Source organism: Tamandua tetradactyla, chromosome 6, assembly GCF_023851605.1.
Source record: "Tamandua tetradactyla isolate mTamTet1 chromosome 6, mTamTet1.pri, whole genome shotgun sequence".
NCBI lineage: Eukaryota > Metazoa > Chordata > Mammalia > Pilosa > Myrmecophagidae > Tamandua > Tamandua tetradactyla.
The window spans coordinates 26,692,043-26,764,131 of record NC_135332.1 but is presented as its reverse complement, the minus strand read 5'-3'; the positions used below and the strand labels follow the sequence as shown (position 1 = coordinate 26,764,131).

Genomic DNA, 72,089 nt, shown 5'->3' with positions numbered 1-72,089 from the left:
ATATTTATTATCTCATAGAACTGCACCGCACAAACAGGGAACCCGAAATTAAACCATTCATAATAGCACAATTATACAAAATAGGCTTTCATCAATTGTAATGTTCCACACCAATGCACGGTGCTAATAATAGGGTGGTGTTTGGGAATCCTCTAACTTAGGTATGATTGTTCTATAAGCCCACAGCTTCTTGAATTAAAAAAATTTTTTTTGAATTGTTGTTAATACCAGTAAACCCAGGTGATGCTTTTGGAGCTGGTGTGGCTGGGGACTAAAGCAAAATTCCCATTGAGCTGCTGCTGCTTGTGTCTGGCTGCTTGAGAGTCTGTTGTGGGAGGGAGTCAGCTAAGGAGGATTAGGGCATTCCTGGGCGTCCAGTACCAAAGAGTTAGCACCAGGGCCCCCGCCAGGGCCAGCGGCTGGCAGGCCCATGTGGGTTAGCAAAACCTGGGGATGACGTCTTCAACAGGGCTGCCTGGATAAGGGAGTATGTGGCCTCCGCTTGGCAGCATCTGTTCCCAGGTCAAAGGCTCTTTGATGGCGGCGTGGTGGAACCTTGGAATAGAGGCCCTTGAGGTCTCTTCCAACCATGCAATTCATCCTGACCCCGTGATTTCTTTCAGGCCTGAGCGGGGAGCGTCAGAACCCTGTCGCATGTCTGTCACCAGCTGAGGCAGGGAAAATGCAACTAGAAGAATGTTGTTTTGGTATTTTAACACGTCAACTGCAAATCTTTGTCGAATTTCCCCTCTTCCCAGGGTTAAGAGAGAGAAGAGGAAGTGAAAACAGGAGGGGAGAATTTTCTTAAAGTACCTCTCATCCTGCTGACAACAACCAAAAACCCCCTCGGGTCTGAAGAGAACCTTGTACTTTTTGGTAGCTTGTTGTCATCATGGATTGCCTCATTTAGTCTCAGGGCACCCCTCTCTCCCACGGGTGGGAAGTGGAATTCTGAATGGCCTCAGTTTTCCTCTATTTATAGATGGAGGCACTCTGGCGCTGGAGAGAAAGACTGGGGGTGTCTGTTCTGGGAGAAGGTGCTATTCTGGAAGGGAGCTGGGAGCTCTTGGTTTCTTCAGCAAAGCGGAACGGAGGTTGATCCACTGCCTGGTGGAGAAAGCTCTGGGGGGACAGGGAGGGGAGCCGACCGTCCTCTGCAGGGGAAGCCCCTCGGCTATGGAAGGCAGAGGGGCTGGGCCCCCCAGCATTGAGTCACGCTCTGCCGATCTCTTCCAGCCATGGGGCTCCTTGGCTGTCTCGAAGCCCCCAACCCCAAAGCCCAGGCCTTTGGGAGCTCCCAGATGTAAGGCGTGCGGCCGAGACAGCGCGTCTTCCCAGAGTCCAGGAGGCACGGTTCCGATCTTTCTCTCGCTTTAACAGACCTCGATGACCATGTGCGTGCACAGGACCGTGGGAGGGCGGGAAGCCCTTGTTCTCCAAGAGACGTGCAGTCTCCTGGTGCAGATAAGCATGGACACAAACACAATTCAAGTGGGTGAATGGAGGGGCAATGGGGAGAAGGAAGTGCTCACGGCGGATGAGGCCGCCTCCCAGTTCCACTTCCGAACCTCCATCCCGAGTCCCAGGGCAGATATCTGCTGGCCCGATGCCCCTGCTCTGGGGACCGCTGGAAAACTGGTGTGAGTTTGGGTGAGTGTGAAGGCTGAAGGGGGGCAGCGGGGCACAGTGTCTGAAATCAGATGGTCCCAGGAAATCCAGGTCGCCATTCCCATCACCCTTTGGGAAGAAACGGTAGCTGCACTACCATTGACAGTGGAGCTGAGCTGAGCTGAGGATAACGGGCGGGGATGAGACAGGGGGCTTGCTGGGCCGGGGATGCCATCGTGGCCCTCTCCTGCCTCCTGTGGGTTTTGGCTTGGTTGGGGGTGGGGAGCTTGAGGCCAGAGGAGAAACGGAGGATCAAGGCTGTTGGAGTCCCCCACTTTGTCAGAGATCAAATTCAGGGTCATGTGGCATCTCAGTAGAGCTGAAAACGAGCCAAAGGGCCAGAGCAGAGAACAATGCTGTAGGATACCCTTTCCCTCACACACATCCCGAAACCCATTTCCACGGCAGGGAGAGTGAGCTGAGTCTGAGCGGCAGTCTGGGTTGGGCATCAGAACCTTGGGGATGAGGCCTTGGAAACCGGCCCCACCCACCTCCCCAGCTTGTCTCATCTCCTCTTCACTCAGTTTTTCTCTCCACTCTGTGCTTTCCACCCCAGAGCTTTGCTCCCCACGTGCTCTGCCACTCTCTGCCCTTTCCGGGCCAGCACAGACACCACACTGCCACGAAGGCCTCCTCTAAGCATCCTGGCTCATAGGATCACATGTGTGACGTCTGCCCAGAAGTCTTTACTGCACCCCCCTTCTCTGTCTCCAAGATTCTCACCCTTTGGGGCTGGGCCTGGGGATCCCTCGAGGCTGAGTTTGTTCTGTCACCTGGCTGTGAATGAACGCATGGAAAAGATCCCTCCCGGGGTCTGCCTGCCACCTTCTTTCCTGGGGAAGAGGCCATCTCTCTTCCAGAAAGAGGCTGGGGAGGGAATTGGGAAGGGACATCTGCAGCAGACTCCCCTCAGGAATCGGGGAGAGCTGAAATCTCATCAGGGTCAGGATCAAGGGGCCCCCAGCCAGGCTCCGAGGAATGATGGGCCCGTTCTAGGGCAGGAGAAAAGGGGAGCAGAAACCTTTGCAAACAGGGTCCTGGCTTGGGAGAATGTGTCTAGCCTGCAGGTTTGAGAGGCGATTGCTTTGCATGGTGAGGCCAGAACACTTTCATGCAGGTTTTTATTTCAGTGCCTTCTGTTCTTTCTGGGGTAGAACCTCCCCAAGGGCAGCCACCTTTGACCCCAGACCCATGTTTCCAAGTGGATAAAGCTGTGCCGCAGCATTTCAAGCAACTATTCAAATTTCCTGCAAGCTAAGACCCACTTTCTTCTGTTCCATTAAGGCTTGGTCTTCCCAGGAGAGAGGCCTCAGGTCCTGGGTGAGGCCCTGGGTGTGGGACTTAATGTGTGGGGACATCTCCTGCGTCCCTGGAGTTTGGGAACTGGATGGGCAGGAAGCATCCTGTTGTTTTAAAAAGGAATGTAAATAATCTCAAGCTCTTTCTGAAGTGCCAGGGAGAGGGGTGGGGGTACAGCCAGTGGCATGAAGGGCTGGGCAGGGGGAGGGGACCGTCTACAGGGAGTGGCCGCTGGGACTGCTGCTGCTTGTTGGCCCTGCACACACCCGGGCCCCAGAGCTGGGGACTCTGCAGCTGGGAACCTGCCCCTCCTTAGTCACTAGCACACACCCTGGGTGCTGTGAGAAGCCGCCGCCAGGCCTGGCCTGGCTGTTCAATCATCTTCATCTCATTTCTGTGGCAACCTGGGTTTGTTCTCCTTCAGAGATCAACCCTTGGAAAGACACCAGCCTCTTATTACGTTTCCCACCTACCCGGAGGGCGAACAGCTAATTTGGCCTCCTTTGGGTGGCAGATTCCCTGCTGGCCTGGGTGTTCCGACTCCACCTCTGGCACCAGCAGGATGGAACGATGGACAAAATAATTAAGTCCCATGGGTTGAAAGGAGAATTAATTCCCCTGTGCAAACTTTTTTTTTTTCTTTTTTCTTCTCTTCCTGGGTACCTTCACATGTGTTCATCTAGGGCTTTTCTTTTATTTCCTTTTGTCGCACAAAGTGTAATTTATGGTAGTATTTTTTAAATGCAATTTTTCACTTGAATTTTGTACATGTGAACGCAAGATGTTTATCCTTGTTTAATGTGGAAGCGATTTAACTGTATGAAACCCAGTTTTGAAAAAGAGAAGAATGAGAGATGATGCATCGTCTTACTACTGAACACATTCGGTTGGCTTCCACGTTTTCCTTTCCAGCTTCACCTGGATAATTTCTAATTGTGCATGGGTACAGCATGCATTTACTTTGTGAAAAACCTAATGTGGTGGCATGTGTATCGCCTCTTGTTGCTACATGGTCTTTCTCGCTATCACGTAGGCACGAAATACCTCCAGGCTCATGATGTATTTAACCAGCTTGCTGTGGCTGGACATTGACGGCCGCTTCTTTCAGGCTTTGAACCGTAGCCTTTGCCGGTCAGTCCCCAGGGGCCAGGCAGAGAAAGTGGGCTAGCCTCTGATCAGGGTTAAAATGATCCTGACTCTCCCTCATGTCCTGCCCAACAACCAGGCCCTGGGTCTGACCCCTCCTGAACAGTCTTGGCCGTGCTCAAGTGCCCATGGAGCTCCCCACTCCTCAGTTGGGTGAGGGCATTTCCAGGGCACATTTTGGTGAAGTTTTTCAATTACGGTGGCACTTACCCACTGGACTGTGACACCTGTTATAGTCATCTCTGCCAGACTAAAGGCAGAGACCAGTTGTACTGTTTTAATATTGCTGGTGCCTAGGATGGTTCTTGGCATTACGGGAATGTGAAGTCAACAGCCTCACCTGGGGTTGCTCTTTCTCCAGCCTGGGCGGCAGAATCGGACACATTTCTCTGCTTCAGGGTTCTAGAGGAGTTTGACCTCTTTATAGAGAAGCGTGCGTCTCCCTCCTGGGTAGCCCTGCCCCCCTCTCCTCAAGATTCTGGGCTGTGCCACTGGGAATGTAGGTAGCCTGTTGCCCCCTGCACATCCGGCTTCAACCACAAAGTGACGAAAGTTTAAGAGTGCAGGATTCCTACTCACCCTGCACACACTTCTTTAGGTCCCCCTTTATTTAATAGGGTGACCTCCCCCCCCCACCCCAGCTCCAATTGGCCTGGGACTTTCCTGGTTTTAAGACTGAAAATCCCCTTTCAGTCCCAGGCAAAGGGACAGTTTTGTCCTAGTTCCCTGAACCCATTTCTTACAAGTTCCCCTAGGGGGCGCTGGAGGCACAGCAGAAGAGACAGAGGAGCCCAGGTGGACCGGGTGTTTGTCTGCTCTTCCCTGGGAGATTATATCACTCAGACGGTAACAGATTTAGCATTCTGTTTTGGCCAAGTGGGTTAGAAAACAGCTCAGCAGGAGCCCAAATCTTCTGAGCCCTCCCACGGGGAATGTGTGTGTCAGGGTGCGTGACGCCTGCTGGAGCAGAGGGCCAGTCACCCTCTGCTTCTAGATCCTGAGAAAGCAAATCGTATGTAAATAACACTGCGGCGAGTCTCAGGCCATCAAGCTAGTACATGTGCGCTAGTTCTCACTGCCGGGAACCGGGACGCTCCCGTGGCTTAGAACAACTTAGGCAAGAGCCAAAGAAATTGATTTGATTTCTTTCCCGTATGTAAATCAACTTCCCACTTTCCCCTGGTTTATTAGACCTAATCCATACGGGGGACAGAGCGGGAGAACATAAAGTTTACTTTCAAAGTGTGGTGCGATCAAGGAAAAATAACCCGGCTACAACAATTCTAGTAAGAGAGGAGACCCATGCTTATCCTACTTTGAGCACTGGCTTGCCCGTGGCTGACAGCACATCTTGCATCTGCTATAGAACGTGTATTGTTGACATGTTCGACTGGGTTGCAAAGCATTTAGGACAGATATTATCACAGTTGAATTCCTTACCATTTCTTCCACTTGTTAGTCCTTTTTAGTTAAGGGTATACTTCGGGCAATAATTGCAATTCATTAGGTGTGCTGTGAGAACTGCTTGAAAAGGAGGGCCTGGATGAAAACAGCTTGGAATGTGATCAAGGTGGACATTTCCATCAGCAGAGAGTTCTAGAAAATGACTATTAGGATACCAGTCTTAACTCCTGTTCTATAAAGAGAAATCATTTGCTTCTACGTTCTCCACCCTTTTAAAAAACAATTTTAAGAACTGGGGAGATGATGAGAAAATTGTTGGTGCTTTTGAAGTATTGAGGAAGAGGGAATGGCCAGTTGGCAGCCAGTTTGAGTTTGCATCTCTCTGATGGAGGCATCATCCATTCAGGGCAGTGGAGTCAGATCGGGATTGAAACCTTGTCTCCACCTTAAATGAATTGTGCAATCTTGGACAAGTTACTTAACCTTTAGGCATGTCAGTTTCCTCATCAGTAAACCTGGAGGTTACTCTTACGCATTATATAGATACCCCCTTTCTAATTAAGGTATATTGGAAAGGCTGGAGGGAAGTGCCTGAAAATGTAGAGCTATGTTCCAGTAGCCGTGTTTCTTGAAGATGATTGTATAATGATATAGCTTTCACTAATGTCACTTTGTGACTGTGAAAACCTTGTGTCTGAGGCTCCTTTTATCTTTAAAACAAGAGTTGATAATACCTGCTTTTTCTCATGAAGTTGTTAGAAGGAGTGAATGAGATGCAGTGTAAAATCACTTAGCCCAGAGTCTGACACCTCCTAAGGCTTAATCACTACTTATTGAACCATTCAGTGGCCCCCTTTTCTTGATTCCAAACTGATTGCCTGTTCTGTTAAAACGGTATTGCTTCTGCTCAAGTTATATTTCAGTTGATTAAATTAAGGCTTTCTTCATTTGTACTTGGATCGACTCGTGTCACATGGAACAGTTTGGGATTTTTCCTAGGTGCTTTATTGTGAACTGTCATCATCATCATCAACAACAGTAGCAACTAACATTTATTGAGTGTTTACTAGGTACCAGGCACTGGGCAATGCGTTTTTCACACAGTCTCTCTTTTTCTTCCCACAGCCACCATGGGAGATTGATACTTTAGTTATTGTATCCCTGTTGTGCAGATGAGAACACTAAATGGCAAAACTGGATTTGAGCCCAGAATGCACTAAAGCCTGAGTTCTTAACCACTAGTCTTCACTGCCTCTCTTCATATGGTTAATTTCAGTCTTTATGGTTTTTGGATTTTATTAGTTTTGCTTTGGAGAGCATATTAAATTTTAGGCTGCTGGGTACTGGTCACAATTGGTTTTGGATATCTGACGGCCTTGGCAATGCTGCTATTTAAGGAGAGAAGTAGAAGAATTTCACTTCAGTGAAAGTGATCCTTGGTCTAATAAGCTGGCATAAGAGGAAACATTTTTAAAGATTTACCGTTTCACACACTGAAGGATGTGAAATCTTTGGCAAGGTTCTGTCCATCTAGGCTTGAACAGATTTTTAAATATCCTGACGATCTGCCTTTCCCCATCAAAAGCTGTAAAGAACAATTTTAGTTGTGGGTCTGAGGCAGTCGGACCTTAGGTGAGTTGCTCACTTCTCGTTGGACTTCAGTATTTCCTTTTGTAAAAGGAGGGGATTGAACCAAATCAGTGGTTTTCAAAACTTTGACGTGTTCCAGAAAATGCAGATTCCTTGGCTTGACTCTTGCAGACTCTGATTCAGTAGGCTGGCTGGGGCCCAGGTGGCCTCCCTGGGGAAATTCTGATGCCCATCAACATCTGAGAACCACACACCTAGACAGTGACTGACACGTGATGGTTTCAAGGAGATATTTTGAAGCTAATGTCCCAGAATATGGTACAGTGTTTTTTGAGGGGGCGGAAGAGCCATTCAAAGCATATACACAGGAAAAGCTGGGGGTGTTTCAGAGTGATGAACTCTGCATAACATCCATCTAATGTTGGCACTTCCTGAAATTTTCTGAGACTCAATGAGGGAGGCCTTTTGCAAAGTTCCTCACTGCTCACAGGTTGACAGGAAACCACAAGAGGCGTAAAAATGCAAACATAACACACCCAATCAGACATAAGGGCAGTTCTCTATGCAACACTTTATCTTGTATCATTGCAAACTTTACAAGCCATTTGTGCATATACACATATATATACGTACATACATACATACATACATAGTGAGCTGGAGGGAGGGAGGGGGGGATTCAAAAGGGAATGGTTTTTATACTTACACTTTCTAGTATAAGCACACTGATCTCTAAGTGGATTCTTTTATTGACATGTAGTGATGAAATCCTTAGGACAAAAATATTCAATCTCCACATCACTTAGTTCCTTGTTCTATAGCTTGAGGCTATTTCATTCACCAGGAAAAATGGTTTGTAGGAGCTGATGGATCAACTCAGGCCCAAGATCATAAGTAAAATTTCATTGGTAACGAGATTTACTTTCATATTAATTTCAAGAATTGGAAAATAAGACCCAGAAGTGTGCAAAGTATATGGACTTTTATTATTATTATTAGGGGATCATTGAATTAACCTCCACTAATTTGCCTTTGAATTGTAAGTTTTTGTTGATCCAGGAATAGTTTCTGAGATAGAAAACAAAGTTCCCCAACTCCAAGTAGCAAGGAACATACCTACCTATTTGTTGGTGGGGTCTTCCCGAAATATGTAACCCAGACTACTTTGTGGGATTGAGATGATTTTGGATGGTATGTAGACGTTTTAAATAATGTTCTTTAAAAGAATATGCATTTAAATATAAACATTACTATTAAAATAAATGTTTAATATTATTTCCTTTTTATGGGAAGACAGTGGTTCTGCATTAATGCTGATATAAAGTTTCCTTTTAAAATAAATTGTTCAAGTGAAAGAAGCAAATTGATTCAAAGAAATCTGTTGCTTGATAATAGTACAGGTGCTACCCAGAAATGGTAAAAACTGTGGTCAGGGTATGCAAATGAGCTTTGAGAACTACTGTGTAAGTTGGTTGAATACGCTGGCTTCTCATTTTGCTACATATGAAAATATTCATGGTGTTTGAATTTATAGTATAGTTAGTCTAGACTAGTAACAGTGATAGAATAAAATTTTAGTGCTGGACTGGACATTAAGGTCATCATACAACAATTCCCTTATTTCAGACAAGTAGTTTCCAAGATGTAGTGATGTGCTTCATTTTTTTTTTTTTTGGCTCAATACAATTATCAATTTATTATTCCAAAAAGCACCTGGTGGCTTAGCACAATTTTCTGATGTTAGAATTGTCAAATTAAATATTTAAGAAATAGTACTTTAACAGTTCTTTCCTGTTCAGGAGCACTGAACTATTTCTAAATATTTGATGAGTTCAATGGAGTGAGTTTGTCCTTCAAATTTTAAGGAGTTGTGGATTTACACTCATTAGGAAGCATTTCTGTCCCAGAAACAAAAAAGCATGCAATCCTATTTCTCCCTCTGTCCCTTAAATGTACTGCTCTGAAAGGAAATGATCTACTCTTACTTAGACACCTAGTCATGCCTTTTATTTCATGTTGCTATGCTGTTTTTTTAATTTATTAATTAAAAAATTTTTTAACAACAAACGAACAAAAACATTCTTAACATGTGATCATTCCGTTCTACAGACATAATCAGTAATTCACAATATCATCACATAGTTGTATATTCATCATCATGATCATTTCTTAGAACATTTGCATCAATTCAGAAGAAATAAAAAGACAACAGAAAAAGAAATAAAACAAAAACAGAAAAAAAACAAAGATTACACGTACCATATCCCTTACCCCTCCCTTTCACTGATCACTAGCATTTCAAACTAAATTCATTTCAACATTTGTTCCCCCTATTATTTATTCTTATGCCATATATTCTACTCGTCTGTTGACAAGGTAGATAAAAAGGAGCATCAAACACAAGGTTTTCACAATCACACAGTCACACTGTGAAAGCTATATCATTATTCAATCATCATCAAGAAACATGGCTACTGGAACACAGCTCTACGTTTTCAGGCAGTTTCCTCCAGCCTTTCCATTACATCTTGAATAACAAGGTGATACCTACTTAAGAATAACCTCCACGATAACCTCTAGACTCTGTTTGGAATCTTTCAGCCATTGACACTTTGTCTCATTTCGCTCTTCCCCTTTTTGGTTAGAAAGTTTCTCAATCCCTTGATAAGGAGTCTCAGCTCATTCTAGGATTTCTGTCCCACATTGTAAGGAAGGTCCACACCCCTGGGAGGCATGTCCCACGTAGACAGGGGGAGGGTGGTGAGTCTGCTTGCTGTGTTGGCTGAGATAGAGGCCACATCTGAGCAACAAAGGAGACTCTCTTGGGGGTGACTCTTAGGCCTAAATTTTAAGTAGGCTTGACCTATCCTTTGTGGGATTAAGTTTCATGTGAACAAACCCCAAGACTGGGGGCTCAGTGTGACTTGCTTTTAAGTCCAAGTTCATTGAGGGGAGGAATTACAATTTTATCATTATTAGGGAAAACATTTATGATTTCTAGTGGTCCAGATCTTAGAAAATGGGTAGTCCTTCTATACCCTCAATGGCATCAGATCACAAGTGGATGCTCGAACTTTTGGAAGAGGGACAAGATGATAGGAATGGAAACTGTGTCCTGTGTGAAAGTTTCTCAAGGGGTACCTGTCTTGAAATATTTGAAGGCTTTTCATGTGAAAATGATTCCATTTATTTTATTTGGCTTCAAGGTGTAAAAGTAGGGACAGGGGGGCAAAATTATAGGAGGGCGTTTTAGCTCCATGAGAAGAAATATTTCCTAATAGTTACCTAAAGAAGGAAGGAGCTATCCTAAGAGATGGTGGACTCTTTAACAATGGAGGTTATTTAAGCAGTGTCAGGAGGACGCTGGGAAGGCTTGGGGAAGGAAATGCTCTCTGCGTGCTGGGTGGGTGCGTAAGGTGGGCTGACCTTTAAGGTTCTTGCCACTCCAGAATGTTAAGGAGTCTGTGGCAGTCTTTCCTGCTTTTCAAATGGCTCATCAAAGGGAGACACTATCTGCAGTTACTACCTTGGTTTTCATGTAAAGAGCAATTCATTTGGGATTTCCCCTCCTCACATCACACTTTTTATTCCTGAACACATGCAAAAAAAGTTTAAGAAATTTTCGTTGCTAGGTGGGAAAACACATGAATATAACCCAGCTAGCTGAACTATTTATCACAATATATTTTAAAAATCAGGCTGTTAAATACTTGATAGTTTGGATTTTGTGTTACAATCAGGGTTTTGTTGAACAATACGCAATAATTCTTAAGAGATGTATAAGTCAATGTGGTAAATCAAAGTTCCATCATTTCACACTCAGAAAGCTCCTTGAGTTATACTTGGAGTATAAAACTAGGATATTTATTAGGTTGAACCAAATGAAATGGCCACTTTGTTGGTAAAATCCTACTCTGGTAATTTCATATGGTTCAACCTAATACTAAGACATTTATAAACAGTTTTGTAATTACTAATGCATTCAGACATTGTTGTCTACTAAAGTATTTTCCTTACCATACCGATGAAAGAAACATCATCACAGTAAGCCAAATTGTAATTCAGCATGATTCTTCTAAAAAGGTTCTGAGTTTCTTTTAGCTTGTTATTGTGCAGTGGATTTTTTATTTGCAAAGACCTTAAGCCCTCTAATGAGCAAATCATTAAGCCAATTGTTGTTGTTCCAGCAAGGTTTGCCCAGCGGTTAAAAAACAAGAAAAAACTAGTGTACTTGGTGAAGCCAGGTGGGGAGATTGTGTGGTAGTGCGTAGGGGTGGAAGGGAATGATTTTTGAAATGAGGATTTAACAAAGTATAATCCCAGCTTCATTGCCTGTTCACATGGAAAATCAAAGCTTCAAGTTAACTGCAGGCGATAGGAGTTTCACACTGAAGCGCCAACTGTCGAAATCCAAAACTAGTATCTAATGTGAAGGATCAAAACTAAAAAGGAGAGATTAAAAATTCAATCAAGTCAATAAACATGATCTCAGATTCTCTTTTCAAATAGTCAAAGTATAGATCTTTTCCATAGGACATTCAAAATATGATGTTAAAATGAGATAGCGTCTACTTTCTTCTCCAAAATCTCGGCTTTCCGGAATACAAAATTATCACAAACTATAGGAGAGCCATTTTCAAAGGACAGGTTTGTTGAGACTGGGAGTTTTCAAACTTTCACATTCTTGTGAGTAAATTGGGGAATGGAGGGTTCCCCTTTCTCCCATTTGTTGTGTAAAATTAAGTTCACAAACTTTATGCATTTATAATTCAAAATAAATGCACTATCAAGGGATTGAGAAAACCTTTCGACAAAAAGGGGGAATAGAGAAATGAGACAAAATACAATGTCAATGGCTGAGATTTCAGAGTCCAGAGGTTATCCTGGAGGTTACTCTTACGCATTATATAGATACCCCCTTTCTAATTAAGGTATATTGGAAAGGCTGGAGGGAAGTGCCTGAAAATGTAGAGCTGTGTTCCAGTAGCCGTGTTTCTTGAAGATGATTGTATAATGATATAGCTTTCACTAATGTCACTTTGTGACTGTGAAAACCTTGTGTCTGAGGCTCCTTTTATCTACAGTATGGACAGATGAGTAAAACATATGCATTAAAAATAAATAAATAGGGGGAACAAATGTTAAAATAAATTAAGTAGATTGAAATGCTAATGATCAATGAAGGGGAATGGTAAGAGGTATAGAAAAAAATAGGGGAAACAAAGGCTAAAATATATTGGGTAGATGGAAATACTAGCAGTCAGTGAGAGGGAGGGGTAAGGGGTATGGTATGCATGAATTTTTTTTTAATTTCTTTTTTTGAATTGATGCAAATATTCTAGGAAATGATCATGGTGATGAATATACAACTATGTGATGATATTGTGAGTTATTGATTATATACCAAGAATGGAATGATCATATGGTAAGAATGTTCACGTTTGTATGTTACGTTTAAAAAAATAAAAAACAATGCATTGCTTTCCTCTTATTTCTCAAATGTGAATGTAGAAACTTCTGAAGCCAAAGACCAACCTCCATAGTAACATTTCTATAATGTAAGGGAACTGTTTTTTACAAGTGGCTTATACAACTATCTTATTACACAGCAGTTTATACAGATGTAGTTGGGTGGGACAAGGGCCCTGAGTGTGAGAATTTATAATGGCTGTGAGTGGGCCATTCCACACTAATGTCACCACACTACAGTAACAAAAATATTGCTTGCTTGCGCACAAATATTTAATGCATTAAAAAGACTGAGACTTTTTTCATTTTTTTATTACATTTGGACCTTTAAAAACATAGACCATTAGAGGTACCACTTTTCAGTAAAAATCTACTCTAGTTTTTGTGAAGCATACATGTCACAAACTGTCTTGCTTCTAATCTCCAACACTTTACTAACAGTTTATCAAAAAGGCTGGCTCTCCTCTGGGTTCGAGCCTTGAGGTTTTGAATGTTTTGATTACTGTAAAACAATTTTAAGTGGATGAACTTAATTCCCAGCTGTTTTTCTGGAATGCACGAAACATTTGGAAGTTATTTATTCCATTACAAGGTTATTCAATTCCTTAAGTTTTGTGATCTATTCTGTCTTTGGAAAATTGGTAAAAAAGTATTTTTTTTCCTGTAAAATAAGATAAATTTATCAGAATGTACCCTATATTAATTATAACAAAAAAGCAGTATAGATAACGTGCATGTGCTGTGCTCACTTTAATGAGCTCTAGTTTCATGAACTAGTAACAACTCTAACTATGGAGAGAGCCACAATTATAGATCAGTCCAATCCAAGTGTAGTTGAGGGCTACACTCAATTTCTTAACACAATTCTTGGTACCTGACATACTGATTAAAAACAGAAAAGGGGAAGTGAACAAATTCTTACACATGATTACATTTTCAAGAAGCTACTCTTTGCAGAAGTAAACAGGAGAGGGGACTTTCAGGATGCTATTGATGGGACTGGAAAGGTTTAAAGCTATGGCTTTGGTAGGCACCCGAGTGAGCTGTAGAAAGGCAATGGTGAGAACAGAGTAGATTCTACAGCATCAAAGGATAATTCCCCAAAGAGGTGGGCGTTTTCTCAAACTAGATTCTGAAGCATTTCAGCAGCTGAGGGCTAGAAATGAGATCCAAAGAAAAGAGCCATCTTCACAACTGCTTAGGAAAAGGCGACTGTGCCATTAGGCCCATGATGCTGTGTGGTCGGTCCAAAAGCCTTTGGTAGTGTAATATGGACAAGAAAAAAATTAATACACAAACCACGTAACACCATTAAAACTCCAAAAAACATCATTTCATTTAAAAAAGTATTTAGAACACATAAAACAAGGCAACACTTATTCTTTTTTCTCCTCTTCTGGTATGGGATCTGTGGGTGGCTCCTCCACTGTTGCACTGTTGCTCTCTGAGCCAGTGTTGCTATCACTGGTTCCTTCCTCTGCCATACTGTCAACCCCCTCTTGCCCACTCTCCTTGTCCTCAGTAGACGTGCCTTCTTCACCATTCTGTTGGCCTTCTGTTGTCTCTTCAAGGTGTGTCTCCTCTGTAATCATAGATTTGTCGTTGTCAGTTTCAAGACAAAAATTATGCTTCTAATTATGGTGATAGTCTAGAGTTGTGCTGATTACTATTGTAGCTGCTATTCACGTGGCTAATGAACATCTGACATGTGGCTAGTGTGACTGAAGAACTTTTAAACATATTGGAACAAATTATGTAAACCTACTTCTTAACTGTAAATGTTATGAAATCTAAATACAGGACAGTATTTCCAAGCTGAGATGTGTTAAGGGTAAAATACACACCAGATTTTGAAGCCTTGGTATGAAAAAAAGGATGTAAAATAAAATAGCTCATTAATAATTTAAAAAATGCTGACTACATACTGAAATGGTATTATTTTGGATTAAGTAAAATATATTATTAAAATTCATTTCACTACTTTATTTTCCTTTTTCAAAATGTGGCTACTTGAAAATTTAAAGTACATGTATACTGCATTTTTATTTATGCTGGACAGTGCTGTTCCAGAGTTCTTTGGATGAAATGAGTAGGAAAGCAAGTGTGAAAATAACAAAAGGTTAATATTTTAGGTAATTTGTTAAATGCCAAGCTGGGTTGCTTACTATAAGAAATTAAGAGAATGAAGTTCTTTCTCAAATAGCAACAACTTTCTAGCATGACTACTGTTCCTTCCATATCTTGCAATTATGGTCCTGACCTATGGTTGTTTTCCCTGACTACTTTTAGCTTAATCCTGTTTACACAGTTAAAATAATGCCAGAAGTTTGAAGTCAATTCAAAATTTCAAATAATAATAAATTTAATCAGTACATTTTATTTTTTACTTTAAAAGATACTTTTGATCAGGAAAGTGAGTATTCCTGGAATTAAAAATTTTCTAGCACAGAGGTTGGTAAACTTTTTCCTGTACAGGATTAAACATTTAGGCTTTATGGGTCAGTTGTTCTCCACTGCAAATATTCAACTACCATTTTAAGGTCCGAAGCAGCCAAAGACAAAAAGTAAACGGCTGTGTCCCAATAAATTTTATTTACAAAAACAGTGGCAGGATTTGGCCTGTAGATTTTACTGTGCTCAACACTGTCCTAGAAACCAAAGATGACATCTCTTAAGAGCACTGACTGTATCTTACTAAATAATATTAGCAATTAAGGTAAAATATTGAGTCAATACCATCTCAAACCCAATACTAAATGCTTTAGATATATTTGCAACTCACACTTGGAAGTAGGTACGAAAATACTTACAGATGAGAAAATAACATTAAATAACGTTAAATAACGTATCCAAAGTCATAGTGCTTGCAAGTGGTGAAGAAAAGATTAGACCAAGATCTGTCTGACTCTAGAGCCAGTGCCCTTAACGATTACGCTTTAAATCCTTGAATCAGAAAATGACATGAATCAAACTGGGCAAATAACCAAGACCACAAGACGCCACTGCTATTTTGTACTGGTAACTAATATTTTAAGCCAATCTACTATAGAGAATTAAAATTTGGAAAGAACTTAGTATGCCATTAAGAAAATAACTCAAGAAGCAAGTAATAGAGTGACCTCCAAAAAGCATTTAGAAAGAAAAGCAAAAATTTAAGACACTGTAAAACCCTTGCCATTCTCTTTGGTGTCAACTGAGATAGCTTACCTGTCTCCATTGGAATGCTCTCATCTTCCTTCTTTTCTTCAATTTTATTAGCTGCTTGCTCTTCCTCAGGAACAATACTGCTCTGACTACGTTCAGCTTGTTCTGCTGCCTCCTTCTCCCTTTCCTCCTGCCTTTTGCGGGCCTGTTCCTCTGCCTGTGCAATTTCAGCTGCAATTTTCTCCATATCCACTTCTACCTTCAAACCACATAACTAGTAATTGGAAAAAAAAAAAAACCCTCTTAATAACTCTTAGAACCAGAAAATCATTTCAAAAGTGAGTTTTCTTGAATACAAATTAATACATATATGTGGCAGAAAAAACTTGCTTCTAGGGCTTCTCTAAAACTCTTGTGCCTCTTAAATTTAAGTCTCATCTGACAGAAGAGAAAGTTGTTAATAGCCCCACAACCATGTAAAATCAAGTATTACACAGAAGTTAATGATCCAATATTGAAAATAATGGATTATATACAAGGCTTGATTTTATATTTCAGGTTACCAAACACAGATTTAATTGTTTTTTTTTCTTTTTTTTGGTTTTTAGATTTAATCATTTTGATACAAAATGCAAACTGCATCTAATGAAGACATTTGGTGAATAAATGCCAATAAAATAAAAACAATTCATGACTGTGTGGGAATTTAAATGAAAACAGTAGAGAGCCCATTAGCCCTAGTATATTATATGGTAGTGGGAATAATTTTATAAAGCAAAGACCTTAAATAGGCTATAGCAAAATTACTCTGTTTAAAAATAAGTAACAGTCAATCATAACACTAGTTTTGAAAAAAGAAAAAAAGTAACAGGCATAGTGACAGAAGCACATTTAACACATTAAAGTGATACCCTTTTAAGTTCATTGTTAAATGAATCTGTGCTTTCCAGGAACTTCCTCTTCTTTTCCTGGTGTCGCTCCTCTATCTGAAGAAGTTCAGCTTCTAGTTTTCGCTGTAATACAGAAAATATATGAGCAGGCTTTAAACCCATAGAATCACTTTCTCTAAATCAAATGCCAAAGACAGAAAATAAGACTCATTTTTAAAAGGTCCATACCTTTTCATAGTGAGTGTGGCAAAAACATGTTTAAAACTTAAGTCATTTATTACATAATGTGTTTAGCTAAGATTTTAAAAACGTAAAATGGAGGAGAGATAAATGAGTATATAATGATTAATAACTATATGTTGCAGAAGAGTGTTTCAAGTCCTGAGCAATTTCTATGAGGAAAAAACAATTAGTAAAGCAGTAAAGGCTGATGAGTATTGCCTCAAAACTCTTATGTTAATGCATGTTTCTTAACATATATAATATATATATATTTTATCTTTATATATATATAAAGATTTGCCATCTGTACTGGCTTGTGCCTATTAGCACTGGACAGAACAGAAAAGTGTAAATCAAGTGGTGTTGGTAATAAAGACCATTTTCACTCCACAAAATCTAACCAGTTATTTTTCTCTGTTAGTGAATTGTCTGAATGCTTTGAAAATGAAATTGTAATATTAAAAGGCACTTGCAGTCGAAAAAAAAAGATATATTCTCCATCACAAGTTTTCACATTACATTTTACTGACAAACTTCTCAAATCCTTGGGAAAGGTCCACTCCTTTAAAACTCCTCTCTGAATCAGAACAGATGAAACTGAAATATTTAACATGCACACGCATGCACAGTATAGAATCAGGTCACCTAGGATTTGTGGCACAGTCCCACTTTATTTTAACAAATGTTTTGTAACTTTACCTGATGAACCATTAAGGACTGGACCTGTCGCTTGAGGACCTGCATTCTGGCTGTTGTGACAACTGACCGGACGTCTGGCACCACACTCTCACTAAGGATTTCACTGATGAGGCGGTGGTTTCTCTGGAAACGGGCGGTGGCTGTATGCTTCATTGAAAAGCCATCATCATAATCTGGAATAATCAAAAAGATTTGGAAATTAGGTTACCAGTAACCATAAACAGGATAAAGTAACAATGTTAACAATTAACTACCAAGGAGCTGTAGCCCTGGCTGGCCTAACAGGTGGGCCTGATGAAGATCAGGGGCACACTGGGGCCACTGCTTCATAACAAACTTAGAGAAGTCACTTGATAAAACCATACACAGGAAATAATGTGTTTATTGGTCAAGGTACTGGTTTTCCTCACAAAATCTTTAAGTGATGATATGTGTCTGAAAAGGATTTGGGTGAAAAAGAATGAGCTTTAACTATGTGTCCCTTTGGCCTGGGAATCAATGTGAAGGCTATACCTGACAGCAGTGATGAAATTCTGCTGAATGTTTCAGTCTCTTAAGGCATTTAACAACTGATGAGTAACTATGAACTGGGTGGTGCCTTGTCACTGTAGCACTTAATATCAAAATAATGAAAATGACAGTTTGTAAAATTGACTTATCACTGCAGAGAAAATATTATTCCTAGCAATATTCAATCTCCCAAATCATTTTCCGAGGTTAAGAAACTATTAAGACCCTAAAGTATTATTATGGGGAAGAAACAACTGCGACCAAATTTACTTTTAATTTTTATCAACTTACAGTACACAGTTGTTGTCAGAGTGTATTGGTATTATGTTATTTTCTTCCACTAAAATTCATATACCTATCATATGGATCTGTTTTAAGAACTATACAACAGTATTTTCTTAATTTCAGCCTTTGCTTTATCATCTTCACAATTTTTGACATACTTGCTAACAACCTCTATTATTACTGACAATATTTTAAAGTTGACATTAAAAAAAAAAAAAGAAGCATCCTCTTAAGCAATAGACATTAAAACAAAACTTCCTCTATGCACCACTTAATCATCTTAATGTCCCCCAGAGGTGAATGGACCAATTTAGGGAACCCTGCTACAGAGGCCCACACTGCATTATATGAATTTAGTGGCCCCCCTATTATTTGGTACTTAAGCATTTCCTAAATCTCTATCATAAACACCACAGCCACAAACTTTGTTCAAACTACTTTTTGTTTCCTTTTTTTTTTTACATGGGCAGGCACCGGGAATCGAACCTGGGTCCTCGGGCATGGCAGGCAAGCACTCTTACCTGCTGAGCCACCGTGGCCCGCCCTTTTTGTTTCCTTTTGAGCAATTTCTTGAGGGTACACAATTCTAAAATGAGTATTATTGGGTAATAAAATTTTTTTTTTAAAAGGTGACCTTTTTATTTTTTAAGGTTTTTTAACATTCATATTTAAGGTTATATAGAGTACATCTGTGCTACCTACATCTCTCTAAGTTTTCTTTTTGTCCTTATTCTTTGTTTATTGAAAAAGAATATTGATTTGTTATTTCTCCTTTCATTTATATGGCTCTAATATTGACCATGGGTAGGGGAAATAAGTCCTCCTTTGCATTTTAGTTGTGAATTTTTTTCTTATACTTTCTAGTTAGTTTTTAATACACCAGCTGCTCCACTTTATCTTAATGAATACTCTCTTTCCAAAATAACATTTAAAAAATGGCTTTACTGTCCTGTGAGGAGAATGGATAAACCTTATATATCTTTTAATAGTATGCTCTGTTAAAAGAGGTTAACAGCTTTTATTACAGTAGAGATGCCACCTTTCTCTTGGTTCTATGTACATTTCCCCCTCCCAAGTCTTCCTCTTTCCATTCAATTCTGAAGGATAAAATCCAAGGTCTAGAATCATCCTATTCTGGTATCTTAATTATTACATATTCTTTTATACTAGCAGGTTTAAGATCCTATCTTATACTTAAAAAACATACTATGTAGAAGTCTGAGAGACAGAGAAAAAGAACAGTTTTTTGAAGATTGTTCTTGAGTAAATTTCTTCAGCCCTTCTCAGTGTTTACACTGTTAATCTTTCACATAAAAACTTTTAACACTTTTTTACTTATGGTTTCTTTATTGCTAGCCTTTGTGACCTCTTGTTCTTTCCAATTATTTATAAACCGTATCTTCTTCTATTTTTTAGTTCTGTATATGTTTTTTGTGTGAGTCATACCATTTGAGTAATTAGCTATAATTTAGGTTTGCTTTTGTTAGTTGTGTCTTCAGCACTACAGATTCTGTTTAATATTGTTTCTGCCCCATTTTCTATATATATTATTATATTCTAGTTTCTGTATTTATGAGAATAGTCTGCCAATATCCCAGTGCATTCTTTCTAAAAAATTTGTTTCATCTCTTAAGTATATCAGTTTATTCATGTCTTCAGGTGATATTACCATTTCCTTCCTCACTGATACAGTATTTAAGTTCTCAAAAACTTCTTTCTTACTGCTACTTTAATAAGGGATTTTAAATTTTTTCTTAATGTTTTTGTTACTTGTAGCTATAGCTCCCAATTTTTTCCATATCACAGTAGCACAGAGAAAATATTACTTGTACAGCATGCTAGACAAGTGGATGAATGTGCTTGTGGTTGGAGGTGGGTGGCTCTGGGGTTCCTTGCAGCTCTAGATCCTGCCTAGCTTCAGACGGCCAGGGGAGCAACCTGCACATCTGCGAATTACTCATGGAACCCCAATAGGAAGCTCTGATGTTTGTGTGGGCATTTTCTTTGATTAAGAAATATATATAAGTTTGTCATGTGCATAAAACTTACATGTGTGTAGCCACACACATGGTTATCATGAGGTATATTTATAAATTCTAGCTGGATTTCTGAATTAACTGGAAAGGAAATTTCATAATGCTTCTACTCACTCATTAACTTTCTCCTTTAAGAGACTTTAATTCAGTAAATTTAGTGAACCAACAACAAGAGGATATAAAGCATTTAACTGAGGCAAAATCCCAACTATGACTCAGAAACTTTTCATGTATTCAGAGTACAAAGATCTTGAGAAACAATACTTTAGTGCTACTTTCTGCACTAAGAAAGTACTTTTCTTGTGGGAAATTTATGTACAAGTATCACTGAAAATACTTAATCGAGATAATAAAATAGCATTTAAGATATACTTTTTCTGATTTGTAATTTAAGATAGAAAATGAAAACTTACACTGAATTTAAGAGGGTTCCCATATTTTTGCCCTCAGTGAATGCATAAACAAAACCCCACTTTTTTTTTTCTTTTTACCATCTGGATCTTCAGCAGGCTGAATGCTCATGTAAGGTTCTCCTTTCTCCATGCGAGACTGTCTCTGACGACTTTCTTCCTCTAAAGCAGCTTCTGCACGACTTTTTGCATTTATGTAAGCAAGGTATGCAGGGGAATTATGATAGGCTTTCATAGATTCATTGTATTCTATCTGAAATTCAAATGTTTTACAATTTTAGAATTAACATTTACAGGTTATACTGTATGCCCATATTGTTTTGTTTAATATTAAGATAGGCTGTAAGCAGGATATTGTGATAAGTACCTCCTTTTTACAGACAAGAAATCTGAGGCCTAGAGAAATTAAGTGACTTGACCAAGGCAGATAGTGTGTCAGTTCAGTGTCAGATTTCTGATGAATCTTCTGGTACTTTTATAAATACTATGCCAATGTTTATGTACTTTATATTGTATCCATCTCACTGCAGTTCCCATTGTACCTTTTCTGCTTCGTATTCGTTTAAATACTCTTGTTTCTCTTCATCAGTGAGATCTCGCCACATGCCACCAATAATCTTGCCAATTTCCCACAACTTTAGGTCAGGGTTGGAAGCCTTTACTTGGTCCCAGACCTTGAAAAGGAAAAAGGAGAAATTTCATTATCATCGATAGGTAAAAACAGACTTTAAAAATATTTTTATTATGGAAACTTTAAAACAGAATAGTACAATGAATCTGCAGGTACCCATCATCCTGCTTAAAAAATCAACATTTGGATGATCCTGTTTCATCTACAACCCTGCTGGATTACTTTAAAGCAGATCTCAAGATACCATGTCACTTCATTCATAAATACTTCAATTTAATTGACCAAGAACATTTTGAATCACTCCTGACACTTAAGACGAGTTTACTCAAAGACATAGTCTACGTCTCCCAAAAAGTTCATGTGAATTTAGAAGTGGTTAATCTGCATACATAATATACTGTATTATCAAATAAATACAATGATTATGATAAAAATTTTAAATTTTATAATAAAGTATCTAAATATTCTTGTCCTTAATAAAAATGTTGGCTATACCTTTTATTTTAAGAGTGATCACACATACAAAATAGGAAAACGCAAGAAAACATAAAGAAAATAAAAATTAGCATAATGTTATCATTCAGAGACAATCATTGTCTTCATGGCTTTTTCTCCCTGCAAACTAATATATGATTGCTATTTTTTTAGAAAAATATATATATAGCCTTGGGTCCCTTTTCCTCACTTAACCTTTTTCTCTTGTCACTAAATAGTCTCCAAAAGACTTCTCTAATGGCTACATAACATTCTGTCTTAAGGATTTTGACATAATTTGATCATTTTCCACTAGCTGGAGTTTTGTTCTGAAATTCTGAAATCAGAACTAGCCTCTCTAAAAATTCTAATTCCTTATCATTTACCCTTTAAATATGCACTGAAATGCTGGCTGAGCCAGTCTAAAATTTGATGTAATGTAAAGAAGCAAAGACAGCAGTTCTCACTCCTTGCCAGCTCCTGGGTGCCTACCTTTCTGCTGTACCTCATGTAGGGCATCAGCGGCTTATCTGGTGGCTTTGGGGGTTTTGGAATCGTAATACCAGAGGATGCCTACAAAAGAGTTAAACACGTTCATTATTCAATTGCAAGAAGTTCACCAGCAAACTGAAAAGAGAGTTCTTTAAAAAATTCTAATGCGCCTTTCTTCTACTCGTCCATGGGTACAAGATTCTTTTATTATCTCCACTGAAAATAGCTATCACTGAAAATTCAGAAATGTTTACATCAAAAGAAAATTAAAAAAAAAAGAAGACTGTAAGCACATATTTAAAAAAATATTTCACATAGCAGTTTATTGCTACTGCTTTGACAATCTGGCTGTAGAACAAATAAACATTAAATAATCCATACATTGAAAATATATGGTTATATATCAAACTGATCACATTTAGGACATTTCCCGGCACATTTTAATTTTACATAATATACCACTACACATACAGTCAACGCTTGATTATCTGCACCAGAATCAGAGTCCCTTCAGCACTTACCACACTCACTGTCTAAAGAGGACTTTATATCTATTTGTACTATGTCAGGAACCCACCCCCATATAAACAACCACAACACAAAAAATACCTTCCTGATTCAAAAGTTATACCAAAACAAAACATTCTTATCCCTTTTACTATGACTACAGGCTTCATTTCTCTTAGGTTCTAAATCCATATCTTGCTTTTTTTCTTTTTTTTAATTTAAGGGGATCAAGAAATGTGACCTAAAGCTCATGGCCTTTCTTTGTCCTTAGTCCCAAGCACAGTGTAGGAGTGAGTAAGTTTACTAAGAACAGAGAACTGGCAGATGTAGGGCCTGATCAAGTTATTTTTGAGGCCTTATGTTAGTATTAAGAAGTTCTATCCCATTAAAATTTTTTTTATGGGAAAATCTTAAGAGACAGAAGAAAGACAAGATGTACAGGAAAAGAGAGAAGAAAAGAAGGGGGAGGTGAAACTGAAAAATATTTTTAAGAAGTAAAAAGAAATATGTGGGTGAGAGGAAAAAAAAAGAAAGGAAAAGAGAAAGATAAGAGATTGCTTCATTCTATGGGCTAACACCTAGGCAAGAGATACCAGATGATTTCTGGTAGCACCCCAGATAACACCAAACCAGAGTGCCTATTTCTGAACTTCTTGATCTCATTTGAACATCATGGCTGTATTTGATCATGGACCTAGAATAAGAAATGCCATAGTTGACTCACTTATTTTCCCCAAATTTCTGGAGAACTTCTGATATTGACTCTCTCTGCCAGGCTCTTGGAAGAAGTGCTGGCTTTATTCTAACTATCAAAAGACAGGGATTTGCCAAATCCTTATAAGAAAACTGAAGTTGCATTCTGTTCCTTTCTGTTGCTGTGGCAAAACCTAAGGCTACTCATCCATTTTCCAAACAAAGGCTCAGGGATTAGTCTACTATTCCCCTTTCCACTGTGGTACAGTAAGCTTCTCTTCCTCCTAGGGTCGCCTTCCTTCTCTAAATACTTTACACAACTCTGCTCCTTCATACATGAAGTTATTAGAAAGCATTTATCTTTGAAGCAATATTTCCTCTTTCTGCTCCTCCCATACATTTTTTTTTTTTAAAACGTAGCAGGCACTGGGAATTGAGCCTGGGTTTCCAGGATGGCAGGTGAGAATTCTGCCACTGAGCCACCGTTGCACAGCCCTCCTCCCATGCATCTTTACACCACATCCTTGTGCTACTGCAGACAAACTCTGCTTTTTAGCTAGCAGTGGACTATGGAAATGGAAATGGTCAACAGTGGTGGTATGAGCATACCAAAAGTGGTATGAGTCTACCACTTTTGACAGTGGTAGAGAACTGTTCAAAAGTAAACAGGCAGACAATTCTAAAATGCTTATGCTTTCACAAGCTTTAAGAGTGAACCAAAACATTTTAAAAACAAATTATAGAAATATTTGCTCTGATTTTTTTCAAAGAATTGTATTTTACAACTAATAGATTTGCTTATTTCCTCTCCTTTCTTCAAAGGAAGGTATACAAATCATCTGTGTACTGAAGTCATGTTTTTGTTATATTGACCAATTTACAAAAACACAAACATAATCCAAAACAATAACAAGTTAAATTCCAGCAGGTTTTCAGCATATTAAAGTCTTACATATTATTCTTTTCAAAAAAAGTGAACACATTTTAATCTTCTCTTGATAAGCAAGAGTTGATTAGAAACATCCACTGCTTTGTGCAATCCTCTGAAATGAAGTATGAAAAACTGATAGCTCTTTTTCAAGAAAGAGCAAAACCAATTTCAGTCCAGAGGTCATGCTTTGAGTATAGGTTTCCTGTTTTAGTGTTTCCTTTTCTTGTTGGTGTTAATGATTCTTATTGCCATCAGGAGACCTGCTTCTATCAGCAACTCACCCTCTTACCAATTTTCTGCTTGCAATTTGTAATGAGTTAGAGGAAAACAAGTAACTATGCTTCTCAAAACTGTGCTTATATATGAGTAAGATCCTAGGAATCTTCTATGAGTAAAGTCTATGATTTTGTGAAATTGACCTTGGTTATTCAGGGTTTTTTGCTGTTTTGGCTGTTTGGTAGCATCTTATTTAAGGGTTTTCTTGTTGAGATGAAATTTACACTGAGGTAGAGAAACAAGATGTTTAAATATCTTGTCTCAATCTGTTTTCACACCTTGTACTTAAGAAAATGCTAATCATTACCTGGATGAAGAACTAATTAAGAGTGAATTCCATCTCACAGCCACCAAAAGGTTTCAACATGCTATATAAAAAGTGCTTATTATATGAAATGTATTCAAGTGTACTGGAGTCATCAGGGAAACCTGGTATTTTGTGTCGCCTACAAAAAACGGCTTCATAGGATTTTGCGGCAACATCCTTTCAAATCACTAGCAAAGGTGATTTACAAACAATACTAAACAGGAAAAAAATAAAAACACAGTAATACATAATTGGAGTCATATTAAAACAAAACTTTTATACTGGTCAAAAAATGATCTAAAAACTGAATCTTAACTCAACTAAAATTTAGTTATATACAAAAGGTAGTTAAAACTTTAAGAATAACTAATCTTCTTAGAGGATGGTTCAATTACCCAGGAAAGAGGTCACTGAAATATACTCCGAAGTTGGAAGGGTTTGGATTAACAGAGGCTAAAAACCTCCACATTTTTTAGGTCTTTCATGTTTTAAGTCTAAATAGCAGTTTGATTATACTTCAATCTGCTATTGAGGGGAAATACAAAGAACCCCCACAAGGAAGCAGAACAACAAATTTTCCTCCTTTACTAGTATACCCTAAAGCTAGAGCCCATGTTAAATGCTCTCCCTTTTTTTGGATCTTACTTTCTGAATGATTTCAATTTATTTACAGAGAATTCCCACAGACAAATCATAATGCTTACATAAAGCTAAAACCAAATTATTCTAATTATTACAGGAACTACCATTTATATTTCATTAACATAGATAATCAAGAGCTGACTGTATAGAGCTATTAAATTTTATCATTCTCTTGTTTGCCCATGAATAATTTTCTGCATTAACGTGAATGATCCAAAATAGATTCTGCTTCTTGTTTAAATTAAAATGTTGTTTTTCACTTGACAACTTAGTCACCCATTACACTTGAGAAGCAATACATTTAGGCCAGGGAAAAACATGTACTGATGCACATAAAAATTATATGCATTGTGAAATGCATACATATACACACTGTGAGAATCCTTTAGAGATACCATGAAATATGCATCGCACATAAAACTTGATATGCTTATGAAGTACAAATTATGCAGAAACAATGAAAAATTTAGACAAACAAAACCTATCAAATTAAGCAATATGCTTACCAAGACAGACATACAGTTTGATAGTTACAAGCTTTCTGTTCTAGCTTGACTACAGGGTGAGAGGGCTTTTTTGAACTTACATTAATTGAAGGCACTTATTATCATGAATATAGCAAATAGAAACCAGGTACTAAGAAGTTTACAGCCATTCTGGGATGTATAAATTCTCACCAATATTTTATTCCAACATTTGTACATATTTGACTTCTGGATTTATTTTTACTTTATTTAGTTCTAAGAAATCATTTTTACAGTTATAAGCAAGGCTCTCTTGGGTTCTTGTTTCTTTAATACATAAACCTCCACGAATGGAGTTAAATATGACTCTAAAATAAAATGTTTGAAGGTCATCATTTAATTTTGATATTTTAGGATGATCATTTAAATGAAACATCTTAAGCTTCAGAAATCATGTCGCTTCATCCTATAGTTTAGAAATGTACTTCTACTCATATATATCTAGTTTGGTACTTCAAATTAATTTCATTCAACAATTCTTTGAGGTGACATAAAAATCTTTTTAACTGGGGAGAAATGAATCTCAGAAGGTCAACTATTAAATCCAAAAGACAAATAATTATTTGTAGTAGTTCAAATTGAAGCTTCCAATAGGCCAGACAAAAGGCTCCTAGTCCTAAAAAAGCCAGGTCTGTAAGCCCAGCCTTCACTGAGTTCTTTAGTTTAATGCTATTTACCTTAGAGAAATGAAAGATAAATTCTAGTTTTATCTTCATACAGTACAAGCATTAAGTGCCCAAGCCTTTATCCCTACCGACCACCAAACAGAATGGATTTTTCTTTTGTTCAAGATACATATATACAGATCTTTTTTTCGATATAAGATCATACAATGAATGTTAAAAATCGTCAAAAAGCTACTTAAAATTTTTTTTTAATGGCTGTGCTTCTGATTCAAAAGGACCTAATTCTGAAGCCATTTCTGGTCAATTCCAGTTGTTTGCCAGATGCTGTAATAGTTGATTCTCCTACCGTGACCCGGCTGTTGGTGCCCGGGTTCCCTCCCAGCCTGTAGTTGTTGTAGGCGAGATGACTGTATGGATTGTATCCCACAAACCCTGGTGTGCTGGGCATTTGCTGATGGAAACAAATGAGACAAAAACACGAATGAGAAATGAGCTCAAACGAGGAAAACACAGAAATGAAAAATGATCTGCATATGGCATGCAAAAGCAACCTGAACTTAAAACAAGCAATGATGTGTTGTAATTGTTCTTTTCCTTTCATTGAGAAAATTAAATTTTTCTTTTATTGAGAAACCGGTCTGCAAGTGTTTGTTTTTTTTTCCCCAGGAGTGAATGTATGTGGCTTGCTTTTTGAGATAAGCAATATACTAAAGTGATTCAAACATTCAGGATTACTTTATGGTCAGCAGTATGATATAACAACTCAAAGATATATGATATTTGAGATGGAAAGGTTTGATGTATGATAAACCAGAAGTCTGCAAACATTTCATATGGAAAACAAAACAATTTATTTGACAGTTATGTCGATGCCATCAACGTATTCATTACCAAAAACAAAAAGAACAAGAAATGGATCTGCTCTCAAGACAACCTGAAAATAATTTCAAATTATTTTATATAATGTAAGAAATGAGAAGAGACTCAAATCAAGAAGCCAGAAGTTGTCAATAGAAAAGAACAGATGTCAGATTCAATGGATGTCACATACATGATTCTGAAACAAAGACTTGTAAGAAATGGATGGATTTTATTCTGGGACATGGTCTGATCTTTTTAGTCCAGTCATTCTTTTTTAGGTTTTTGTCTTCCACCTCTTGCTTTACCCATCTTCCCATAGGTCAATCATGAACATTTTCTGCATTTTGTCATAATGTGAACTATTTTCTAGCTTATTTTTTCCATCTAGTTTCCTGATAGAGTTAGCAGAACATAATTGCTCAATACAGCAACAAAATTCTTGTTTTTGTGTGAATAATGTGTTGATGTGATCACAAATGGGCTTTTATATACTAGTTTCCTCATAGGTAATATAAGGACACCCAATGCTCATGAGAATCAAGACAAAATGCATAAAACAATGTAGCAAAGAGAAGCCAACGTAGGGTATTTCACCTAATGAAACGCAATCACAACGAGTAACAGTACTTTCATTTTATCATGCAATTAACAGTATCAGTCCTGAATTTTATAATGTGAAATACACTTAACAGTACATCCCAACTAATTTGTAGCTGTCACAAAATAAACTCAAGTTTCTAAAGCATGCTGTTGCACTTATCCTTACTGTCTTAAAGAAAGGCATTCAAGCAGGTATTATATTTGATACCCTTTACAAGAGAACTGAACAATATCTTGTCTTTATAGTTATAGAAGACGCAAATTAAGTATATTTAAGAAGGCATAACACAGATGAAGCATCAAAGGCACAAACAAAGTGTATATTACTTGGAGTGGTACATCTGGGTGGTGGTGGTGAAGGTGGCGGTGGTCAAGGCGGTGGCGGTGGCAGTGGCGGTGGCAGTGGTGGTGGTGGTGATGGTGGTGGAAGTAATGGAAAAATAGGACAATAATTCATCTAATATCCATTCTGTTGGATGTCCTAATCCCTAGTCTTCCGTATTTTGTGTAACTATGAAGTTTAATGGTTCAGAAATATGACTAAAGAAAGGCCAAAAATTCTTTTCTATATTGATAAATCCCATAAGGGGACACTTAAGTTTTTGAGCTATTCTAATTTCAAAAAATCGGGTTTGTCCTCACAATATCATACACTGTCAGAGGCAATGTTTACATCAAAATGATACCTATATGGGTTACATAAACAATGAGAATCACTGCTCAACATTATTAGGCAATAATGTAAGAAAAATAATAAGGGAACTAAAAAAATTGAAACTAAAGCATTACATTTATACCATTTCCAAAACTGAAGTACGTGGTTAGCATTTTGAGGTCAGGTATCTCAACTGTTCAACTCCACCTGTATAGCCACTAGCACAGTGCCATGGAGATGGTCATTAAGAAATCTTCTTTGATTTAAGAAGAAAACAAACCAAATACCAGATTTTAAGTAAAAGAAGTAACTTTAGAGACTGTATATTATATAAATTGAACTGAAAACGTGATATAGTATCTCTTTCTCTGTAAAAGCATCTTACTGAGGAATAACAACTTGTTGATAAACATAACTAAAATATCTGAGGGTTAGTAAATAAGAGCAGCTATCTAGTGGAGAAAACAAAATTACAGAAGGACCTAATTAGTAGTGAAAAGTAAAGTAGCCTGAAATTTGGGTGGTAGGGGGGTATGGAAGGAGGGCAAAGAGTTGTTAAAGAACTAGTTTTGCAGGATATGGTCCATGTTAAGTGTTTTGTTTTGTTTTTGTTTATTAAAAAAACAAGGACTCCATTTCAGCAAGGCCTAAATAGTTAGTTACTTTTATATCTGTTTTGTGGATTGGTTATTTTACATGCTGACCAAGCTGGGCCAGAGCTTGCTAGGTAAAAAAAACTAGTTCACAGCTATTATTTTGACAATTTGAAGCTTATCCATTCCAAACCAATAAAATATTATTTATACAGAATTAAATTCAATAGCAGGATCTGACCCACAGATAATAGAATCCTTACTTGAACAGCTTGAAAATAAAGTGTTATTATAGAACTAGAAGCTTTACTGTTTTAGTACAAAAATTACATATAGATAAAAAAGGCAAAAAATGTAACCAGTTGAAGGTTAGGTTTAAAAAAAAAATGTCAGAATGAGCATTCACTCAATATCAACTTTAAAGACTCTTAATAATGAAGATTAATAAGAAAGAAGTGTTAAACTTGTCACTTGTTTCCCATTAAAAAAAAAAAACAAAACTGAGCATAGAAAATCATCAGCAATACGTTTCTTTAAATGTTGGGGTTGGTTCAAGGTAAGATGCAAAGAGTTATTTTATTTAGTAGGAAGTGCTGTTTTTTTAGTTGAATTTTCAATACTGTTGCTGTGATGATTGAGTGACTGTCACTGGAAGACATCTGGGTTTTTGTATCAAGGCCAGACTTGGCTATTACATTAACAAGAAAATTAAAACTTACTGTTGCAGGAGCTGGGGTGGGAGGTGGGGCATAAGATGGTCTTTCTGTTTGAAAGAAAATAAATAACTTCTTGTAAACAACTGAGATATAATACTATGCAACAAAACTACCAATGGTCCTGTTTTGAAGGAAAAAAAAATGAGAGTATTTTGGAATTCCCACTTGCTAGGGCATTAGTCTCTTATTAACATAGATTGATAAATATAAAAATGAAACTTACTTGACATTTTGGAAGATTAAGTTCTCAGTTCCTTAAGAATGAATATGAGACACTAAAATAAAAAAAAAGAAAAAAAAAAGAAAAAAAAAGAGAATCAAAACTCAGCAAGCATAAGAGAATGTTCTCCTAAAGAATAGGGTTGTTTAATTGGTATCTTTGAGTAAAATTACTTTAAATTATCTTCAAGTAATCAAGATTTTTTCATATTTTACGCATTCTTGTAGGACACTTGGTTGATCAGAATTAAATGACTAAGAAAAATTACTGAGGATATTAAAAGTAATGTTAGACATATACTTTCAGGTCTGTTCTTATGATAGAGCCAGCGTTTGTATGGAAAACATTTTACTGTTGCCATGTAAACATTTAATCAGATTGATAAAAAGATAATGACAACAGAATGTGATGAACTATCAGGGCCCACTGGATACTGACAATTCTCCTGATCAGCAGGTTATACTTTTGCTTTTAAGATAACTTTCATTAAAGTAGCACAGCAGTTTATTCCTGGAGGCAGTGCAGAAGGTAACTGGTACAATAATGAGCCTTAACATTCTCTAATAAAGGTAAATATCTTCATAACTGGGAATAAATTTTGAGAATCTACCTGAAAACCCTTCTTTATCCCTCACAACCCATTTCAAAATTTATCTCCTCAATGGAGCTTTCTTGATGAAAGATCTGGGCAGAATTAATTGCTCCCTTGTCTGAATTCCTTTCCAGTTTGCAAATATCTACCAATTGTTTATTTATCATATATATATATTTTTTACCTGCCAACATGGATGGTGTGCGTATTATATGCAGAATACTTGGCAAAATTCTTCATAAGTTTTGCCCTAGTATTGCCAGCTCATATGACCATACTCACATGAGCTTGTTTCTTACATCAACATACATCACCAATAACGTAGTATGAAGAAACATTCATTTTTAGAAAAAAGGCAAATCAACTTCTATGACCACTGGACACTTTCATCCAACATTAGGTGCAACAAACATGTTTGGTCCTAGTGTGCATTTTAGGGGAATCTCCTGGGGTATAAAAAATAAGAGGCCTAGCATATAGAAAGATAAACATTCAATGGCCCAACCTGAGTCTGTTCTTCCTTCCCTTAAAAAGAAAAGACAGGTTGAAACCACCGACTCTGGTGCAAATTTTCTTCCTGCTCTCATTCAGGGAGCTGTCAATACCCAGTAGGCCTTGCTGTGAGAAGCCCTGATGATAACTCCACAAACTCCACTTCATTGTTAATACTTTAAAATCGCTGATCTCTCTTGCTAGACTATAAGTTCTAGCAGTAGGGTTGTACATCTGTCCACCACTAGATTCACCCCGTGCCTGGCCCATGACAGATACTAAGCATTTCAGAATGAATACCTTATACGGGACAGACTTATTACCTATATCAGACCATCTCGTTCAACAGTCGCAGTATACAAGACGTGTACTGCTATCCCTATTTTACAGATGTAAAAAAGGAAGGCTCAGCGACTTGACGTAACTTGTCTAAAGCCACCCAGCCAGTAGGTGCCAGAGGTAGGTTTCAAACCCAGGCCAGACTGTTTCACAGCTTTTGCTCTTCGCTCCAAGTCACACAGTGGGTCCTCCTCATATTGCTGCCTGAACCAATGAGGACCACCTTTCTGGGGGTAGAGTACGGGCTTGGCTTGCCCCGAGGGCTTCCTCTGAGATAATTTCCTTTAAGTCTGTCGGGAAGGATGCACTTCACCAGCAACATAACTAAGGCGGGGGTGGGGGATGGTGGCGGGGAGCGGTGGGTACGCTCTGACGCTTGGACCTGTTGTGAGGAGGAGTGGACGGGGCAAATTTCACCGCCGAGGAAAAGCCCCAGACGGAACTCCCATCTTCGCTTCGCTAGGCCTCAAAGAGCACAGAATCGGTCCCCAGCCCTAGCCCCTCAGCCAAGCCTGAAACCCCAGCAAGCCCTGAGAACTCAGGGTGCAGCCAGGCGGAGAGACAGAGACTTGTCACCCTCCCGACCCGGTCAGGCCCAGTTTGAAACACTCACCCGCGGGCAGAAGGAGCGCCCGCAGCTCCGGCTAGGCTTCCCTTTGTCCCACGCACGCCCCGCCCCTCGCGTCCGGAGCTTCCGCACTCGCACTTTCGACACTTTTCTTAATTTCTCTCCAGCTTTCCCCCGACTCTCCTTAGAAAAGTAATCCTAATGGTGAGGGCGCGGGGATACTTAGTGCCATCAAGAATTTTTTTTCAGGCCGCATTAGTTCCTCAAAACTCACGAATTTCGGTATTTTCTCGGCTAGGCGCCGATTCGTCACGACGGAGAGGGAGAAGTTTGCCCGACCACGGGATAGGCCGGGATTTCGCGGTCGGGAGGAACAGAAGCGGCTTCGGCGACAGGTGACGCGGCGGGAGCTGCAAAGCTGTGCCACAGGGAGGTGGGGGACGTGGCCTCAGCAGCCACGCTTCGAAGACAGCGGGAATCGCGCTAAGGCGTGAGACCCCGGAACCACCGTTGCCAAGTGGGCCGCGCCTGGCTGGGGCCGCGTCCGTCCCCGCCCCCGTGTTCCTCCCCCACCCTCCGCCCGGGTCCTCTTCCTTCTCTCTGGGCAGGAGCTGTGCATCTTAGCACGCCGAGGGTGGAGGCGGGAAGGACTGGGTTCACAGAATTTTCCTTCTCACAGGCGCCTCGCACGGCTTTCTACTTTAACAGCCTGGCATTATCCTTGATGAAAAGCAGTATGGAGTTTTTCAGTTATCCAAGCGCTTTTATGGTGTAAGTGCCACAGTTCCCCGAGGCAAGGCCCGGACGCGGTAAGCCGCGCAGTGTCCCCGTTGCCACTAGTAACTGCCTCAACCTGTCTTGGTTAATTCGGTTCACTCAGCCGGGAACTATTGTCGCCACTTTAAGTTTTAACCTCATTTATCCTTCCGGATGCGGCTCACAGGTCACTTTGTGATGCCCTACTGAAACTTTCTCCCCAGTAATCCTTTTTCTGTGCACCCATGGCACAGAGAAAGATAAAAAAAATTATAAGATTAAAAGCTTATCATTATTTGATGATAATTTTATTGTAATCGTCCACCTGACTTTTTCTTTTCTTCTTCTTCTTCTTTTTTTTTTTTTTTTTTTTATCAGTTTGTATTTAACTCCAGCGCATTACGAGGGCATTGAAAGCAAAGGTCCAGGCGTCTGCATCAATCATCTTGAACTATTATTAGATACTCAGTAAACATATACTCAGGCAGATTTCTAATCTAGTCCAGGGCTCTTTTCACTAAATAATGAGTAAATTGGCTTACCATGTGGCGTGAATAGCCCCTTCCTTGTGAATATAAATATCTATTTTTGCTGATGTTGTGGCCACTGTGGAGGAAGAAGGAACAGATGGGATCCTTCCTTATCTGTAATTACTTTGAAAACAGTGTTGCCATTAAGAGTGTATGAATTCTTGCTCTGCTCTCAGAATCCACACTGGGTGTGCTGGCAGGGACCGGGCATCTCTGGAAGGCTGCAAAGCCAGGGACTCATGAAACTGTGCAATTCTTCCACCTCTAATAATTTTATGTTAGTGACTAAAGATCAGTGAAATTGAAGATGTATTGAAAGGAAGGCTTAAAGGTGAGGGCCTGGAAGGATAGATAACAAGCAGCCTGAGTGGTGCTTGAGATAATATATATAAATTGATTTTTTAATGTAAAAGCATCAGAGACATGTAAAGGAGTATTCTGAGACACATGAAGCCCATCCCAATGTCTTGTTTCTCTGGCCTTGACCAGCAACTCCGCCTGGTTTCTTCACTGCCTTTAGGATTATAGTCAGGGGATTGGGCAGGTATAATGCTGGGACAGATGTTCAATTGTATTATCTCTAAGCAGGCCTCTGAAGAAAAATTGCAGATGCTGGATGTTAGAAACAAAGCGCACTGTAGTGTGAGAACGGTGGCACAAAAATGGTGGGAAGAAAAAGGAGGGTATCTGGGTAGAGCAGTGACATTGACTGATCACTTTCTTACCTCCTGGTCTTTGCTCAAACTGACCTATTTAAAATTGCGACTTGTTCCCCCACCCCCCTACTCCTTATTTATCATCTGTGCTTAATTTTTTTCTACAGTACCTATCACTGCCCAATATACTGTATTTTTATGTAGTTATTTTTGTTGTTGTTTTTGTCCTTCCGTTGGAATGAAATCTCCTTGATCAAGGGTAGAGACATCTATCTGACTAATTTTGTTCATTGCTAAACTCTGATATCTGGAACTGTGTGGGGTAAATATAGGTGCCAATATTTGTGAAATGAATACATGAATAGCTATTCAGTTTTTCCCCCTTTAGTTCTTTCTCTCTTGAAGATTTACAAAGTTAAGAAAAGAAGAAATAGGCAACAAAAGATAATAGAAAAAAATATTTTCCTAGTCTTGAAGAAATTAAGGCTGAAGAGTGAAATATCCAGCAAGGTGGACTGTACTTAACACTGACTTTTATAGGCACTAATAAGTCCACCATTGTTATAGGCAAATGGTGGAATTTGCTCATTTTCTCAGCCGTTTCTGTGAAAGCAGGAGTCACAGGAATTTGTTTTCTATCGCTGGAAGTAATTGTGAAATGTTGAAGCCCTGTAGCTTTCAAGGACAGAGTAATTCACAATGTTCTATAGAATTTGACAAAAAATGTGGTATGCTTTTACAACTTTCCTTATCCCCTCAATACCTTGATTTGGGGCATGATTTTTGATACATGATTGGAAAGAGATGAAAATATTTGAAAATGGAATGGTGCTAGTCCTGGGAAATCTGGGGTCGGGGTCTCTTAACCACAGATAATCCACAAATATCTGTTGATCTTATTGAGAATCTAGGATCGGGTTCAACAGACTACAGCTGCAGGCCAATCCGGGCTGCATCCTATTTTTGTAAATTGTTTTATTGGGACATAACCATGCCTATTCATTTCCATATCGTCTGTGGCTCATTTGGGCTACCAAGGCAGAGTTGCATGGTTCCTACAGGGACTGCATGGCCCGCAAAGCCTAAAATATTTACTGTCCTTTCACAGAAAAGGTTTGCTGACTCCTGGTTTATAATTTAAGAGTGTGGGAACATTGGAAAGGACTTGTCCTGATTTGCACATATGCCTTATTTTGAAATGTTTATTTTTAGTATGTCCATGAATATTGGAAATCTTTGTGAACCTGCTGGCCATAACTTGTTAACATAGAGCCAAATTCTGCCTTGTGTACAGAGATTCCTTTGATTTCATGTGTTAATAATATCAGTAATTTGTATATACATATTAGTTAACAAAGTTTAACTTTGGTCCAGGTGCCATACTTATTTCTATTTGAAACTTTCAAATTAATTTAGTTTTTTTTTTTACTTTAGAGAACATTTTTGTATTTTAAAAAGTGTCATGGAAGAAGTTTAATTCACTGGAAAAGAACATTTCCTGTCAACAATTGAAGAATTAGAACTACTGTCTTTATCTATGTTACTTATCATTGCCAGCTATAATTGTCCTCACAAATTCTTTACTCCCAAAGACAATTTTCATCCACATAGTATTGTATATTTGAGTAGTGCTTTACAAAATATTTTCATATGTGTATTATTTCAGACAACTCTGTGATGTGGGCAGGGTAGGAATTATTATCAGGTATCACCTTTTCCTTTGTTTTCGGGTATACAAATTGAGGTCTGGGGAACTTAGAGTGATTCCCTCTTGCTTATATGGCTAACTAGTAACTGTAGTTAACCTAGCCCTCTAGAACCTGGGCTAGAATTTTACAATGTTAGTAATCGAAATTAACTCCTTATTATATTTTGTTATGGAAGTGTGCATTTGAAATATTTTAGCGAGATGGAAGAATATTAATTTCTATTCACTTATAAAATGAGGATAATATGTGCCTCATGGGACTGTTTTGAGGATCAGAGATTATGTTTGAGCCCACTGAGCATGTGCCTAGAGCATAGTACACACTTTGCAAATAGTATGCTGTTGTTATATTTTCTCCAGGACCATGGGATTTCTTTGATTTTTTTTAGGCTGAAGTACCAATATATCATTCTTGTGTAAAAACCATTATCTACTATGATGGAATTTTTCTTTTGTACTCAAATGAGCTAACCATATTGAAGCAATTGATTCTTTGTTTTGCTTAGACATGCAGAGATACTTACTTTGTGTTTTCTTTTGAATGGGCAGGCACTGGAAATCGACCCGGTCTCTGGCATGGCAAGCAAGAACTCTGCCTGCTGAGCCACTGCGGTCCCAGAGATATTTTTGAATTAAAAGAAGTGTATGAAACTCAAATACAATGCAGCTTTAGAATTCAAGTTTAATTTTTTTTATCTTAGTGGTATAATTTACTTTGGCAAATTCATATTCCAATTTAAAATGTCTCAAAGCAAACAAAACGTTGTTATAAACTCAAGTATTGTTAAATGTACCTGTTATACACACAATAGCTGCATAGTGGAATTACTATAATAAGCGGTTACATTCATGATGTCCAGTTCTAAATTTTTAACACTGCATGAAGATTACACTAGACATACTGCTTTATTACAATTACTGTTGCTTAGTATAGTAACTTTAGTACAATAGGTTTTATGATTGCATTTTTTAAACCTTTAATAAAGTTAGTAGCATTTAACGAATACTGAATGAAAACAGTTGTGTGTATAGAATGTATTTTAAGTCAAATACTTAGGCAAGAATAAGCTCTTAACATATCTTTGACAACACAAATCATTTCATATTTACTAAAGATAATAAGTCAGGCTTAAAGGAGTCTGAAGTCATTGAAAGAAAATTTAAAATTTTATATCCCTGTAATATGTTAAGGGTTATTTAACATAATTTTCTTCTCGTTAAAACTTACATTATTTTTCTGGTTGAAATGAAACTAAGAAAGAGAAGGCTGTATTAGAATGCTGACTTAACTTTAGCCCTTAGATGATACTTTAGCTGGAAAATAGAATGGCGAGTTGTACTCAACTAGTTTTTCTGCTAGAAAAAAATTGATAACCTATGAATTTCTGATGTTTTAAAACAGGTGTTTATTATTTAAGGTCTTAAAATAAAAATACCTTATTAAACAAATTAATAAGTTTTTTTAAAAACTTTGCAACAATACTTCACTTATTCACAAATATATTTTCTATCCATATATATTACAGTTTGAACAATTTAAAAACACAAATCCTTCAGATATTCTTAGTGTACATAACAAGACTGTTGTCTTAGTTCATGTAAATGATTGCAAGAAATATTTATAATCTTCATACTTTACCTAAGGTTTGTAGTAAACACCCAAATTAATCACATTAATTTTATAGATGAAAAATTGGATTAGTTTTTGTTTTAGCAATTGTAGTAATTACCTGTTCAATTTGTTCTTTCATGTTTTGCTTGTGTAGCTGGCTGCCTAATTTTTTGGAGGGGAGCACTCAACCTTTAAAATTCTTTGAATAAAGTAACATTTCTGGAAATCAGAGGGCTAGCGATTACGAGTAACTTTCAGATGTAGATTAACAATATTATTTAATCCTCAGATTAGCCTTGGGGTGTGGGCAGTTTACTTAAAATTGCTCTTGGAAAAAAAATTTTGGGGGGGTGTTGCTTTCTGATGATTGTCTCAAAAGGAGAACTTCTGGTTAATTAAATAATCCCCTTAAGGAGTTTGTTTATAAATGCTTTTTTTTAAGTAGAAAAAACTTTTTAGCTTTAATCATGGAATAATGATGAATAACTTAATGTGTCTCATAATAAACTCATATTCAAGCAGACTGTTCCTTTTTCTGTAGAATATTTAGCCACTGAGTGAAATTATAAAGATTTAACTAAACCAGTTTACTGCTTTCAGTCTCTGATAACATTTCATGGGAAAAAGATAAAAAATATTTTGAGAATTAATAAATGAGAAACCATACTGAATTCCCAATTTTATTTTTAAGTCTCCCCTTCACCATAAACTACATCCATAAAGACTCAGTCTTATTGTTTTTATTTGGTGGTGGTGGTGGTGTTTAATGTTGTTCTGAAACAAATCATATATTGATCATAACTTTTTTCCATAAGTACTTAACTTACACTCTGGGATGGGAGGGGTCAGCAGAGCCCACCTAGGTCCATTCTAATGTCATTTTCAAATCATGTCAAATACTGTCTTTGGATTAATTAGCTGGTGATGGAGACTTGATGGAAGGGATACTGCACGATCTTCTCATGATAAGCCTGACTTCTATATCTGGTAGATTATCCTGCTTAGTCTGTAAACACCCTTCATCAGTGGCTGCTAAGTGAAGATCAAACCGAAGGGAAACAGATTTTTTCCTTAATCGAGGGTTATCTTTAAAGAAGGAGCCTTCCCATTCTTTAATAACTTCATCCACTTTCTCTGTCCTGAAATGATAAAATAAACCTTTCTATATGAAGAAGTATGGGTATATTTAAATATGTATATTTTAATAAACATATTTAGTATTCCATATATAGTATTCCATATCTATGAACAATAAAATTATATGATTATAGTATAAATATATGATATATAAAGTATAAATTATATACTTTAAATTATGAATGTAATCTCTGAAATTTCTGAAATTCTCATATTTTGGTTATATTTCTAGGAAAAATGGTAAATTAAGGATTGAGCACTCTTCTGAGTTTTTATTTCTATATATTAAAAAATATGTTGTCATGTCAGATCAAAATTCATAATATATTAAACTTTATGTTTGGAAACATAAGACAGACAAAAAGATTAATTACTGGGATAACAATTGAAATGAATTTCTTTGCTATGTTTATTATTATTTCTCAGTAAAAATTGTTTTACTCACTGTATAGTGCCATGAGCTTCAGTGCTCTCCTTCACGATATTTCCATTTAATATTGCCTGTTTGGTCACTGTTTCCACTTTCTCATTCTCGCACTTTTGTGGAACTTTTGTTTTAAAAGATATTTCATTTATGATGGCTGTGAAAATGTTATTTATGAGATGTTAAATTACAATGTTCAAGTATTGTTTACAGTCAATTTCTATAACAAACTTTTATTCAACTATTGCTTATTTTTGCTACTTTTAGTATTTAATTCCATTGTAATCCTTGGCACTCCATTTTTCAAGTTAATTTACTTATATCAGAAACTTACCTGAAGGTAAAACAAAACCAACTCTACTCGTGGTAGGTTTTTGGTCTTTTTTCCCACTTTGGATAGAACCATAATATCTGAAAACAGAAAGAATATAGGAGCAATACTATAATAGCAAATAATTAAAACAAGTGTCCACCAACAGGAAAATGGATAAATTGTAGTATATTCATACAATGAAGATACTGTTTAGCAGTGAAAATAAATGTACTAAGGTTATACTGCATTTTTGTGGATGAATCGCTCAAGCATAAGATTAAGTGAAAATAAGGTAAGTTGCAGCTACTTTTGTGCCAGACAATTCCATATTTTGTTTAGGGATACTTACATATTGGAATAAAAGAATGTGTAAACATTAAATTTGGAAGCCAGATGAGGAAGGAAGAGGGAGGAATGTGGAATGGGGATTTTAGGTTCTCCAGACTTCATCTACATTGAAATGTTTTATTTCTTAAGCTGGAAGAAATGGGTACATGGGTGTTTGTTGCATTTTTCTTGATACCCTCTTGTATATCTTAAAAAATGTTATTTATTACGATCACTCCATTCTACATATATGATCAGAAATTCATAATGTCATCACATAGTTGCATATTCATCATCATGATTATTTCTTAGAACATTTGCATCAATTCAGAAAAAGAAATAAAAAGACAATAGAAAAAAATGCATACATACCATACCCCTTACCCTTCCCTTTCATTGATCATTAGCATTTCAATCTAATTAAATAACATTTTTAAGAGTTGTATTAGAGGAATTATCAAAGGACCAGTTTGTCAATATCTTGAATGATGAATTAAGTAAAATTCACAACTATTTATTTAACGAACATTTATATGATGTTTACCATGTTCCAGGTACCTTACAAACATCAATTAAGCACCTTATAAACATTAATTCACTTAATCCTTACAGTTATTTGATGTGGTAGGTAAGATTATTCCATTTTACAGATAAGAAAACTGAGGTGCAGAAAAGTTAAATAACTTGTCAAAGTCAGTTAGTAATGGGTATATTTTAAATTAAATTTATGCTTTTCAAATATTCTACTATAGGCTAAAGTTGTTTTATCTAGTTTTGTAGAGGATTTGGAATTCTGAAAGCTAGCAAGAATAAAGATTTCTTTTTATGGGAGCATTAGGAGTTGCAGGTTGTACTATGCTCAAAGCCATATGACTTTCTATGTAATTGCAGATTATGAAATTATGTGGGTTAGAAAAAAATCCTCTTGATACTTATTCTGAACATCTAGAAATCTTTCAATTCATGTCAGAAAAATAGTGCTTTCCATTGTTGTAATATGATCACAATATTATTGTTGTTGTTATTATTATTGTTATTTTGGCATTTGTTGTATGGGTGGGGTGAGCCCAAGGAGGGAAACGTGATAATATATGAGTTTTCTAAGCTTTCTTTGTGGGTAGTCCATAGAAGACACAAATTAATCCCAAAGGAGATGAATGGCAAGGAAAGTGGAGAAGCTGAGAAAGGTCATTTTTGTAGTGATTGACAATTGTTTTCATTTTGTTCTAGGCTTGATGTGCTCTTTGTTGTGGCTAATATCCCCGACTTTGGCTGTTTCATTCCTTACTTTGGAAGCAGCTCTTCCACATATTCTTTGCTGTGCTTTTACTGTAAGAACTCAGTGAGTTGCCATGGTGATGATGGTTTTTTAAAGATTTGATTTCTCTGGCTACATCAACAATGACTTAAACGGCTTTGTATTTCTGACTACTTGAAATTAACTATATGGAATCAGGTACCTGATTTCTTCCTTTTCTAGGAGGCGGCGATAAGTTGCTATTTCTTGTTCTAGCCTCATCTTCGTATTTAGAAGCATCTCATGCTCTTGAAGCTGCTTTTCGATGCCATGCCTTACTTCCTGTAGCTCTTTTTCTAGTCCTTCAATCACGGCTTCTAGGTCCTGCAGCTGCGTCTGGTAATGCTGCTCGCTGGCGTGTAGGGAATTTTCAAGGCCCCTTTCCTGTTTCAAACAGAGACCCCCATCACTGAGTTAGTGAAACAAAAGGTATTTCTGGAATCTGATTTGCATTATCTCTCTTCTATTGTGTTTTGTTCCTTCTTAAAGGGTTATAATAATTGTATCTCACTATGCAAGAGGTGTTTTCTTAAAGCTTTCCATGTGACTCAAAAATTTAAAAAAATTATATATATAGCTAGAGAGCTGACTATTTATTTCAAAGGAACCCTGTGGTAATTCCTATGGAAAAAAAAATCCTCTGCAGCTCTGCAGTCTAACTCATTATCACTCTGATTTATCTATTTCTTAAATATTGAAAATGTTGAATATTGAATGTCAAAAGGCATTTCAGGAAAGTGCTTAAATATCATTCTATTAGCAGTCTTCAATGGCATGAATAAAAGACTCCCTCCCCACTGTTGATATTTTGGATAATTACAAAGGCGCTATTTCCCCCGCTTCAACTAAGACCTTTGGGTTGATAAGCAAGTGTTACCATTTTCATAGGTATGAGCTAAACCTTGAGTGGATCAATAGGAGCTGTTGTCAAATGGGAGAAGAGATGACAGTGGAATTGGGACTAGAAATTGAACTTAATGGCTTTGAGTTTCAGTTTCTTACTGTAAAGTAATGGATATTGTTCATTTCCCTCCCTTAATCAAATAACATCTGGGGACTCAATGGGTCAGTTACTTTTGAGATTATTCTCACCACAGCATGGAGAGATTCAATTTCCACTTGCAGGTGGTGCCACTGGCGTCGGGCTTCCTTGAGTTCTGCTTGAGCAGCCTTTAGAGCCTCTTCGTCTTTGTCCATTTTTTTGCTTATATCTTCTTCTAGCTATAGGAAAGCCAACAACAGCAATAACAAAAGAAGACAAGTATCCTTAAACATGAGATGTTTAAAAACAATTGTAGAAAAATAGTTTAGGAATCAGATTTTTCTTTAAATTGTTGGATTGCAAATGTGTGTTCTAGTGCTTAGTTACAAATTAATTAAATCTGTAGCAAGTCAATTGCACTACCAGCCTCAGTTTTCTCATGTAAAATTACCTCAAAGATCCTTTCCAACTATAAAAGTCTATGAAATATGGAAAATGCATCTATTTTAATGAAGAGAAACAGTTGTAGCTCCTAAATTTGTGATCTCTGATTCTTTTAACTTTCTATTATGTATGACATCATTAAGGAAGAAGGATCGAAAGCCAACTGCTCTTTCCCCCCATACTTTCTTATAGGCTTTAAAGAAACAGATAAACAGATATTCATTCCAACCTGACCAATTCTGAGGCCAGGTGTGGGTACAGGAAGTAAATACTGCTGGGAAGGGTGATGGGAATAATTTAGAGAACTAAGTTATCATAAACAAGTCTAAAATAGACTTCTGTATTAAGATAATTCACTGTTGATTTGTCTTTTTCAAAAATGGTCTTTTGGAAATCATGTTAACTTTTGGATATCTGAGGTAGTAACAAATTTACATCTTTAAAAGTTGTTATAAATAACAAGAGGAATATCTTATATATATCACTTCTGCATTGAGTTTGGGCTGACCTGTGTCTTGCTTTACCCAGTAGAATGTGAAGGAAGTGATGCTGTGCCTATTCCAGGCTTAAGCCTTAAGAAGCCCTGACAGCTTCCATGTTCATGTGCTTTTGGGAGCTCTGAGCCAACATATAAGAAGCCTGGATTCCCTGCTGGAGAGAGCATGTAGACAGGCCACATGGAGAGAGACCCTGAGACTACATGATAAGAAAGAGATAAAGAAGCCCAGTTGTCGCAGCTGAGCCAGCCTTCCAGCACCCCCCTGCCAAGGTCTCAGATTCATGAATGAGCACCTGGGCACTCCAGCCCAGTCGTTCCCCAAGATGATTGCAGTCCCAGCCAACATCATAGTCAACATCATGTTCAGCAGAAGACTCACCCCGCTGAGCCCAGTCAACCCTCAGAATCATGAGAGAGAATATAACGGTGGCTGTTTTAATTCACTGAGTTTTTGGAGTTGTTTGTTACATAGCAATAGGTAACTGAAATAGCTTATATTTCTCTATTTTGTAACAATTAATCAGCATTCCTTGAATTTATTCTAGCTGACTTTTTGAATTCTTTGAAAAAATTATGCCCTAAAGTAACTTTTTATGTTAAAAAAGGCTGAACAAAACTTATTGTAGTTTTGCTTTTTACATTAAAAATTTCTCCTTTTAACATTGTGACTTGTAAAATAAATAACTTGTGTTTCTACTGTTGTGAAAATAAAATGTTTATTTGGCTTTTTACTTTCAGAAATTGTCATCTATTAGTTTTTTTCTTTTCTTTGTAAAAGATGAGTAAACTATTCTAATACAATACAAATATCTCAGTGACTTTGCTTAATCCAGGATACTGATCATTCTTTGTGAAGACTGAAAATGTTACCCAGAGGTGAAATTTATAATGTTATTTAAAATGAGTTGCTAATGAAATAAAGGCCAGTGATTTCCTAGCAATATTTTTTTTCCATTTGACAATGTTCTTTAGTAAATGCTTTGCTGTATTTGGGTGCTTAGAATAGAATTTAAACTTAGATTTGATAAGTCAAGTAAAAGATTAAATTTGTAAGCCTTTGTTTCTAAAATATTTATTTATAAATCTATTTAAAGACTTGAGATTTTAATTGCTAAAGGTGATGGTTATTTTAAAACAGCCTGTGAAATTAGGAATAAGTCCTTATTCAAGTTGGCTCTCTCTTTTTAAAAATACTTAAATATTGCATCTTTTGTGTTGGAAATGAACATTTATTATCTCATAGTACAGAAAAGTAAAAACCTATAAGAGAAGAACCACCATCAATTTGGGGAATTTTGGTTGTCATAATTTAGATCATTATTTCTGAATGCCATGTTCCCATACTGAGATGATTTCTATTAAACAATATAGTGTAAAGCTAAACTCTTTAAAAGATGATGGAGACCTACACATATTTTATTTTTCTCTAGGAAGTGTGTAAGTTAACCTCACTATAAATGACATCTTGTCATTTTAAAGATGCTATTTAAATGATCTCTATAAATAACTCCAGAATATCTTTGAAGGGTATTTGAAATGCTTCCTTCCTTGAAGGAACACCTCATGTTAATGATAGTAACCTCATAATTTATATAAAAATCAAATGCATCAACCAACATTCAATTAAATGGTAATTTAACAGAATAATTACAGCATTCCCCCCTGTAGTTCTAGTCACATTGCAGTAAAACCTTAATTCCTTCCCCAGTATATGCTGCTTTGAAAAGGAAATACTGTACCTCAGAGAGGCCGGGACAGGAATTGGGTAGATATGGATTGTCTCTTTTTCCGGAAAGGTGCCTGTCTGTATGAAATCATTACCTGGATCCTTGTTGTGAGCACGGTCTCTATCTGATTTCTGGTGAGGAGCTTTTCATAGTTTGCCCTGATCTCATTGAGTAGCTGGGACAGTTCCATTCTTTTCCCATCCTCCACCTTGGCTAACTGAACCTTACCGATAGGATGAGTCGCTGCGGCAGAGGCTGCTCTGCCTGCGTCGAGAGCAGAGAGAGAGTTCTGTGGACCCTTAAAGATGCAGAGCTCCTTTTACAGCGGCCACAAAATTCCTGTGTTTCTAATCAATTATGCAAATATATAGTAAACCCTTTGCTCCTACTGTTTGTATAGTAAGAGTGTCTGACTCCAGAACTGAGAAATGAAAACATTTTCAGTATTCCTGAACGGATTCTTTAGGAAAATCCGTTCCTAAAAATCCATTTAGGAACTTCAGGAAAAAAAAAAGTTAATTCACACTTGGAAAGAAAATAACATCAGTATAATTATAAATTGTTTTCCCAAGATATTGCATGGAAATAAATCTGGACCCAGAACATGACAGCTAAATTTTTGTTATTGTTGTTTGCCCTCCCCATTTGGATTATTTAAACAAATGCTGTGGTAAATCATTAGAATATGTTGTAAATCTTAAATACTCTGACAGTTACTGTGAAAAGCTACCATCAGATTAAGCTGACAATCGTCCTTAGCCATAGGACCGATAACCTGTATTTCTCTCAAATGCAAATGTTGTTGCTCATGTGTACTGCTGGCCTGATAAGGTTTGATAAAGTGAGGTGAATTTTTAAAGGTGTAAAACAGATTAAGCTGTATTAGAGATACATACTTGTAGAGTATGAGAACTGTGAGTTAACTTTTCCAACATTTTAACAGGGTTGAGGAAATGGAAGCAGTTGGTTGCTGTGCAGGGTGTGTTTGTTGAGATAAATTTTACTATGGGATTACTTTATTGGAAAACATAGTTAATGCCAATTCATACCTATGAATATGACATTTGTTTAGCTCTTCTACTTTAAATAGCACTTGTGCCACTACCATCTCATCTGGTCTTCAGAATCCCTTTCTTTTGGTAACCTGTAAAGATGAGAACACTGAAGCTGGAGAGGTTATGACGTCTAACCCAAGGTCATGGGATGGTGAAGAGGCATTTGGAATTTTTATTGTTTGGCTGTATTCAATATATTTCCCTGTTGATCACTGTATTTTCTCTCTCCCCGCCTAAATTCCTTATTTAACCTGGCCAGCTGGTTGCTAGATCTGAGTGAAATATTCTTGAGACTGGATCAATCAGTATTTTTAGAGCAGCTTGGCTGAAATGTTTCCAGAGTGTAGTTCTGGGACTAACCAGTCATTTGGCTCTCACGCTTTCACAGAGCCTTTGCACATGCGTCATGCTCTTCAGAAATCCGTTTCTGAATTAACTCACTGCTATCCAGGCAGGCATGCTGGGCATTCCCACAGTCCCCTCCAAACAAAGCTGACCCATCTGTAGCCTCTGCTGAGAGGAGAGGTTCCAGGTGGTCCCCCGTACTCTGTACAACCTGGTCTGCTCGTCCTCACGCTCTCTCCCCTCCCTGCGAGCCACAATGGACTGGTCTGGGTGGGCACTGGGCTGTAGGGCAGTCAGTCCTTCAATTGGTCAGAGACCTCTGAGATAGCCTGATGCAAAAAGCTCCAGGTAAATGAGGTCATTGATGAGTATCTAGGTCAAACCAATTCTCTTTCTTGGTAAACAGGACTGAGAAATACGATGAGAATCAGGCACTTGGTAGTGGGAGGAGAAACAAGAAAGCAAAGAATTAAACTCTTGCTATTTAATGTAGCTCTTGCTGTTCTTTACTTGTAATATAGAGAGTTGAACTAGATTCAATAGAGGGTAGGTCCTGGCCTACCTATTAGGCATTTTTAAACAGGTCTCCCAGGTATTTCTTTGGCCCCCTAAGGCAGCAGTCTCTAATGGAAATATAATGTGAGCTGCAAATGGAGGCACATATGTAGTTTTAAATTTCGTAGTAGCCATATCAAAGGATGTAAATAGAAACAGGTGAGATTAAGTTGAAGTAATATATTTTATATAACCTGATATATTCAAAATATAATTATTTCAACATATAATCAATATAAAATATTAATGAAATATTCTACGTTCTTTTTTGTTATTACTGTCTTTGAAGTCCAAGGGGTATTTTTATAGTTATAGCCAATCTCAATCCTGACTAGCCACATTTATAGTGCTCTATAGCCATTTAAATGGTGGCTACCATAGTGGATAATGAAGATCTAATACTTGGGTCCCACCAGCTCACACCAAGATGAGAGTTCCGTGCCTGGCACCCTCCGCAGCATATCAGGTTAAAGCAAATAGACCAGATTTTTTAGGGGACAGGAAATAGCATTTACAAGCATGTGAGTAATGAAGTTAGCTACTTCAAGATCTCAAAAATACTGTATTTCAAGGGAAAAGATAAACATTGCTAATTTACTTTTCAGAAATACTGCCTTTTATTAAAAAAAACAGTTACAATAGCTCATGAAAGGCTGCGGCGTATATAAAATTGTAGAATACTTGCAATTCTCAATACATTAACTGCAGTTACACGCTGTTCTCTCATACTTCAGAGATTCTAAAATAATGCAAATTAGCAAAGGCGTCATAATTATAGGGATCTCGAATCCATTCTAGTTATTAGAAAAGTAAATCATTTGAAAATGTTATATTTTACTATTAGGAACAGGTTAGTAATAAAATATCTCATAACTGCCATAGTACTGTTGAGGACCCTTGCTTTGGGGACATCCATGGAAGAGAGCCCCCCCAGTTACTCAGGAGTTAGAATTCAAGACTGAAGGCTATTCATTTGGTTATTGGATGGTTGCACAGAACTGTGCTGTAGATCAAGGGATAGAGGAATAATGAAGAGGAGAGATGACCTCTGGGGATCTGCAGTGGGGAGAACAGATGAAGGCACTGTAAAGGAAACAGTTTAAAAAAAGAAGAGTGGGGGCAGGCCATGGTGGCTCAGCAGGTAGGAATGCTTGCCTGCAATGCCAGAGGACCCAGGTTCGATTCCCGGTGCCTGCCCATGTTCAAAAAAAAAAAAAAGAAGAGTGGAAGCTCAGGTTCAGATCATGGGATGGCAGGCTATGAAGGCTGGATTTTATTTGGTAGGTAATGGAAAGTCACTGCTTTGTTTACGAAACGAAGAGTTATGTTTTTAGGTTAATTTGAGAATAGTGCAAAGAATTTTGGAGCAAGGATAACAATGTGCATGAAAAGAAAAATTTTAGAAATTCAGGATGCGAGATCATCGGAAACTGAATTTGAGTAATTTCATGGGTATAGATTTAGGGTATGAAATCAGTGTTTTATTTAGCAAATGGCAACTGGTAATGAAGAGAAGAGGAGGAGCAGTCAAAGATGACTCAGATTTATCCTGCCTGTGACTAGAACATCAGTGGTTCCTTAAACTAAATCCAGTCCCTTAAAGCAGCATGCTGTAGTGGGAAAAGACCTGGCTTCAAGCCTCTGCCCTGCCAATTATTAGCAAGGTGACAATTGAATACCAAATACGGATACTCTTTGAACGTCAATTTCCTCAACTGTGAAATGAGATTAATGATTCACCCTACATACTACTACCAGTAAAGTTGGTAGGCACTATTATCATCATTCTCATTTTGTAGATAAATATACTGAAACACAAAGGGGTTAAATTCTTTCCCCAAGATCACCCAAAGTCAGGTAGTCTGACTCCAGGGTCCACCCTTAAAGCGTAACTGCTATGTAGCTTTTTAGGGTACGTATTAAATGAGAAGTAAAACACTTGTCACATAAAAGAAGTTGTTAAATCCTTACTACTCAAAGTGGGAGCTTGTTAGAATTGGAGAAACTCAGGCCCCACCCCTGATCTACTAGATCAGAATCTGCCTTTAACAAGAGCCCCAGATAATTTATATGTACATTCAAGTTTGAGAAGCACCACTTACAATCTGTTTCTCAAACTTGTCTGCACACTGAAATCACTTGAGGAACTTAAAAAAAAGAGTGATGCCTGCATTCCCTCCCCAGGGATTCTGATTTAATTGCCTAGGATGTGGTCTGGGCATCAGAGTTTTTAAAAACTCCCCAGTTGAGTCTAATATGCAGCCAAGTTTGAGAACCACTGTTATAAATATGTTCCCTTCACTCATTTCCCTCTCATTCTTCATCCAGAGGAAATGGGTTTATATAACTGAAGTAAGAATCTTGCAGTTGAACATTGGCAACCACTGTTATAAATATGTTCCCTTCACTCATTTCCCTCTCATTCTTCATCCAGAGGAAATGGGTTTATATAACTGAAGTAAGAATCTTGCAGTTGAACATTGGCAAGTGCCTTGAAGCAATGAACGTTGGTGCAATTCTGAGTCTATAAACCAGATGGATAAGACATATGCATTGCTTTATTGCTCTATAACAAATTAATTTTTGTTTTAAGTTCTCATTCTGCAGAGGATGTGTGTTAAATCTCAACAGTTGGATTTCCCACCTTTTCTCCAAAGCATTGCATCTAAGTTTTGGGGAACTTCTGTAACTGTAATTAGGAGACCCATATTGTCCTTGATGTCATCTCTCCAAGTGTGTGTTTACCAAGATGGTCATTTTTCTCCCCACCTGTCTCATTGGTGTGCAGCTGCTCTCTCTCATGCATCAGTGCTTGAGGGTTTGGGGATAATTCTGATGCTTGGTAGTGCCAGTGGCATGGAAATATCAGGCAGAATGTCTGTGACCCCATCTGCCCAGGCAAACTGTGCAGCTATAACCTATTTGGCTTGTATTCCTTTCCTGGGGGGCACAATTTAGGAAGCAGGGAACAGTGATTCTATTCAGTCACTTCGCCAAATTAACTCGAGCTTTTTTGTCTTGAAGGGGCTGTGTCTCAGAAATAGGGACTGGGGCTTCTCTTGCTTGGATCTACCCATGCCCCTCTCATCACTTCCCTCTCTTCCCCTCCCCCTTCAGTCTAGGGCGACGTCTTCTATTCTTGCATATGGGATGGAAACCCCTGCTCTTACCACTAGAATGTAAAATCCAAGACCTGTCTGTCTCGTTCATTGCTATTTCTCCGTTTTCTAGCCCAGTGCCTGGCACAGCGAAGGCAGACAATAACTATGTCTAGAATAAGTGATGTTTCTTCTGAACATTCTGTGTGGGCCCTGAGTCTTGTTCATTCTAAGACCAGAACTGGGGCACCCCATTGTTTTTGTTTCATCCTCCTCTGAGGCAGTGAGCACAGCATAACCTATTTGCTTAAAGGTGTTGGGAGAAGTAAACTACCAGGAGAGAGAAGACAGATAAGTAGCTCAAAAACATTACACTCCTCAAGTTTTTAGTTTATATAAATCCAAGCAAATCAGATGCACATCCATCCTCCATTGTGGTGGAATTTTACTGAATGGCATGATGGAACTTTGGTATTAAACTTGGGGAAATATCATCTCTTCTGATTTATCATATTCTACTTACCAAATATGGCTCACTCAAGAATTAGGTTTTGGCTTTACAGAGGGAAAGAAAATCACTGAAAGGAAAGTAATGGATTGATTTGTTTTTATGCTATGCATTTGGGCACATATCTTTTAACTTTCAAAGTACCTAATTTTGCTGCCTATCCTACACATAAATGTTGTGATCATCTTTTATTCTAAAAAGCATACTAGACAGAATTGATGGCAACACAAATTTATATAAGCAAATCTTTTCTCCAGGCCATTGTAAATATGAAGCTCTTTTCTTTAAACAAAGCAGCACAACTGATCTTTCAAATTTTAGGGATAATCCTATAGTGCTTGGATATTATTTTGTTTATGAAGTGAAATTTCTTTAGCAGCTTGGAATAGTCTGAGTCCCTTCTTTTAATCAAGCACACATTTTAATAGGATTTTAGAGGCATAATTAGTTAGCAAACACAGATGGATTTTCTGTGTATTTAAAAAAATCGCTGTGACAGGTCTTTACTTCATTGGTTTGTCTCCTTTGTTAAATTGTTGACTTTTGCACTTATAGAAACTTGTCTCCACAAGATATGGTTTAAACTTATGTTCTATGTATCAGTTAAGAATATAATTAGACATATAAAGAGTTATGTGTTGTAACATATTTGCTATCATTTTTCAGCATGTTTCAAGTTGCATGAGACATGCTTACATGCGTTTCTGTATGTCCTGCACATATATTTCATATGGTATGATTAAACAGGCTGTAGTATACCTGCAGGCTTGTTCTTGGCAGATACAGAATTTGTTCTTAGCCACTGTAACTCAAGAATAAAAACAGGGATGTTTCTTCAAACAAGGACTTTGCCTGTGGGTCCTGTTTTCTCTGTCATCTTCCATGGTGTTTCCCTTTCCAAATTGTTCACTGCAGCCTGATGCACACAGATATTTCATGCTCAATAATAAGCTTTACTAGAGATTGGGCCCATTTTTAGAACACCAATTATATAAGTTATTAAAAATACAATTCCTGTTATATGGTTAGCTTTGCAGATTTATGATATCGGCTTATGGCATTATGATATTGGTCATAATCAAGTCTTGGTCATTTTTTCCACATCTTAGTTTTTTTTATAGACAATTTAATTACTTGCCTTTCCATTAGTCCTTTCTTAGATTTTCTCCCTGCTGTCTATTTTTTGCTCCTTCTTTTAAAATTTCTATTTTATTAAAATTTTCCATTGTTGGATCATTCGCATAAGCTTTCTACCCTCTGCACCAGTTTTTTGTTTGTTTGTTTTAATATTCTGACAAGTATGCATCATAGTGTCTTAAAGGTAACCCTTAATATGACCCAACTCTTCCTCTGAACACAGCTGTGAAGTTTCTTTTCCTTAGCCTGGATCGTATTTCTCTTTGCAATATCCTTACTTAATAGTTAATAATATGCATGTGCTTATTCATTCAAAGGCCTGTTTTTCATTTTTTAAATTAAACTTTTTGTGTTGAGATAATTGTCAATTCTCTTGTAAGAATAAATACAGAGAAATCCCACGTAACCTTTGCCTGGTTTTCTCCAATGGCAACTATGGGGCAATACCACAAGCAGAGTATTGGCATTGATCTGGTCAAGACGCAAACTGTTTCCATCACCACAAGGGCCCCGCATGTTGTGAAAGGCCTTTTCTGGGCATTTGTTCTGCTGGCATCATGTGGGCCTCAGAGAGGAACCAGACCCTGACCCTGCTGGAATGGCTTCAACTCAAGGTAGAAAGCGCCAACTGCTGCAAGAAAAGCACCTCAGAGGAGGACTGATTTTTTTTTTTGCTGAGGGGATCATAGAAGGCTCCACAAAGGAGGTGGGTGCCTATCATAAACGTTGGCCAGGAAAGACAGCACATACATAGATATCTGGTATGGACAATCTGTTTTGAAAAAAATATGACACTTCACATTTGTAGTTTAGCCTGTATGTAGGACCCTATCTTAGATGGCAGAGGCTTTGACCTGAAATTTATAAAAGCCTATTTTCTGAGGGAACATTTTAATGGAAGGCATTATATGTCAGGCTTTGAACCCCAATAATGAAGAGCACTTTCTGTTAAGCAGAAGTAGTCAAGTGAAAGAGGAGGGAAGTAGAAAAATCAGGTGGTGGCTATGATGGAGGAAGCAAGAATTTACAGAAATTCCTTTGCTTGGCTTTCAACATCTACTCTGTCTAACCAGGCTTGTGTCTCAGCCTGGATCCTCTCTGACAATAGGGCTGGTCTCTTCCCCATCCTGGATATACGTCCTGCACAACCACATAGTAACAGTCTATTCCTTGGAGTCAAACATTTCATTTCACTTTATGTTTCAGGTGCCTTGAATGCAGGACCCGTTTTTGGTTTTCCTCTGCAGTAGCCTCTGTTTTAGTTTCCTAGGGATTCCATAACAAAGAATCACAAACTGGGTGCCTTAGAACAACAGAGATTTCTTTTCTCGTGGTTCTGGAGGCTAAAAGTCCAAAGTCAAGGTATCAACAGGGTAATGCTCCCTTTGAAGCCAGTAGGGGAGAATTCTTCTTCACCTCTTCTTAACTTCTGGCAGTTTGTGGGCAGTCCTTGGTTTTCCTTGGTTGCAGTTGCAGCACTTTGGTCTCTGCCTCCATTGTCACCTGGTGTTCTCCCCCTGTGTCTCTGTGTGTGTCTCTGTGTCCAAGTCTCCCTCTTCTTATAAGGGTACCACTCATATTGAAGTAGGGTCCACCCTAATCCAGAGTGACCTCATCTTAGTTAGTCATATCTTCAAAGACCCCATATCCAAACAGGGCCACATTCACGGGACCAGGGGTTAGGAAATGACCATAACATTTTGAAGGACCCAGTTCAACCGGTACCACTTCCCCATGCCAGGCTGCGTGGGCAGCGTGAGGAGGCCTGGGTGGGTTACATTTTTAAAGGCTCAGTGTCGTTCTTGTCTGGAGCCAAAGTTCATACATCTTCGAATATTATTTTTGCTTATTAGTTGCTTTTATGTAACGGTATGGATTATTGAATTCTATTTTCAGGCTTAAATAGCCTCCTTTTGCCCAACCTGACCAAATTAATGTGCCCATTCCAGAGGCAAATTCTCCACTTCCTGAGCCCTTTCTGTCCTCTCCTGTCCCCTGTTCCCCATTCCCACCTTGGTTTTCTGCCAGCAGTACAGAGCCCTCTAACCTTCTCTGAGCTGGACTCAGTTCCCAGACTGTTGCCTTCACATCCTATTGTTTGTTCCTTTCCCCTAGTCCTTCTCTTTTTCTCTGGATTTCAGCAATTTACAGCTGCTCAGCACTGTTATTTAGTTTTGGAAGACATAACATAACAGCTGATAGCACAGTTGTTCTTGTATATACATGTGATCCCTTTTCTAAGTAAGCTTGGTATATAAAAGCTGGAGTCTCAGAAGCAATACATTTTGGCTTTTTTACAAAGGGAAATTTTTAATTACAAAAGAAATTTTAGCTGTACCAAAAAATTGAATAATATTTAAAACATGGAGCTTTACAAAAATTTCATTTGTCCACAGCTTTTAAGGAGGGTACATATTGCTTAGTAATTTTTCTCTCCCCCTCTCCTCTCTCTCTCTCTCTCTCAGTAGATTGCAGACTTCTCAAAAGCAAGAGTGTATGTCTTGTATTCCTTTTGAAACCTGCTGTTTCAGTTTGCTAAAGCTGCCAGAATGGAATATACCAGAAATGGGTTGTTTTTTTCAATGGGGATTTATTAGATTAAAAATGTACAGTTCTAAGGCCGTGAAAATGTCCAAATTAAGCATCCAAAGGAAGATACCTTTACTGGGGAAAGGCTGCTGGCATCTGGGGTTCCTCTTTCATATGGGAAAGCACATGGCGCCGAATGCTGATCCTTCTCTCCAAAATGTCTCCACGCTTCTGTGGGTCCTTGCTTGTTTCTCCCAGGAGGTTTCTCTCTCTGTGTCCTTCACTTGATTTCATCTCTCTGCTCTCTGCCTCTGTTTCTCTGTGTTTTCCGACCTTATTCTTTTCATAGAGGGCTCCAGTAAAAGGATTAAGACCTTCCTTGAATTGGATGGATCACAATTCCATGGAAAAAACTAATAAAAAAAAAGTCCTACCCACAATGGATCTGCACCCACAAGAATGGATTAAAAGAACATGGCTTTTCTGGGGTACATAGTAGCTTCAAACCAGCACACCTGCCCCACCCCCTTTTCCCACTAACCCGTTAGACTTAGCACTTACTTAATGCTTTTGAATAAATGAATGGATTTCAGAGTAGCCAATCTTTTATTGACTAAATACCTAATTTTGAAAGGGAACAGACTATTTTATTGTCAAATTTCTTTAGAAAATATGTTTTGAATTCTGGAAATGTTTACTGCAAGGCTCAGTTTTGTTTTGACTTTCCAGTTGCATAACAGGGAAGGCATTGCTCACTTGGGGATTACTGTATATGTTTAGGATAGCATGATAATCTTTTTCTTTTGGGTGGGGGTTATGTTCAGATCAAAGACTATTACAGCATACCAGCAATTATTCAGTTTAATGCAATTTAATTACATCTGCAGATCATATCATTTTGCATAAGCATAGTATTTTTACTTCTGTAAATAATATTGAGCATTTGCAGCAAATACTGGGGTATGCAGTTTTTACCCTCAAATACCATTATTTTAGAACCCCCTGCAAGTAGCTCCAAAACTAATGACTCCTGCCTCAAGGGAGATGGTCACTGAAGTTAGTAATATTTCAGAATCAAGGAAACATTTTCAGTACCCTTTGATAAATCCTGAGTGATAATCTTAAGGATTTAGTAAAATAGAACCCCCCCTTTTTAAATTTTTTTTTTTTTATATGGGCAGGCACCGGGAATCGAACCCAGGTCCTCAGGCTTGGCAGGCAAGCATTCTTACCTGCTGAGCCACCATGGCCCCAACATTTTTTATTAAAAAAAAATTACAAGTAAGAAACACAAACGTTCCCAACACATACACTCAGCAATTCACAGTATCATCACATAGTTGCATATTTATCATCATGATCATTTCCCAGAACATTTGCATCAATTCAGAAAAAGAAATAAAAAGACAACAGAAAAATAAAACAAAAACAGAAAAAATTTTTTACATACCATACCCCTTACCCCTCCCTTTCATTGATCACTAGCATTTCAAACTAAATTTATTTTATCATTTGTTCCCCCAATTATTTATTTTTATTCCATATGTTCTACTCATCTGTTGACAAGGTAGATAAAAGGAGCATCAGACACAAGGTTTTCACAATCACACATTCACATTGTGAAAGCTATATCATTATACAATCATCATCAAGAAACATGGCTACTGGAACACAGCTCTACATTTTCAGGCAGTTCCCTCCAGCCTCTCCCTTACATCTTGAATAACAAGGTGCTATCTACTTAATGCATAAGAATAACCTCCAGGATAACCTCCCGACTCTGGAATCTCTCAGCTTTTGACACTTTGTCTCATTTCACTCTTCCCCCTTTTGGTCCAGAAGGTTTTCTCAATCCCTTGATGCTGAATTTCAGCTCATTCTGGGATTTCTGTCCCACATTGCCAGGAAAGTCCACACCCCTGGGAGTCATGTCCCACATAGACAGGGGGAGGGTGGTAAGTTTGCTTGCTGTGTTGGCTGGAGAGAGAGGCCACATTTGAGCAACGAAAGAGGTTCTCTTGGGGGTGACTCTTAGGCCTAATTTTGCTTAACCCCTGTGGGGTTAAGTTTCATATGAACAAACCCCAAGACTTGGGGCTCAGCCTATAGCTTTGGTTGCCCACACTGCTTGTGAGAATATCAAGAATTCAACTTGGGGAAGTTGAGTTTTCCCCCGTTCTCAACCATTTCCCGAAGGGGACTTTGCAAATACTTTTCCACTCACTGATCAGATCACTCTAGGATTCATCAGGGCATCACCTGGACAAACCAACAAAATCTCATGTCCTATACAAAGTTCCATGTACTTAAGGTGTTCAACCAACTATCTACATAAGTTATATTAGGAGACGCACTAGTCAAAGTATAAATTTGTACCAAATAAACATTTTTTGCTTTAGTCTCACACATAAGTTGAAATTTTAAAATATTAATTACCATCTATTTTCAGCACATTGCAATAATGACATTCTTTTGTTCTTCCTCATGCAAAAATATTTTTTAAATTTGTACATTTAGTTACTATCATTATACACTCTAGGCATTCCTAGATTTTACCATCTCAATCTTTATCATCTATCTTTCTTTGTGATTTCATTTATGCCCCAGCCCTCCTCCCTCTATCATTCTCATATGCAGCTTCATTCAGTGTTTTAACATAATTGCATTACTGTTAGGTAATATTGTGCTGTCCATTTCTCAGTTTTTATATTCAGTCCGGTTGCACAATCTGTATCCCATCAGCTCCAATTACCCAATATCTCACCCTATTTCTATCTCCTGATGGTCTCTCTTACCAATGAAATATCCCAAGTTTATTCACTAATGTCAGTTCATATCAGTGAGACCATACAGTATTTGTCCTTTTGTTTCTGGCTAATTACACTCAGTCCTAAGGTCCATTCATGTTGTTACATACTTCATAACTTTATTCTGTCTTACAGCTGCGTAATATTCCATCTTATGTAAATGCCACAGTTTGTTTAGCCAACCATCTGTTGATGGACATATAGATGGGTCCTGTTTTTTAATCTATTCTGCCTGACTATGTCTTTTGATTGGGGAGTTAATTCATTAACATTCAGTGTTATTACTGCATGGGTAGTACTTTCTTCTACTATTTTGCCTTCTGGATTTTATATGTCATATCTAATTTTCCTTCTTTTTACCTTTACTCATAGTCTTCCTTTCTACACTGTTCTCCACACCTCTCTCTTCTCTCTTCGTATTTGTCTCTAGTGCTCCTTTTAGTATTTCTTGCAGAGCTGATCTCTTGGTCACAAATTCTCTCAGTGATTTTTTGTCTGAAAATGTTTTAATTTCTCCCTCATATTTGAAGGACAATTTTGCTGGATATAGAATTCTTGGTTGGCAGTTTTTCTCTTTTAATAATTTAAAAATATCATCCCACTGTCTTCTTGCCTCCATGGTTTCTGCTGAGAGATCTGCGCATAGTCTTATTGGGCTTCCCTTGTATGTGATGGATTGCTTTTCTCTTGATGCTTTCAAGATCCTCTCTTTCTCTTTGACCTCTGACATTCTGATTAGTAAATGTCTTGGAGTATGTCTATTTGGATCTATTCTCTTTGGGGTATGCTGCACTTCTTGGATCTGTAATTTTAAGCCTTTCATAAGAGTTGGGAAATTTTCAGTAATAATTTCCTCCATTAGTTTTTCTCCTCCTTTTCCCTTCTCTTCTCCTTCTGGGATACCCACAACATGTATATTCATGCGCTTCGTATTGTCTTTCAATTCCCTGAGTCCCTGCTCATATTTTTTCATTTTTTCCCCTATATTTTCTTTTCTTGCCAGATTTCAGATGTTCCATCCTGCAGTTCACTAATCCTATGTTCTGTCTCTTGAAATCTACCATTGTAGGTTTCCATTGTTTTTTTTTCATCTCTTCTACCTTGCCTTTCATTCCCATAAGTTCTGTGATCTGTTTTTTCAGACTTTCAATTTCTTCTTTTTGTTCATTCCTTGCTTTCTTTATATCCTCCCTCAAATTCATTGATTTGGTTTTTGATGAGGTTTTCCATGTCTGTTTGCATATTCTGAATTAATTGTTTCAGCTCCTGTATGTCATTTGAATTGTTGGTTTGTTCCTTTGACTGGACCATATCTTCAATTTTCCTAGTGTGATGTTATTTTTTGTTGGCATCTAGGCATTTAATTACCTTAATTAGTTTATTCTGGAGATTGCTTTCACTTCCTTTACCTAGGGTTTTCTTACTGGATGAATTTGTTGTCTATCTGTTCTCTGACATTCAGTTCAGTTTTATCTGGACCTCTAGCTTAAGTTTTGTTTAACAGAGGAGAATTTTTCAGTTCTTGTTTTCTTCTTTCTTTCCCTGCTTGTATGGTGCCTTTCCCCCCACCACCCCCCCAACTCTTAGGAGGGTCTACTTAGATATTATAGACCCCAGCCAGATTTTCCCAGACCAAATTAGCCTCCATCAGGAGGAAAGAGTCACCTGCGTCGGTTTTCCCTGAGGGTGAGCCACAGCAGGTTGAAAGACTTTCCTGTGAAGTCTCTGGACTCTGTTTTTCTTATCCTGCCCAGTATGTGGTGCTTGTCTGACTGCAGGTCCCACCAGCATAAGATGATGCGGTACCTTTAACTTTGGCAGACTCTCCCTGCAGGGGGTGTGGTGGAGACAGAGGAGAAGTTGTAGGCTGGTTTTAATGGCTTCAAATTACCAAGCCCTGGTGTCTGAATCCCTTGATGGAGGGATTCCACCTGAGTTGGGCTTCACCCCTCCCCCGGGGAAGGCACAGGCTCCAGACACGCCCCCAAAAGAGCTCACTTCTGCCTATGCCTGGGGCAGTTGCAGCCTGAGAAGTCCTGCCGCTTTATCCAAAGGCAGTCAAGCCTTTGTAGAAACACAACCACAAAAACCTCAGTTACCTTCTCTTTTTTCCCCCTTTTTCCATTCACCCCCATCCCCTTGGCGCCGTGGCAAAAATGAGCAACCTCCAGCTTTGACCAGGTTCACCTAAGCTGGGGGCCTTATTTTTAGTAGTCAGAATTTGTTAATTAATTCCACAATTGGTATTTGATTGTGCTCAGTCTCTGCTGCTGGTAAAGTCCTTTCCTTTCTCCTTTGGGGAGCAGCCTGTGGGGGAGGGGTGCCAGCCACCGCAGCTTTGGGAACTCACGGTTCTGGGAGGGGCTCGCAGCCGGTGCAGCTGGTCCAGGCTGGGTTATGCTGTGTGTCCGATCACTGACATGGCCCCAGGAGATGTTCTGTATTGTTTCTGGTTATTTAGTAGTTGTTCTGGAGGACAAACTAAAATGCGCACATTGTTAAGCCACCATCTTGACGTGGAAGTTCCCCCTTTTTTCAATTGTATGATTCTATATGATACTTTTGATAGTTCACCTAATATTTCCTTATTACTGTACCTTCATATAATTTGAACTACCAATGAAAACTAATCTAGTATTAAATAAAAATATGTATGATTCATTTACTAATTTAGTGTTTAACATAGCTATTAATTTCTTATGAAATACTATGTCTGCAATACTATGCTCTTTAGTGGTATAGAGTGTTCTTTTCAAATTTGTGAACAGTTTTTATTTCCTTATACATTTTTTGGCCCCTCAATTTGACTACTCTTTCTCTTTGGCTTCTTACACCATTGGCCCATTTGGTTAAAAAAAAAAAGGTTTAATAAATTTTAAGATGTCTTTTGACTGAAATTGCAAACACTTATAATGAAAATTAATAACATTTTTGAAATTCAGTCCGGCCTTTAAAAAAAGAAAACTGTTAATTGGGGAAGAATAGCTACTCTGAACTGAGTTCACATTCTGCCATGCCTTTTATAAATATTTTTCACACTGTTGCCTTCAGAAAAATTCGTTATACTAATCCATCAAACTTCAGCTCCTTAATTGCTTTTCTCATAATCTCTCATTTCCTTAGCGACTCAGTACCATCTATCATTGCTGACTTCAGAAATGAAATTTGCTGATATGTTGACATACAGGTACTGCAAGCTTGGTTATCCTAAAAAAAAATCATTGTCTTTGAAACTCGTGCGAGTAGCCACAAAACTAATAAGTCATGCCTTGAAAGAGGGGGTCATTGAAGTCAACACTGTTTAAGAATTAGGGAAACATTTTTAGATCTCTTTGATAAATCTTAAGTGTTAATCTCAAGAATCTGGTAAAAGAGAAACTATCCTTTTTTCAATTGTATGATTCTATATGATACTTTTGATAGCTTATCTCTCTTGCCTTATTACTGTACCTTGCATATTAAAGCAATCAATAAATGTTTTTTGAATTGAGTCAAGCATCTATCAGGCAGCTTTATCTGCATGTTTTCTTTCTGAATATGACATGATTTTTTTAGGGGTATGACCCATTTCTGGAAAAGATCTCTCTGTTGTGGTTGAGATAGTTCACACCATCAAATACCATATTGAGTTCTGAATTTCTAGAGTTTGTTATGTTTCAAAGTGGTTTTAGAAATGTAGTCTAAAATTTTAAATGATTATCAGTTGTTTATGACTTTTGCTATGTACAATGCAATTTCATAGAAACAAAGACTGTGTTTTGATCTTAGTGCAATTTCTAGGCAATTGTCCATTTATACTTCTGGTTTTCTATTGGATATTTACAGTCGGGTGTTCCACCATTACATCAAACTCAATATGCCTATAACTTGCCAAGCAATTTTTTCTTCTAATTCTGCTCTCCTTCCACCTTGTCAATTTTTATGCCACATTGAATTTTTTGAATTTTAAATTATGCCATATCAGCTTTTTAAAACCTAATAATTAACAAAAGTCTGTCTCTGATTTTCCACTTCTCCCAGGATTATCTCAGTCCAGAAAATTTTTGATATGTTCTTCAATTGCTTCAATGACCACCTAACTTTACCTCCAGTCTCTACCCCCGCCACCCCAGTCCGTCTTGTACAAGAGGCCGTATACATTTTAGTATGCCCCTTGGTCAGGCTACACCTCAGCCTAAAGCCATCAAGAATTCCCTGTGGTCCTTAAGACAGTCTGTATTCCTCAGAGAGACTCTTAAGATGCTCCATGATTTGGTTCTATTTCATATATCATGTCTTACTGATCCCTGTTATCCTCCATGGTAACCTCTTTACTCTGCCAGATTCAACTTCCGACCAAGCCCGTCATTTTTGCTTTCATATTTTTCTTTCTGCCCTTTCAAATCCTTTCTTCAAGACTCATGGTCTGTCATCTTATTTAACTTAAAAGCATGATTGAGTAAATACAAAATAATATTTACAGTATATGTATAAGAATATATAAAAATAATATATGTTAAAAATAACAATACAATAAATGCTCGTGAACAACTACCCAGTTTAAGAAATAAAGCTGTCATTTCTAATACCTGTAAGTCTCCAGTGTGTCCCCTACCCCCACTCCTTCTTCCTGGCTCCCTTAGAAGTCACTACGATCAAGAATTTTGTGTTTATATTTTACTTGCTTTTCTTTTCAGTTTTACTTCATATTGTTTGCATCACTCAACTCTATTATTTTTTATAGTGGTACCTGTTTTGAATTATATATAAGTGGAATAATATTGTATATATTCTTCTACAACTTGCTTTAGGTTCATGAAATTCATCCTTGTCATTACATATACTCTAGTTTATTAATTTTCTCTGATATATTGAATTCTGTTCTTACAAAGGAATTTAAAATTTATCCATGCTACTGTTGAAGGACATTTGGGTTATTTCCAATCATACTGCTATGAACATATTTTGGAGGCATATGTAGCCAAGTTTCATCAGGAGGGCCCAGAATGGAATCTAGTTCTTAGAACAGCGCATGGCATGTAGTATATGGTCAATGGGTATTTGTTGAAGGAATGAATGAGAGAGAGGGATTGCTGGATCATAGGCTACCATCTTTAAGTATAATAGATAATGCCAACTGTTTTCTATAGTGGTTGTATCAATTTGTACTCCCATCAGCAATAGATGATCATTGCAGTTGCCTCACATCCTTTCTAACACTTGTTATTGCCCTTTAAGTTTTTGTTTGCAGTGAAGCAGCATTTCACAGTAGTTTTAATTTATGGCTTCATGAGTCTTCATTGGCCTCTCTGGCCCATATTGAACTTTTGTTGATGAATTCCCACAATACTTATTACCTGTACCACTTAACTTTGGTGCCATATGATATTCCAATGCCATTGAACTATTTCATAAGTATATCTCACATCTCCATCTGGATTGTAGTTTCTAGAAGATCGTATTTGTCTCTTACTATTACTGTGCAGAGAGCTTAGCCCAGCACTAGGGTCAAGTTGGTTGCTTCAGATTAGAATTGAAAACCTCAAGGTTAGACTTCCTGAATTAGAAATACTAAATTTTTGGTAAATTCACAAAGATTTTAAGAACTCTAACATGCAGATGGGTATGTTCATATGACTTTATTACATATGAACAAAGAATTCCCCAAATATTCTGCTGGCTTTTATTTTTCCCTTTGTTAAAAAGTCACTCTTGTTTAACTATGTCCCCTTGTCTTCCTGAATTTTTTAAAAGTTGGACTCTATATACATTCCACATCTTTTCCTACAAATATAACCAAGTTTAAATTATTCTTGGTGTTCCATTTGTCTTAGGTTTTGTTTCTAATTTGAGTGCTGGCTCCTTAAGCTGGTCTTTGGTGAACAGCTTTTATTTGTGATGAGACAACAATTACATCAAACAGTTCTTCAGTAATTGCTTTTTGTACTGGAACATTTTTCTTGGTTCTGCAAAAAGAAAATGAAATGTCAATTATATGTTGATGGAAGCCAGGTAAACCGATAAAGCTCTCTAGTTGGGCGTTTATTAACTTCTCGACCTACTGAATAACCAGAAAGGTATGCATATACATTTCACTGATTTTAATTTTTACTTTTGTGAAGTTTCACTAATTTGGAGTGATTTTGACAAAGACTAGTCAGAGCTGTAGTTAATACATTATGTTATTTACATGTTTACACATCTTTTTTCTCTTCCTAGACTGTAAATTCATCAAGAGGGGGACAATATCTTTGTATGTCCAACATCAAACATAGGTGTTTATTAAAGGCAGAACATCATCTATAACTGCTCAACAAATCTCACAAACATCATGCTGAAGGAAACAATCCAGACACAAAAGAGAACCCCCTGTATGATTCTATCTGTAGATGAGGACAGGTGCTGCAGCCACGTTAAAGCTCCTGGAGGCAGTGGGTAGCAAATAGAATCATGGTTCTAGAGCACAGGAGTGATTTAGGAGGTGGTTCTAGCATCAGTGGGAAAGATGGACTGATGGACGTCAACAGACTGGAAGAAAAACAGTAGTTTTCCAACATTTTTCACTGCAACCCTCATGAAGAAATAAATACATTTTACATCATGACCTCAGGACATGCCATACACATATTTATAACTGAAATGAAAGTTTTTTTTAACTCAGCAATTCCACTTGTAGGAATATTATTTAACAGCAAATTCACATGTAGAAATTTCATTGCACAAATTCACACACACACAATATGATTGAACAAGACTAACTGTCAATATTACAATGAGAAATATTTCATTTTATATCCCTAGGTACCTTTAGAATATTGTGAATATACTATACACACATAAAAATTTTTAAAGGAGCCAAAAGTATTCTGTGTAGCTACATACTTAATTTAAAAATATTTACTGATACTTTTTATGTAATGGAACTCTCCTCTAACAGTAATTTATATTTATATACAGAGGAACATTTTAATTGGAGTGGATAGGAAAACCTCTTCTTAAACCCAGTTCATAAAAAGCAGCAGTATTAGTCACTTTCTGGCAAACCCAAAGTCCAGAATCCAGAAATTCACATTTTTAACTCAAGAAAGCAGGCAGCATTGATGATGATTAGGACATAGCACAACAATCATAGGGATGCAAGTCAATTTTGCTAAAGACTCTTAGTCATTTGTTGTTTATTAAAACATTGCCCATTAACAACAACAAAAAAGAGATGGTGGTGTGTTCAAAGCAGATCACTCTCCTTCCCCATTAGACTTAATCTTTTCATTAACTTCTTATTACTCTTTACACATTCAGGGCACAACATATTGTCTTCTATGTCTGTGGATGGAGAGTGCAGGCTTGTTGCAAAAAGACAGAGATCATCCTTTTGGAAGTGTCAGGGACCCAGGCCTGCCCTGCATGGGACTGCAGGTGAACCCAACCCTTTGTGTCTGCAGAGAGAACTCTGCCATGGACCACACACCATCTGCCACCAGAGGCTTCAGCAAAGAGGTCTCAACAGAAGTAGGCATGGGACATGGATCCAGTCTTAGGCTGAGCTGCTCTTGCAGCAGTCCGTGTCCATGATGCTGATATTGCCTCCTGAGCTGAAGTTACCACTTCAATTCTTTCCGTCATTTCTTCTTTCTCTTACAACTTTCTGACCCTTTGCTGTCTTGGTCATCGTCTCGCATTTCTTCTCACATGACTGCAACTTGGCCTTCTGTGGTGTGTCAGGAATATCCTGTTTTTGCTTGGGGCAAGCATGTTGCTGGAGCCTCAGATAAACTCTATTTAAGGACTATCGGCACTCAAAATAAAATATTGGCACTACTTCTGCGAAGTGTCCCATTGTTCCTTATTAATTGGAGGCAAACTGTTGGCAAGGAAGCTCTGGTACTTTAGGTCTTGAGCTAGATTTGAATTGCTTGTTTGTTTGAGAAAGTTGAACTTCATCCTTTTTTCCTAGATTTCTTTGGTTTAATTTCTGCAGTAGAAGTACTTGATTCCGTTTGATGCTCCTCTTGAGGTTCCTTTTTTATTGGAACTAAAGTGATTATGACATGTTCCTCCTCTAATTCTTCTTCAGAGATAATCTTTTTCACTCAAACCCAAGGGCGAAGATGAAATGAAAGTTTTATAAAATAATATTTACGATTCCTGGGTGAGATGTACTCTGACATCTATTCTGTATTAAAAATGCTGATGGTGACTTAATATTTCTTAAGATGTGCTAATGAGTCATAACCTGAAGTTTGAAAAACACTATCTTAACCTAATCTACAACTTTAAGCCTTCTTGTTTAATCATCTTTTTTGTCCTCAAGCATCCTATTTTCTTACTTATTTTTAATTATGAAATATAACATATATACAAAAAACCCCAGTAAATTTCAAAGTACATTGTAACATGTAGTTATAGAACAGATTTTGAAGTTTGTTATGGGTTACTGTTCCACAGTTTTAGGTTTTTCCTTCTAGCTGCTCTAAGATATGGGAGACTAAAAGAAATATCAATATGATGATTCAGCAGTCATGTTCATTTGTTAAATCCTATCTTCTCTGCTATAACTCTACCTTCTCCTTTGATCCTCCTTCCATTCTTTAGGGGTATTTGGGCTATGCCCATTCTAACTTTTTCATGTTGGAAAGGGGTATTGTAATATGGGATGGGGGGATGGAACTATCTTTACTTTCATGGAAATGTCTCCCTGCATTCTTTTTTTTTGCATGGGCAGGCACCGGGAATTGAACCTGTGTCTCTGGCAAGAACTCTGCCTGCTGAGCCACCGTCGCACCACCCTCTCCCTGCATTTACAGTTGAACAACATTGAAAAGAAATATTTAAATGTGATGCAATAATAGCTTCTGAGACATTTATCATTATTTTTATAGGAGTACATTTGAGAGACCAAAGATTATAGTACTGCTTTGACAAAGGTCACTGTGAAACTGTTCCACACCAGAGCCTTGATTTTATATTATTTCATTGCTTAATACAAATGATGAATTCATATAAAAATGCAAATCCTCAAGGCCTGGAATATACTGTTCCCTGGAAGAGAGTGAAATAGAATAATGGAAAACATTTATTATAGAACTTACTCTTTTTTTTTTTTGTGCTTCACGTTTCTTTGGCTTTATTATTGAACTTTTCCAGCAATAGTTTTTATCATATTTTACAAAAACATTAGGATTTAAGAGATGTGAAGTCGAAGAAGATAGAAGCAAATTACAACGACACACTTATCCTGCCACACAGCTTGGGCAGTGCGGTCTATACTATGGGCCAGGCAGAACTGATGCCCTGTCTGCTTTTGCAGCTGTGCAGCTGTTGGAAGTTACGGAAATTGTTCTGCTAAAACACGTGGATTCCCTATTAGATACACGAGAAGATGCCAAACAATACTGGGTGATTTGAATTTGGAGACGTGAAAGCCTCTCTGTTGGCCCGTGGAGAGGGAATTCTCCATGTCACCTACTAGGAAGTGGAAGAACACGTTTGGGTTCTGTTCTAAGACCAAGGCCTGACATAACATCATAACATTCAACCTCCTAGTTTGAGGAATGCTTGTTTCTCTACCACCAGCAAACCTGTGCAGTGTGGAGGAAAGAACATTTCATTGTGACTCAGATGACATGAGCGCTGCGTTTTGTTCTAACAACTCAGTTTAGCATTATGGACCTTCAGTAACTATAATGCTGAGAGTTTCACTGGATTGCTGTTTCCCTAACTGGTGTTCCACGACAATGCTCTGAGAGATGTTAGGGGACCTACAAAAACACACAAGCCCCCCCCCCCACAAACTCTATTGTGCTTAAAAAACACTAGAGAAAGCATACTTATCTCTCTCTCATTAGTCTCTCAGTTTCTCTTAGTTTCCAAAAGCTATGACAACTGCTAGATGGAAAAAAAAAATGATGTCATAAACACCTAGATCCCAAATGTACTTGAAGTATATTTTCTCTTCATAAACTACATTTTAGTAGCTGTCAAGCAGCATTGCCTAAGTATGTTTGGTATGCACTGAGCAAGCAAGATTTCTGACTTCCTTCGAGAGCAGAAGGCTTTAACACTCTCTAGAATCTCAGTTCTGGGAGGAAAAAGGGGAATTGTCCTAAGCTTGCAAGGTCCCGGTTGCTTTCAAGTGGAGGCGCTGCTCCCATAGCACATAATGAATCCCTTCTTCCTGTTCCAGAGTAAAGCGCACTGAACCCCCCAGCCTTGGAAGTTTATACAATTAGAATGACAGCTAGAGCAGCTGTGCAATTATTTCTACCCTAAGCTCTGTGCAAAGGAACTGAATACTCTTCTTTACCATCCCTCCTGCTAGAGAATGAGACAAGGACACAGGGGCGTCCTGCATTTGCCAACTACCCAACATCCTGGGAATAAAGAACACTAAACCTGAGGATGCTCAGAGGAACTAGAGCTAATTTTCAGGTGGCCAGAGAAGTTTCTGTTCTTTGAGAGATATACTGTCACATTTTATTTATAGGGAACGCACACAGTGACAGTTTTGTGCTAAGTGCTACATTATAAAGAACTCACTACTTTTCAGTCTTGGGCTAAGTGCTAAAGTGTAAGAACTCACTATGTGTGAGTCTTGTGCTAAGTGGTAAAGTATAAAGAGCTCGCCATGTGTAAGTTTTCTGCAAAGTGGTAAAATATAAAGAACTGACTGTTTCAATCTTATGCTACGTGCTCATGTATAAAGAACTCACTATGTGTCAGTGGTGTGCTAAGTTTCAAAGTATAAAGGACTCACTATGTGTCAGTCTGGTGCTTGGCAATAAAGTACAAAACACTCACTGTATGTCAATATTGTGCTAAGTGTTAAAGTATAAAGAAATCACTGTCAAAAGTCCTAAAGCGTAAAGAACTTACCATGGGTCAGGTTTGTGCCAAGTATGAAAGAAAGAATGTTGAACAAGAAGATAACTTATTTTCTCTTTTGTCAAGCATGGCCCTTGCCTCTTTCAAGGTTTCTCTTAATCACAGGTCCCTATCTTTGGTGTTGATGATTTTTTTATTCATTCATCCTCTTAGGGTTAAACTCCTCTTGGTGTCTTCTTTAGATTGGGGCCACCGGACAAGATTCCCCCCCCCCCCCCCAGGGACTTTCTATATCTCAGAAGGTTTGAGTGCTGCTAAACTTTATCCCACACATGCTACGATAAAAGGCTGCTTGCCTGAGCATATTCTCTGGTGTTTAAAAGGTGGACATTATGACCGAAACTTTTACCGCATTTCTGACTTTGAAAGGATGTCTCTCCTGGGTGAATTTCTATGATGAATTTATAGATTCATGAATTTATAGACGGTTTATGCTAAGAGTGGAACTTTTCCCACACCAAAAACATCTGTATTGTTTATCGTATTAGTGATATGCGTGGGTTTTCTCTTCAGTGTGAATACGCTGGTGCTTAATGAGGGCAGACCTAATTCTGAAGTTTTCCCTACATTCCTAGGTATTTAAAACATTTCTCTCCCATAAAACTGCTCTTGTGATGGCCATAAGATTCTGAAGCTCTCATTTATAAACTCATTCATTCTTTTGTCCCTTGGCAAATCTTGATGGGGTTTTACAACACTCCGTGCGTACTCCTTTGACTCTTCTTTTTTGGGGAGCATTTACTCTGGCCTGCACAGATACTACTTTGTCACGTGGTGCTTGTAATTCTAATGCTGGCACATCATTCCCGGTGTCACTTCTGAGTTTTAACCCTAGAGAGGCGATGGTCTCACGGACTTCTCGCATGACGCCAATGTAGAGAACCTTCTGAGCGGAGTTCAGTATCTTCCACTCTTCCCGGGTAAAATATATGGCCACATCTTCAAATGTCAACGATTTCTGGGACTCAGGCAAGGTGGAATGCGATTCCATCTTCAACTGGTTGGTGCTCCTCTGTTCAGAAAGGGCCAGGATCAGTTGAGAAAGCCCTTTCTTGGGTCGAGATTAAAGGAACTGATTTGTTGTCGGGGCCTTGGTGGCCGCTGCTGCCTTCTGTCTGCTCGTGGAGTCTCAGTGCAGCAGATGAGGAACCACCCTGAGGCTCTTTCACCTCCTTCGGAAAGGGTCTCCAGGCCCTCCTACAGCTAGAGGAGGCCTGGACACTGCTCTTCCGTAGAAGACTGCGAGAATAGCGACGCTAGGGTTGCAGGCTCCTAGCCCGGCCCTGAAACCTACAGTGCGTCCACACTGTCCTGGCCAGGCGAAGAGCCTATAGAACTTACTCTTGATTTTACTACCTCTTTTTGATCCCACTTCAAACTCAACTGAAGAGAAAAAGAAAACATCTTATACTCTAGTTTCGATTACTTTATGTATTCATAAATTGTAATTATCAGGACTGTTTTAAAAAACTCTTAATTGGGAGTCATTGAATTTTAGCTTTTTCTGTCTTTCATGCATTGTTTTTCAATTAGACCATCTCAAATGACTGTCACACAGAGAAAGAAAGGCAGAGCATCAATGTGCCCTAAATTTCATCCTCGTTGGGCAAACTTTTACTGCTCTTCTACAGCTGTACAGACAGGGGCTGACTGGGGTGGTGGGGTCATGACTCAAGGTCTCTGTCACGGCCTGCAAAGACCTGGTATTGCTGGTACTGAGCATTGGGCTTAATGCATCCAGCCCTTATAGGATAACATCGTCTTCTTTAGTTAAAAACAAAATAAAGGAATCAGATACTTACCGTTGCTCCGTGGTCCTGCCATTCTTCGCCAAGCATGCCGCTTCTCACCCACCAGGCCTGTCCCCGCAGCAGGCGGTGGCAGGTCTCAATGTCACTCTCCAGGTGCGTCTTGATGTCCAGGAGTTGCGCGTAGCCTGCGCTCTGGTTCTCGGTCTCTCTGTGAACTTGAAGGAGCTGGGTCTGCAGGGCGCGGAGCTGCACCTGGGTCGGTGAAAGCCAAGTCTGGTAGTTGGCCTCTGATTCTGTCCGGCTGGCTTCCAGGGACTTTTCTCTGAGGGTGTAGGGAAGTTTGCCCAAGACAAAAGCTGAAATGAAGAGTTCTTTGGGAAGACTGGTATCAGATCGGGTTTCTTTTCACTTTGCAACAATATGCATTGTACAGACATTTTCCCTTTTCCATTCTCACCTCTTCTCTTTCAAGTAAAACAGCTAAAACCCTTTCTATACCGACCCCACCTTTTAAGGTGGTAAGAGTGTGAGGTTTCATGGAAAAGAGGGTACCTCAGGTGCTGAGTTTCTTCATGTAACCAGCATGGTGAACATTTGATTTCGTGGAGGAGGGAAATTCTGCATTCGCACCTTAGCATAATGGTTCTCAATTAGGGGTGATTTTGCCCCCCAGGGGACATTTGACAGTGTCTGGAGAAGGTTTTGGTTGTCACAATTTGGTGGGGGTGCAACTGACAGCTAGCGGGTAGAGGCCAGGGATGCTGCCAAACATCTTAGAATGCACAGGTTATACTCTCCACCCACCTCCCACCCCACCCTCCCCCCAAAAAAGAGAAAGAATTATCCAGTCCCAAATTTCAGTAGTGCAAAGGCTGAGAAACCCTGCCTTCGAACATGACATTTAGAAGTTCTGTATTACAAAAGTTTCAGGAAACTCCTTGAGTAAGGGTGAATCCTACTTCATTTAAATTCATGGTAATGGGCAGGCCACGGTGGCTCAGCAGGTAAGAATGCTTGCCTGCCATGCCAGTAGGACCCGGGTTCGGTTCCTGGTGCCTGCCCATGTTAAAAAAAAAAAAAGAAAAAAATTCTGTCCCACTGATATTTCACTGATTGTTTTAAAAATTGAGTTGCTTAGAGACATAGATTTTTGAGCTAGAAGTTACCTTAGGTATCATCCACTCTCTCATTTTACAGATAAAGAAAATGAAGCCTTGAGATAGACACTTTTAGAAGAGCAGCTCATCAAAGGTTACACAAAGGGCATCACTAGTTTCATAAAAAGTTTCTCTGTAGTTATCTCAGAAGACAGAGACCAGGCCGTTGTCCAGGTTCCCAACTCATTGCTCCTAAAACCTTGGACACCACAAATGCTTAATATAAACAATCCTGCTTCTTAGAGTATTAGTGAAAATTGATAAAAAAGTGCAATATTTATATTCAAGTTTAAGTGTATTAGATTTTCTTAGTTAAAACTGAGCATATATACTCCTTGATAGTCAATGAAGTCCCAGCTGACCTCATGGAGGTATTTTATCTCGATAACTTAAGCATTCTAATGGGAATCCTGCCTTACCACCGATGAGATAAACTGTGATCTTGTTCTGCACATGAGCCAATGGTTCCCTAACAGCCATCTGATGTTGAGATTTGCTGTGTCTCAGCTAATTCAGTGGCTATAGTATTTGCAAAATGTGGACCATGTGCAGCTAGTAATTTTACTTCCAGATGTTTCAGTTTTCATTCATTAAATGGAAACTTTTCTGTCTGAGTTACTAATTGTAGGAATGCAAAATCCTGGCGTTTTCTTCACAATCTTTAAAGATAAACTTTATTAGGAAATATAATATTTCCGAAACAGATGGCTCAAGTGAAATCATGACAGTTTCTGTGCGGATAGATTTTGGTTTATTGAGTGTTCACCCAGGGGAAGATTTTTACATACCAGGGCTACTGCAGTCAGTAGCTCAGTTTCCAGGGCCTGAAACATCCACTTTCATTCCTTCACATCCATCTTAGCAGAATCGGATGGATTTACTGTAGCACTCACCTCTGAAACACTATTACAAAACAAAGTCATCTATCAGTGAAGTGAAGTGGTCCTAGAGTTCCTGACCTTGGCTAGGCTATTAGTTTACCGTGTTGTTGAACCAGATTTCAGCATTTGCGGGGTTCTGCTTGGTGGTGGTTTCATATTGAATTCTCAAGTCATCGAGGAGCTCAGATCCGCTCCAGGTGCAGTGTCCATTTCCACACTCACATCCGAGCTGGCAGCCGCTGGCAGGGCTTCAATTTCCTGCGTGGGAAACAACCACCCAGAAACTCATCCATAATGTCAGTGGAATTCGCTTCATGTATCAGAGCTTTCCTTAACTTCATTAGATTGGAATTGAAATAAGAAAGAGGCAAGTTATGCTTTGGTGTTTGGGCACATACATCTTCATCTCGAGATGAGCTAATTCCTGTGGGAGCATCAATCTGCATTTCCAGATCAGTCTTGAACTGACAAAGTCAGGTCATC

The 72,089-nt window shown here is 38.2% G+C and overlaps 2 protein-coding genes and 1 long non-coding RNA gene across 8 annotated transcripts; 1 reads left to right on the top strand and 2 right to left on the bottom strand.

The window, feature by feature from the left end:
- Positions 1-13,887: 13,887 nt before the first annotated feature.
- Positions 13,888-33,247, bottom strand: SMARCE1 (SWI/SNF related BAF chromatin remodeling complex subunit E1). Of its 4 annotated transcripts, XM_077164449.1 has the most exons (12): positions 32,786-33,247; positions 32,557-32,694; positions 30,524-30,575; positions 30,304-30,347; positions 27,222-27,326; positions 22,370-22,450; positions 21,315-21,446; positions 20,854-21,025; positions 17,532-17,704; positions 16,632-16,733; positions 15,784-15,994; positions 13,888-14,158 (listed from the first exon to the last, which is right to left on the bottom strand). In XM_077164449.1, exons 3-12 carry the CDS (start codon positions 30,528-30,530, stop codon positions 13,953-13,955), a joined length of 1,233 nt encoding a protein of 410 aa, XP_077020564.1. In that variant the 5' UTR covers positions 30,531-30,575; positions 32,557-32,694; positions 32,786-33,247; the 3' UTR covers positions 13,888-13,952. The 4 variants fall into 4 exon arrangements, with proteins under 4 accessions (XP_077020564.1, XP_077020563.1, XP_077020566.1 ...); XM_077164448.1 differs by having other exon boundaries at positions 32,557-33,247; XM_077164451.1 differs by lacking the exon at positions 30,304-30,347 and having other exon boundaries at positions 32,557-33,246.
- On the top strand, positions 32,284-44,128 carry LOC143687467 (uncharacterized). Of its 3 annotated transcripts, none has more exons than XR_013177542.1 (3): positions 32,284-32,531; positions 32,810-32,906; positions 43,229-44,128. It is a non-coding gene; the product is annotated as an uncharacterized LOC143687467 (long non-coding RNA). The 3 variants fall into 3 exon arrangements; XR_013177541.1 differs by lacking the exon at positions 32,284-32,531 and adding an exon at positions 32,573-32,703; XR_013177540.1 differs by lacking the exon at positions 32,284-32,531 and adding an exon at positions 32,573-32,715.
- On the bottom strand, positions 36,871-45,123 carry KRT222 (keratin 222). Its single transcript, XM_077164452.1, has 6 exons — positions 45,018-45,123; positions 42,364-42,492; positions 41,435-41,655; positions 39,669-39,745; positions 39,356-39,491; positions 36,871-38,912 (listed from the first exon to the last, which is right to left on the bottom strand). The coding sequence occupies exons 1-6, from the start codon at positions 45,111-45,113 to the stop codon at positions 38,684-38,686; spliced, it is 888 nt and encodes a 295-aa protein (XP_077020567.1). The 5' UTR covers positions 45,114-45,123; the 3' UTR covers positions 36,871-38,683.
- Between the last annotated feature and the right edge of the window lie 26,966 nt (positions 45,124-72,089).

Bases quoted from the DNA above. Each gene is read 5' to 3' on its own strand.
- SMARCE1 (XM_077164448.1), bottom strand. The intron at 21,447-22,369 runs GTAGGCACCCAG...TTCCTTTTCAAG, and splicing joins ACATGAGGTACAGCAGAAAG to GTCTGGGACCAAGTAAAGGC. The intron at 16,734-17,531 runs GTAAAGTTACAA...TCTGTATTACAG, and splicing joins AGTCCTTAATGGTTCATCAG to CGAAAACTAGAAGCTGAACT.
- KRT222 (XM_077164452.1), bottom strand. From the start codon at position 45,113: ATGGAACTGTCCCAGCTACTCAATGAGATCAGGGCAAACTATGAAAAG. The intron at 42,493-45,017 runs GTAATGATTTCA...GCTTTCCTATAG, and splicing joins TGCTCACAACAAGGATCCAG to CTAGAAGAAGATATAAGCAA. The intron at 39,746-41,434 runs GTACCTGATTCC...TTCTGTTTTCAG, and splicing joins CTAGAAAAGGAAGAAATCAG to ATATTATGGTTCTATCCAAA.